The sequence below is a fragment of the Rana temporaria genome, unplaced genomic scaffold (assembly GCF_905171775.1).
Source record: "Rana temporaria unplaced genomic scaffold, aRanTem1.1, whole genome shotgun sequence".
NCBI lineage: Eukaryota > Metazoa > Chordata > Amphibia > Anura > Ranidae > Rana > Rana temporaria.
In genome coordinates, this window is record NW_024404510.1 from 20,213 (window position 1) to 91,334 (window position 71,122).

The following is a 71,122-nucleotide window of genomic DNA, read 5'->3' on the forward strand; positions in this document are numbered from 1 at the left end:
GATGGTAAATAAAAATGCATTTATATCTAGCAGAAAAGCTAATTACCTCAACACAATGTAGGTTGTTTCTTCCACTTAATTTTACCTGACATTGTCATAACTTAAAAAGCTTGATGCAAACTGTTGCGTTATTTTTTTTTGTTGAGCCAAGACATTATTTTTTAGAGTGTAGGGTTAGGGTTGTCATGGTAGGATTGTCATCATAGGGTTAAGGTTGTCATCATAGGGTTAGGGTTGTCATGGTAGAGGTGTTATGGAGGAACGTTGTGCCGGTGAATGGTAAGGTTAGGGTTAGGGTTAGGGTTGTCATGGTAGAGGTGTTATGGAGGAACGTTGTGCCGGTGAATGGTAGGGTTAGGGTTAGGGTTGTTATGGTAGGGTTAGGGTTGTCATGGTAGAGGTTAGGGTTAGGGTTGTCATGGTAGAGGTGTTATGGAGGAACGTTGTGCCGGTGAATGGTAGGGTTAGGATTGTCATCGTAGGGTTAGGGTTGTCATGGGTTAGGGTTAGGGTTAGGGTTAGGGTTGTCATGGTAGGGTTGTCATTGTAGGGTTAGGGTTGTCATGGTAGAGGTGTTATGGAGGAACGTTGTGCCGGTGAATGGTAGGGTTAGGGTTAGGGTTAGGGTTGTCATGGTAGAGGTGTTATGGAGGGTTAGGGTTAGGGGTAGGGTTAGGGTTGTCATCGTAGGATTGGCATCATAGGGTTAGGGTTGTCATGGGAGGGTTAGGGTTGTCATGGTAGAGGTGTTATGGAGGAACGTTGTGCCGGTGAATGCTAGGGGTTGGTCTTCTGGCTCGGTGGTGGATGGTACGGTTTGGTATGTCTCTCTGTATAACCGTGGAATGGGGAACAATGTGCCGTCTCTGCTAGTTGTGACCGTTCCTGATGGCTCCCTGTTGCTCGTGCACATAATGGTTTGTTTGGGGTTAGATTATTAAAGGCTCCAGTTGTTTGTTCCGTTGTTGCAGAGTGACTTCTCTTTCCGGTGTGCCGGTATTTCCCATTGAGTCTATTATTAGAGTTGGTCTGTCTGTGGGATATGATGACGGTCTTGCCGTCCCTCCCCTCCCCCTCCCCCAGTTGCTCGCTCTCTTGTAGTAAACTTATCTCCGCACATCGCTCATTTACTACGGTGACATCACGAGGACGAGTCTCGGTTTCTCGGGTTTCCTGCCAGTCATGCTCATTGGTTATGTGATCTATTTTCCAGGTCTGTGGAATGTGAGTGACGTCTCTTAGTCATGGACAGAGCAGAGCCACCGAACACCAGACCACGCCGGTATGGGGAATGGAGGGATGATGGGAGTGTAATGACCGGATCTGACCACAAAAATAACTCTCATCATCCATCTTCATTGAGAAATTCAGAGCCTCCAGGGCACCTAAACCCAGAGCCTCCACGGCACCTAAACCCAGAGCCTCCACGGCACCTAAACCAGAGCCTCCACGGCACCTAAACCCAGAGCCACCACGGCACCTAAACCCAGAGCCTCCAGGGCACCTAAACCCAGAGCCTCCACGGCACCTAAACCCAGAGCCTCCACGGCACCTAAACCCATAGCCTCCACCGCACCTAAACCAGAGCCTCCACGGCACCTAAACCCAGAGCCACCACGGCACCTAAACCCAGAGCCTCCAGGGCACCTAAACCCAGAGCCTCCACGGCACCGAAACCCAGAGCCTCCAGGGCACCTAAACCCAGAGCCTCCACGGCACCTAAACCCAGAGCCACCACGGCATCTAAACCCAGATCCACCACGGAACCTAAACTTAGAGCCTCCACGGCACCTAAACCCAGAGCCACCACGGCACCTAAACCCAGAGCCACCACGGCACCTAAACCCAGAGCCACCACGGCACCTAAACCCAGAGCCTCCACGGCACCTAAACCCAGAGCCTCCACGGCACCTAAACCCATAGCCTCCACCGCACCTAAACCAGAGCCTCCACGGCACCTAAACCCAGAGCCACCACGGCACCTAAACCCAGAGCCTCCAGGGCACCTAAACCCAGAGCCTCCACGGCACCGAAACCCAGAGCCTCCAGGGCACCTAAACCCAGAGCCTCCACGGCACCTAAACCCAGAGCCACCACGGCATCTAAACCCAGATCCACCACGGAACCTAAACTTAGAGCCTCCACGGCACCTAAACCCAGAGCCACCACGGCACCTAACCCCAGAGCCACCACGGCACCTAAACCCAGAGCCTCCACGGCACCTAAACCCAGAGCCTCCACGGCACCTAAACCCAAAGCCACCACAGCACCTAAACTGACCGGATCTGACCACAAAAATAACTCTCATCATCCATCTTCATTGAGAAATTCAGAGCCACCACGGCACCTAAACCCAGAGCCTCCACGGGGCATCTAAACCCAGAGCCTCCACGGCACCTAAACCCAGAGCCACCACGGCACCTAAACCAGAGCCTCCACGGCACCTAAACCCAGAGCCACCACGGCACCTAAACCCAGAGCCTCCACGGCACCTAAACTGACCGGATCTGACCACAAAAATAACTCATCATCCATCTTCATTGAGAAATTCAGAGCCTCCACGGCACCTAAACCCAGAGCCACCACGGCACCTAAACTGACCGGATCTGACCACAAAAATAACTCATCATCCATCTTCATTGAGAAATTCAGAGCCTCCACGGCACCTAAACCCAGAGCCTCCACGGGGCATCTGAAACCCAGAGCCTCCACGGCACCTAAACCCAGAGCCACCACGGCACCTAAACCAGAGCCTCCACGGCACCTAAACCCAGAGCCACCACGGCACCTAAACCCAGAGCCTCCACGGCACCTAAACCAGAGCCTCCACGGCACCTAAACCAGAGCCTCCACGGCACCTAAACCCAGAGCCACCACGGCACCTAAACCAGAGCCACCACGGCACCTAAACTTAGAGCCACCACAGCACCTAAACCCAGAGCCTCCACGGCACCTAAACCCAGAGCCTCCACGGCACCTAAATCCAGAGCCACCACGGCACCTCAACCCAGAGCCACCACGGCACCTAAACCCAGAGCCTCCATGGCACCTAAACCCAGAGCCACCACAGCACCTAAACCCAGAGCCACCACGGCACCTAAACCCAGAGCCACCACGGCACCTAAACCCAGAGCCACCACAGCACCTAAACCCAGAGCTACCACGGCACCTAAACCCAGAGCCTCCACGGCACCTAAACTTAGAGCCACCATGGCACCTAAACCCAGAGCCTCCACGGCACCTAAACCCAGAGCCACCAGGGTACCTAAACCCAGAGCCACCACGGCACCTAAACCCAGAGCCTCCACGGCACCTAAACCCAGAGCCTCCACGGCACCTAAACCCAGAGCCTCCACGGCACCTAAACCCAGAGCCACCACGACACCTAAACCCAAAGCCACCACGGCACCTAAACCCAGAGCCACCACGGCACCTAAACCCAGAGCCTCCACGGCACCTAAACCCAAAGCCACCACGGCACCTAAACCCAGAGCCTCCACGGCACCTAAACCCAGAGCCACCACGGCACCTAAACCCAGAGCCACCACGGCACCTAAACCCAGAGCCTCCACGGCACCTAAACCCAGAGCCACCACGGCACCTAAACCCAGAGCCTCCACGGCACCTAAACCCAGAGCCACCACGGCACCTAAACCCAGAGCCACCACGGCACCTAAACCCAGAGCCACCACGGCACCTAAACCCAGAGCCTCCATGTGTGTCATGTTCCCCGGGGCCTGCAAACATCTCCAACATACGTCGGAAACTAGAGGATCAATCTTGTGTAGAATAGTGAGGCAGCGGTACCACCTAAAGAAACACGTAATTCTGTGCCATTGTTCTGCCCCATTCTATATCCTCCAGAGACATATTCCTCTCCCCTTCCCATTTAGAAAGGAATGTCGGTGGAGTTTGGATAGGAGATCTGAGTCTGTCCGGCTGGGTTATAACGACTCAAAGGTTGTCAGTGGTCTATGAAGTCGTTTTGTGATTGTGGGTCTCCCAGCTACTCTCTACAGCACCAAATCCCCAGAATTTATCACATCTGACTGTCCTAACTGGTATTTTGTACTAGCACCTCCATCAATGTTTATTTATTTTTTATTTTGATATTCAAAATAAAAATATTTTAAATAATCTATTTGATATATTGCATTTGTGCGCCTCCCATTATTTCTCCTCTCTTGTATAGTCAAATGGTCAATGTTTGCTATTTTGTTCATAAAATGTGTGAATTGAGTGTTCAGGCCAACCCATAGAAGGGTTATGGCGGGAAGAGAGCGTCCGGTAGGGAATGGAGCGTTTGACTCAACAGAGGAGCCTCTGATTTTTGCCAATCAAAAGCACAAGTCGAAGGAAAGAGTTGATATCAAATAATGGAGTCAAGGGGACGGGTCTCGAGGACAATAAACCTTTGGTAAGGTAGTTGTGATACATTTGCCTATAGGTCTCAGTTTACTGCTCCCTGCTAGTCAGGTTATTGATGTGCTAATGTCCCCTCACAATTTCTAAAGGTTAATTGATCTATTGTGTTGTGTGAAGGAGAGCTGGGTTTAAGTGGCTTGGGTTAATTATTCTGATTGCTTCATTGTGGTAATTATCTCTCTATATGCGGGGTCGAGCGGTCTGGTTGATGTATTCAGTACAGCTAGTGCTCAGCGTCATTGATGTCATTGTCTAAAGAAAATGTGTTTCAGCATCGGCCCCGTCGTGTCTACCTAGTCATCTGTATGGAAGCCCCAGTGTGAGGGGGGCGGAGATTTGTCATTGTAACAGTTTTGGAAATGACATATAAGCTGTGTGTGTTATAACATTAAAGTCTGTGTTGTTCAAGCAGTAAGCTGGTCTCATGTGTGGCTTTCTGGGCGATTCCAGGGATATCCCTCCTCGTGGAATATTGGGGTGATTTTCGTTATGGGAAGAAGGGAACGTTGACGGGGATATCATACCGATACCGTCACAATTGGTTGGTAGCAGTGGGATTTTTCCCTTCTATTCCCCTTCACACCCGGATTCCAAGCAGACACTGGAAGAACTACTGGAAGTTCGTGGAAGGATTGCTAGCAACAAAACCAAGCGGGTCATCATAGCAGAATCAATGGAGCTAGACCAGGAGGACGGGATTGCAGCAACGCCAGCAGTACAAGAGATGGAGACACCAGTGATTCAGGAGGAGGAATCGCCAGCCAACAAGCTAATGAGAGAGAAGCTAGCGTGGTTCGGCCCGAACCCAACGCCAGATGTGGTACTGAAAGTGATGGACCTGTTAGCGAAGGAGGCTAAAGAAATAAGAGACGCGGAGCTACAGAAGGATAAACAAATAAGGGACGCAGAACTACAGGAGGATAAACAAATAAGGGACGCAGAGCTACAGAAGGCTAAAGAAATAAGGGACGCAGAACTACAGGAGGATAAAGAAATAAGAGACGCAGAGCTACAGAAGGATAAACAAATAAGGGACTCAGAGCTACAGTTAAAACTGGCAGCAGTCCAACAAGCAGCCGCACGTTCTCCGAACAGTGAGTACAGCACAGCAGACGCAAGGAAGATTCCGTTTAGCGCTTTTAAAGCTTTTGATGAAAAGGACTGTGAGATTGATAACTTCCTGGCGGATTTTGAGCGACAATGTAACCTGCACCGAATAGCTAGAGGAGACTGGGTTGCAATATTGTCAGGCAAACTGTCAGGCAAAGCTTCTGATGCTTTTCGGACCGTGCCAGATCAGGATATTCATAGCTACGCCCGGGTTAAAGAAGTGCTCCTGGCTCGTTATGCAGTAACCCCAGAGTCCCACCGACAGAAGTTCAGGGACTCACGCAAAACCACGAAAGACTCTTATGCGGAATGGGCATGCCAATTGTCCCGGTCGGCCTCTAACTGGGCTAACAGCAGCCAGGCCACCACCACAGAGGACATTTTGCAACTAATGCTCCTGGAGCAATTTTACAATCACATCCAGACGGACGTCAAAGATTGGGTGAGAGATCGCAGGCCCATGACTCTACCAGAGGCCGCGAAGTTGGCGGATGAATATGCAGATACTCGCAAGACGAACCAGGTCACACCACAGGAACAACCTCCACCACAAACGGTGCCCTCACACCCACCAACCGCTAGATACCAACCTCCTAACAGATCGGTGACATCTAGCCCTCGCTATCATCGCCAGGAGGGCAACGAACAACGCTGCTTCCGGTGCAAACAGCTGGGTCACTTCAAGCAGAATTGCCCCATGAATGACAACACCAGGTCAAATTGGTCTCAACCTGGGTACCGCCCACCAGCAGCAGTCCATTGTGTAGACTCGGCTTGGGATCCAAAGGAGCTGGGTCAGGAAGAACCATTGGGCACCCCTTACGAAGCCCTCATGGTACAATCTGTTATTACGGACAACAGGGAACACCATTGTCAGCTGGTCATGGGCGACAGCCCTGAGCCGGAGGGGCCCTGGAGGGAGCTGGGCAGAAAGAGGCACCGCCGGCCACCCTTCAAGAAGAAGAGGTCCTGGAAGCCGTATAACAAGCTGACCTGGGAGGAGAAGAAGCGACTGGAGGAGAGGGAGTCGCAGCGGGTGTCCCAGATGCGTGCCGAGATGTTCGCCAAGGGCCCACCGGTGGCCCCTTACACCACCACCCAGTTCCTGATGATGAAGGACCACGTGGAGAGCCTGCAGGACATGAGCAAGCAGGAGCTGATCCGTGAGTACATAGAGCTGGAGGAGTGCATAAGCCGCATGGAGGAGGAGAACAACCACCTGAGGTCACAGCAGCATGAACTGGAGATGGAGCTGGAGAAGCTCCAAGAGGAGAACCGGGGGCTGCGGAGGGAGCAGGGGGTGGCTGACCTTATGGGGCTCTGATTCCCCTCCCCCCCCCCCCCCCGGACTCTGAGCACCAGTGCTACAGCATTTCAACAAATATAACTTTTTCTTTTTATGAATCTCCTGGGATTGTCACTTCAGAGCCATAACCTGCCCCCTCCCATAGCGGGACACCTAGACGGCGGCGCACAGACCCATTCGCTGTCTTCACACTGACTTCTGGTGACTTTGCAGATCGCACAAAGACTTGGGGACTGACCGGCGTGTGATCTGACGACCCGGTGACATACCTGAGTCTGAAGCAGTTGCCAAGGGAGGTCAGTCATGCCAAACGGAGTTAACCTCTGACTAATAGCTCTGAACCCGTCAACCCTACTGGACCAGGGAAGGTCCAACCGGGTTTGCCGGAGCAGGGAGCAAAAGGGGGGCCATTGTGATACATTTGCCTATAGGTCTCAGTTTACTGCTCCCTGCTAGCCAGGTTATTGATGTGCTAATGTCCCCTCACTATTTCTAAAGGTTAATTGATCTATTGTGTTGTGTGAAGGAGAGCTGGGTTTAAGTGGCTTGGGTTAATTATTCTGATTGCTTCATTGTGGTAATTATCTCTCTATATGCGGGGTCGAGCGGTCTGGTTGATGTATTCAGTACAGCTAGTGCTCAGCGTCATTGATGTCATTGTCTAAAGAAAATGTGTTTCAGCATCGGCCCCGTCGTGTCTACCTAGTCATCTGTATGGAAGCCCCAGTGTGAGGGGGGCGGAGATTTGTCATTGTAACAGTTTTGGAAATGACATATAAGCTGTGTGTGTTATAACATTAAAGTCTGTGTTGTTCAAGCAGTAAGCTGGGCTCATGTGTGGCTTTCTGGGCGATTCCAGGGATATCCCTCCTCGTGGAATATTGGGGTGATTTTCGTTATGGGAAGAAGGGAACGTTGACGGGGATATCATACCGATACCGTCACAGTAGTTGTCCCAAATTTGCAGCGTAGTGGAAGTCACCAGGGGCATTAGGTCTGCAGCGGGTCTTCAGTGGGTCTGCAATGGGTCTTCAGAGGGTCTTCAGCGGGTCTTCAGAGGGTCTGCAGTGGGTCTTCAGTGGGTCTTCAGCAGGTCTGCAGTGGGTCTTCAGCGGGTCTTCAGAGGGTCTGCAGTGGGTCTTCAGCGGGTCTTCGGCAGGTCTGCAGCGGGTCTGCAGCGGGTCTTCAGCGGTGTAACGGTCACCACTGTTTACGACCTTCCATCACATGCAAGACAGCTTATCGACACTCCAACCAACAGGATCCGATCCATCCCATTTTCCCAGAATCAAGACGAGACACGCAGCTCTGTACTTGTTCCAAAAATGAAGACAACTTTAATGGTTAGCTTTCAGTCTTATATACAGTTTAAGCATGAAAGGAACAATGAAACTCTCCACCCACACCCTGGGGGGCTTCAATACACCTTCAGATGGCTAATTGCTAAACATTCTAGACATCTCGGCGCCGGGCTATAATTATCATGACCTAATCACTGCACATTCCTTCATTAACAGAACTCAAACAAAACACCCTCACACAATGATGTCTTCTCAATCCACATCTTATACAGACTTTCTGTCTCCGACAAAGGGTATTCACACCTGGAAAGGTCTTAGGAGCAGACCTGAATTAACACCTCTACAGCCTTACACAATGGACAATGGAATGTCTAGGAGTCGATGCAATTAACACCTTTCAAAAGAATGTGTCCCCACAATGAATAGCCAACAACTTGTGATATCTCCAGACATCCTGCAAACATGAATTATTATTAATGTCCCATCTCATGTAATACATGAATTATGATTCATTAGCCACCCTATGCCCAAAAGGGGCACAGGGTGAACTTAGACCCAAGAGTTCTTAGGGCCGCTGGCACAGGAGTATCCCCCATCCCTCAAAAGTCTCTGGGTGTCACGGGTCATCCTGTTACAAGCGGGTCTGCAGCGGGTCTTCAGCGGGTCTGCAGCGGGTCTGCAGCGGGTCTTCAGCGGGTCTGCAGCGGGTCTGCGTGTCCACTGAAGGGATGTGAGGTCGGGACTCGAGATATTCAGTAATTTTCTAATGATGTCCACAGTTTAGTAATGGAGTTGGGACAGATGGACAGATAAAGTAATGGAGTTGGGACAGATGGACGGGTAAAGTAATGGAGTTGGGACAGATGGACGGGTAAAGTAATGGAGTTGGGACAGATGGACGGGTAAAGTAATGGAGTTGGGACAGATGGACGGGTAAAGTAATGGAGTTGGGACAGATGGACGGGTAAAGTAATGGAGTTGGGACAGATGGACGGGTAAAGTAATGGAGATGGGACAGATGGACGGGTAAAGTAATGGAGTTGGGACAGATGGACGGGTAAAGTAATGGAGTTGGGACAGATGGACAGGTAAAGTAATGGAGTTGGGACAGATGGACAGATAAAGTAATGGAGTTGGGACAGATGGACAGGTAAAGTAATGGAGTTGGGACAGATGGACGGGTAAAGTAATGGAGTTGGGACAGATGGACGGGTAAAGTAATGGAGTTGGGACAGATGGACAGATAAAGTAATAGAGATGGGACAGATGGACGGGTAAAGTAATGGAGTTGGGACAGATGGACAGGTAAAGTAATGGAGATGGGACAGATGGACGGGTAAAGTAATGGAGATGGGACAGATGGACAGGTAAAGTAATGGAGATGAGAAAGATGGACGGGTAAAGTAATGGAGTTGGGACAGATGGACAGCTAAAGTAATGGAGATGGGACAGATGGACGGGTAAAGTAATGGAGATGGGACAGATGGACGGGTAAAGTAATGGAGTTGGGACAGATGGACAGCTAAAGTAATGGAGATGGGACAGATGGACGGGTAAAGTAATGGAGATGGGACAGATGGACGGGTAAAGTAATGGAGATGGGACAGATGGACGGGTAAAGAAATGGAGTTGGGACAGATGGACGGGTAAAGTAATGGAGATGGGACAGATGGACGGGTAAAGTAATGGAGATGGGACAGATGGACGGGTAAAGTAACGGAGTTGGGACAGATGGACGGGTAAAGTAATGGAATTGGGACAGATGGACGGGTAAAGTAATGGAGTTGGGACAGATGGACGGGTAAAGTAATGGAGATGGGACAGATGGACGGGTAAAGTAATGGAGATGGGACAGATGGACGGGTAAAGTAATGGAGTTGGGACAGATGGACGGGTAAAGTAATGGAGTTGGGACAGATGGACAGATAAAGTAATAGAGATGGGACAGATGGACGGGTAAAGTAATGGAGTTGGGACAGATGGACAGGTAAAGTAATGGAGATGGGACAGATGGACGGGTAAAGTAATGGAGTTGGGACAGATGGACAGCTAAAGTAATGGAGATGGGACAGATGGACGGGTAAAGTAATGGAGATGGGACAGCTGGACGGGTAAAGTAATGGAGATGGGAGAGATGGACGGGTAAAGTAATGGAGTTGGGACAGATGGACGGGTAAAGTAATGGAGATGGGACAGATGGACAGCTAAAGTAATGGAGTTGGGACAGATGGACGGGTAAAGTAATGGAGATGGGACAGATGGACGGGTAAAGTAATGGAGTTGGGACAGATGGACGGGTAAAGTAATGGAGTTGGGACAGATGGACAGGTAAAGTAATGGAGTTGGGACAGATGGACAGGTAAAATAATGGAATTGGGACAGATGGACGGGGAAAGTAATGGAGTTGGGACAGATGGACGGGTAAAGTAATGGAGTTGGGACAGATGGTTGGGTTAGATGGGGGAATCCTATGGTGTGGGATGCTTGAGTTAGATGGGGGAATCCTATGGTGTGGGATGGTTGTGTTAGATGGGGGAATCCTATGGTGTGGGATGCTTGGGTTAGATGGGGGAATCCTATGGTGTGGGATGGTTGGGTTAGATGGGGGAACCCTATGGTGTGGGATGCTTGGGTAAGATAGGGGAACCCTATGGTGTGGGATGCTTGGGTTAGATAGGGGAACCCTATGGTGTGGGATGCTTGGGTTAGATGGGGGAACCCTATGGTGTGGGATGCTTGAGTTAGATGGGGGAACCCTATGGTATGGGATGCTTGAGTAAGATAGGGGAACCCTATGGTGTGGTATGGTTGGGTTAGATGGGGGAACCCTATGATGTGGGATGCTTGGGTTAGATAGGGGAACCCTATGGTGTGGGATGCTTGGGTTAGATGGGGGAACCCTATGGTGTGGGATGCTTGAGTTAGATGGGGGAACCCTATAGTGTGGGATGCTTGAGTAAGATAGGGGAACCCTATGGTGTGGTATGGTTGGGTTAGATAGGGGAACCCTATGGTGTGGGATGCTTGGGTAAGATAGGGGAACCCTATGGTGTGGGATGCTTGGGTTAGATAGGGGAACCCTATGGTGTGGGATGCTTGGGTTAGATGGGGGAATCCTATGGTGTGGGATGCTTGGGTAAGATAGGGGACCCTATGGTGTGGGATGCTTGGGTTAGATGGGGGAATCCTATGGTGTGGGATGCTTGGGTTAGATGTTGGAACCCTATGGTGTGGGATGCGTGGGTTAGATGGGGGAATCCTATGGTGTGGGATGCTTGGGTTAGATGGGGGAACCATATGGTGTGGGATGCTTGGGTTAGATGGGGGAACCCTATGGTGTGGGATGGTTGGGTTAGGTGGGGGATCCTTATGGTGTGGGATGCTTGGGTTAGGTGGGGGAACCCTATGGTGTGGGATGCTTGGGTTAGGTGGGGGATCCTTATGATGTGGAATGCTTGGGTTAGATGGGGGAACCCTATGGTGTGGGATGGTTGGGTTAGGTGGGGGATCCTTATGGTATGGAATGCTTGGGTTAGGTGGGGGATCCTTATGGTGTGGGATGATTGGGTTAGGTGGGGGATCCTTATGGTGTGGGATGATTGGTTTAGGTGGGGGATCCTTATGGTGTGGGATGCTTGGAATAGATGGGGGAATCCTATGGTGTGGGATGGTTGGGTTAGATGGGGGAACCCTATGGTGTGGGATGCTTGGGTAAGATAGGGGAACCCTATGGTGTGGGATGCTTGGGTTAGATAGAGGAACCCTATGGTGTGGGATGCTTGGGTTAGATGGGGGAACCCTATGGTGTGGGATGCTTGAGTTAGATGGGGGAACCCTATGGTGTGGGATGCTTGAGTAAGATAGGGGAACCCTATGGTGTGGTATGGTTGGGTTAGATGGGGGAACCCTATGGTGTGGGATGCTTGAGTTAGATGGGGGAACCCTATGGTGTGGGATGCTTGGGTTAGATAGGGGGACCCTATGGTGTGGGATGCTTGGGTTAGATGGGGGAATCCTATGGTGTGGGATGCTTGGGTAAGATAGGGGACCCTATGGTGTGGGATGCTTGGGTTAGATAGGGGAACCCTATGGTGAGGGATGCTTGGAATAGATGGGGGAATCCTATGGTGTGGGATGGTTGGGTTAGGTGGGGGATCCTTATGGTGTGGGATGCTTGGGTTAGGTGGGGGAACCCTATGGTGTGGGATGCTTGGGTTAGGTGGGGGATCCTTATGGTGTGGAATGCTTGGGTTAGATGGGGGAACCCTATCGTGTGGGATGGTTGGGTTAGGTGGGGGATCCTTATGGTATGGAATGCTTGGGTTAGGTGGGGGATCCTTATGGTGTGGAATGCTTGGGTTAGATGGGGGAACCCTATGGCGTGGAATGCTTGGGTTAGGTGGGGGATCCTTATGGTATGGAATGCTTGGGTTAGGTGGGGGATCCTTATGGTGTGGGATGATTGGGTTAGGTGGGGGATCCTTATGGTGTGGGATGATTGGGTTAGGTGGGGGATCCTTATGGTGTGGGATGCTTGGGTTAGGTGGGGGATCCTTATGGTGTGGGATGATTGGTGTGATGCAATTGCCTATATGCTTCAGTCTAATGCTCTCCCTGCTAACTTAATGCTGTGGGTTACAGGTAACAGGTGTTTCATGTGTGATTCATCTCTCTCTGTAAAGACTTGTTCATATGTTAAATAAGGCTAGCTTTTGAAAGGCCTTTTAATTGTGTGATAACCCTGTCTAAAAACCTAGTGATTCTCAGAGGTGTTAATAGGTGTCAAACTGGAAGCAGACGAAACGTCTGCTTAGGAAACTCAAGTGTGTGAAGGTGGTTTGTTGTGATTAGACATGATAATTGTCGGTCGGTGCCGACCTGTCTAGAATGTTTTAGTAAATTAGCCTTAGTGTGTGATTGGGGGGGGGGTGGAGATTTCATTGTTGCTTCAATGTCTTGGACTGTATAAAAAGCTGAGAAGAAAAACCATTAAAGTCTGTCTTGTTCTAGCAGTAAGCCTGGACTAATGTGTGGCTTAATGGGCGATCTCAGGAATATTCCTCCTAGTGGAATATTGGGTGACGTTCTTACGGAAGAAGGGAATCTTTGACGGGGATATCATACCAATACCGTCACAATTGGGTTAGGTGGGGGATCCTTATGATGTGGGATGCTTGGGTTAGGTGGGGGATCCTTATGGTGTGGGATGATTGGGTTAGGTGGGGGATCCTTATGGTGTGGAATGCTTGGGTTAGGAGGGGGATCCTTATGGTGTGGGATGATTGGGTTAGGTAGGGGAATCCTATGGTGTGGGATGCTTGGAATAGATGGGGGAATCCTATGGTGTGGTATGGTTGTGTTATATGGGGGAATCCTATGGTGTGGGATGGTTGGGTTAGATGGGGGAACCCTATGGTGTGGGATGCTTGGGTTAGATAGAGGAACCCTATGGTGTGGGATGCTTGGGTTAGATGGGGGAACCCTATGGTGTGGGATGCTTGGGTTAGATGGGGGAACCCTATGGTGTGGGATGCTTGAGTTAGATGGGGGAACCCTATGGTGTGGGATGCTTGAGTAAGATAGGGGAACCCTATGGTGTGGTATGGTTGGGTTAGATGGGGGAACCCTATGGTGTGGGATGCTTGAGTTAGATGGGGGAACCCTATGGTGTGGTATGGTTGGGTTAGATAGGGGAACCCTATGGTGTGGGATGCTTGGGTAAGATAGGGGAACCCTATGGTGTGGGATGCTTGGGTTAGATAGGGGAACCCTATTGTGTGGGATGCTTGGGTTAGATGGGGGAATCCTATGGTGTGGGATGCTTGGGTTAGATAGGGGAACCCTATGGTGAGGGATGCTTGGAATAGATGGGGGAATCCTATGGTGTGGGATGCTTGGGTTAGATGTTGGAACCCTATGGTGTGGGATGCTTGGGTTAGATGGGGGAACCCTATGGTGTGGGATGCTTGGGTTAGATGGGGGAACCCTATGGTGTGGGATGGTTGGGTTAGGTGGGGGATCCTTATGGGGTGGGATGCTTGGGTTAGGTGGGGGAACCCTATGGTGTGGGATGGTTGGGTTAGGTGGGGGATCCTTATGGTATGGAATGCTTGGGTTAGGTGGGGGATCCTTATGGTGTGGAATGCTTGGGTTAGGTGGGGTATCCTTATGGTGTGGGATGATTGGGTTAGGTGGGGGATCCTTATGGTGTGGGATGCTTGGGTTAGGTGGCGGATCCTTATGGTGTGGGATGATTGGGTTAGGTGGGGGATCCTTATGGTGTGGAATGCTTGGGTTAGGTGGGGGATCCTTTTGGTGTGGGATGATTGGGTTAGGTGGGGGATCCTTATGGTATGGGATGCTTGGGTTAGGTGGGGGATCCTTATGGTGTGGGATGCTTGGGTTAGATGGGGAATCCTTATGGTGTGGGATGCTTGGGTTAGATGGGGGAACCCTATGGTGTGGGATGCTTGGGTTAGGTGGGGGATCCTTATGGTGTGGTATGGTTGGGTTAGATGGGGGATCCTTATGGTGTGGGATGCTTGAGTAAGATAGGGGAACCCTATGGTGTGGTATGGTTGGGTTAGATAGGGGAACCCTATGGTGTGGGATGCTTGGGTAAGATAGGGGAACCCTATGGTGTGGGATGCTTGGGTTAGATAGGGTAACCCTATGGTGTGGGATGCTTGGGTAAGATGGGGGAATCCTATGGTGTGGGATGCTTGGGTTAGATAGGGGAACCCTATGGTGTGGGATGCTTGGGTTAGATAGAGAAACCCTATGGTGTGGGATGCTTGGGTTAGATGGGGGAACCCTATGGTGTGGGATGCTTGGGTTAGATGGGGGAATCCTATGGTGTGGGATGCTTGGGTAAGATAGGGGACCCTATGGTGTGGGATGCTTGGGTTAGATAGGGGAACCCTATGGTGTGGGATGCTTGGAATAGATGGGGGAATCCTATGTTGTGGGATGCTTGGGTTAGATGGGGGAACCCTATGGTGTGGGATGCTTGGATTAGATGGGGGAACCCTATGGTGTGGGATGCTTGGGTTAGATGGGGGAACCCTATGGTGTGGGATGCTTGAGTTAGATGGGGGAACCCTATAGTGTGGGATGGTTGGGTTAGGTGGGGAAACCTTATGGTGTGGGATGCTTGGGTTAGGTGGGGGAACCCTATGGTGTGGGATGCTTGGGTTAGGTGGGGAACCCAGTTGTGCAGAATGACTGGGTTAGGTGAGGGAACCCTATGGTGTGGGATGCTTGGGTTAGGTGGGGGATCCTTATGGTGTGGGATGCTTGGGTTAGGTGGGGGGATCCCTATGGGTGGGATGCTTGGGTTAGGTGGGGAACCCTATGGTGTGGGATGCTTGGGTTAGATGGGGGATCCTTATGGTGTGGGATGCTTGGGTTAGATGGGGGATCCTTATGGTGTGGGATGCTTGGGTTAGGTGGGGGATCCTTATGGTGTGGGATGCTTGGGTTAGGTGGGGGATCCTTATGGTGTGGGATGCTTGGGTTAGGTCGGGGATCCTTGGTATGGGATGCTTGGGTTAGGTGGGGGATCCTTATGGTATGGAATCGTTGGGTTAGGTGGGGGATCCTTGGTATGGGATGATTGGGTTAGGTGGGGGATCCTTATGGTGTGGGATGCTTGGGTTAGGTGGGGGGATCCCTATGGGTGGGATGCTTGGGTTAGGTGGGGGATCCCTATGGTGTGGGATGCTTGGGTTAGGTGGGGAACCCTATGGTGTGGGATGCTTGGGTTAGGTGGGGAACCCTATGGTGTGGGATGCTTGGGTTAGATCGGGGATCCTTATGGTGTGGGATGCTTGGGTTAGATGGGGGATCCTTATGGTGTGGGATGCTTGGGTTAGGTGGGGGATCCTTATGGTGTGGGATGCTTGGGTTAGGTGGGGGATCCTTATGGTGTGGGATGCTTGGGTTAGGTGGGGGATCCTTGGTATGGGATGCTTGGGTTAGGTGGGGGATCCTTATGGTGTGGGATGCTTGGGTTAGATGGGGGAACCCTATGGTGTGGGATGCTTGGGTTAGGTGGGGGATCCTTATGGTGTGGGATGCTTGGGTTAGGGGGGGATCCTTGGTATGGGATGCTTGGGTTAGGTGGGGGATCCTTATGGTGTGGGATGCTTGGGTTAGGTGGGGGATCCCTATGGTGTGGGATGCTTGGGTTAGGTGGGGGATCCCTATGGTGTGGGATGCTTGGGTTAGGTGGGGGGTCCTTATGGTGTGGGATGCTTGGGTTAGGTGGGGGATCCTTATGGTGTGGGATGCTTGGGTTAGGTGGGGGATCCTTATGGTGTGGGATGCTTGGGTTAGGTGGGGGATCCCTATGGTGTGGGATGCTTGGGTTAGGTGGGGGATCCCTATGGTGTGGGATGCTTGGGTTAGGTGGGGGATCCCTATGGTGTGGGATGCTTGGGTTAGGTGGGGGATCCCTATGGTGTGGGATACTTGGGTTAGGTGGGGGGTCCTTATGGTGTGGGATGCTTGGGTTAGGTGGGGGATCCTTATGGTGTGGGATGCTTGGGTTAGGTGGGGGATCCTTATGGTGTGGGATGCTTGGGTTAGGTGGGGGATCCTTTTTATGGTATGCTTGGGTTAGGTGGGGGATCCTTATGGTGTGGGATGCTTGGGTTAGGTGGGGGATCCTTATGGTGTGGGATGCTTGGGTTAGGTGGGGGATCCTTATGGTGTGGGATGATTGGGTTAGGTGGGGGATCCTTATGGTGTGGAATGCTTGGGTTAGGAGGGGGATCCTTATGGTGTGGGATGATTGGGTTAGATGGGGGAATCCTATGGTGTGGTATGGTTGTGTTAGATGGGGGAATCCTATGGTGTGGGATGGTTGGGTTAGATGGGGGAACCCTATGGTGTGGGATGCTTGGGTTAGATAGAGGAACCCTATGGTGTGGGATGCTTGGGTTAGATGGGGGAACCCTATGGTGTGGGATGCTTGAGTAAGATAGGGGAACCCTATGGTGTGGTATGGTTGGGTTAGATAGGGGAACCCTATGGTGTGGGATGCTTGGGTAAGATAGGGGAACCCTATGGTGTGGGATGCTTGGGTTAGATAGGGGAACCCTATGGTGTGGGATGCTTGGGTTAGATGGGGGAATCCTATGGTGTGGGATGCTTGGGTTAGATAGGGGAACCCTATGGTGAGGGATGCTTGGAATAGATGGGGGAATCCTATGGTGTGGGATGCTTGGGTTAGATGTTGGAACCCTATGGTGTGGGATGCTTGGGTTAGATGGGGGAACCCTATGGTGTGGGATGCTTGGGTTAGATGGGGGAACCCTATGGTGTGGGATGGTTGGGTTAGGTGGGGGATCCTTATGGTGTGGGATGCTTGGGTTAGGTGGGGGAACCCTATGGTGTGGGATGGTTGGGTTAGGTGGGGGATCCTTATGGTATGGAATGCTTGGGTTAGGTGGGGGATCCTTATGGTGTGGAATGCTTGGGTTAGGTGGGGTATCCTTATGGTGTGGGATGATTGGGTTAGGTGGGGGATCCTTATGGTGTGGGATGCTTGGGTTAGGTGGCGGATCCTTATGGTGTGGGATGATTGGGTTAGGTGGGGGATCCTTATGGTGTGGAATGCTTGGGTTAGGTGGGGGATCCTTTTGGTGTGGGATGATTGGGTTAGGTGGGGGATCCTTATGGTGTGGAATGCTTGGGTTAGGTGGGGGATCCTTATGGTGTGGGATGATTGGGTTAGGTGGGGGATCCTTATGGTGTGGGATGATTGGGTTAGGTTGGGGAATCCTATGGTGTGGGATGCTTGGAATAGATGGGGGAATCCTATGGTGTGGGATGCTTGGGTAAGATAGGGGACCCTATGGTGTGGGATACTTGGGTTAGATGGGGGAACCCTATGGTGTGAGATGCTTGGGTTAGATGGGGGAACCCTATGGTGTGGGATGATTGGGTTAGGTGGGGGAATCCTATGGTGTGGGATGCTTGGGTTAGATGGGGGAACCCTATGGTGTGGGATGCTTGGAATAGATGGGGGAATCCTATGGTGTGGGATGCTTGGGTTAGATGGGGGAACCCTATGGTGTGGGATGCTTGGGTTAGATGGGGGAATCCTATGGTGTGGGATGCTTGGGTAAGATAGGGGACCCTATGGTGTGGGATGCTTGGGTTAGATGGGGGAACCCTATGGTGTGGGATGCTTGGGTTAGATGGGGGAACCCTATGGTGTGGGATGATTGGGTTTGGTGGGGGAATCCTATGGTGTGGGATGCTTGGGTTAGATGGGGGAACCCTATGGTGTGGGATGCTTGGGTTAGGTGGGGGATCCTTATGGTGTGGGATGATTGGGTTAGGTGGGGGATCCTTATGGTGTGGGATGCTTGGGTTAGGGCGGGGATCCTATGGTGTGGGATGCTTGGGTTAGATGGGGGAATCCTATGGTGTGGGATGCTTGGGTTAGATGGGGGAACCCTATGGTGTGGGATGCTTGGGTTAGGTGGGGGATCCTTATGGTGTGGGATGCTTGGGTTAGGTGGGGGATCCTTATGGTGTGGGATGCTTGGGTTAGGTGGGGGATCCTTATGGTGTGGGATGCTTGGGTTAGGTGGGGGATCCTTATGGTATGGGATGCTTGGGTTAGGTGGGGGATCCTTATGGTGTGGGATGCTTGGGTTAGATGGGGGATCCTTATGGTGTGGGATGCTTGGGTTAGATGGGGGATCCTTATGGTGTGGGATGCTTGGGTTAGGTGGGGGATCCTTATGGTGTGGTATGGTTGGGTTAGATGGGGGATCCTTATGGTGTGGGATGCTTGAGTAAGATAGGGGAACCCTATGGTGTGGTATGGTTGGGTTAGATAGGGGAACCCTATGGTGTGGGATGCTTGGGTAAGATAGGGGAACCCTATGGTGTGGGATGCTTGGGTTAGATAGGGTAACCCTATGGTGTGGGATGCTTGGGTAAGATGGGGGAATCCTATGGTGTGGGATGCTTGGGTTAGATAGGGGAACCCTATGGTGTGGGATGCTTGGGTTAGATAGAGGAACCCTATGGTGTGGGATGCTTGGGTTAGATGGGGGAACCCTATGGTGTGGGATGCTTGGGTTAGATGGGGGAATCCTATGGTGTGGGATGCTTGGGTAAGATAGGGGACCCTATGGTGTGGGATGCTTGGGTTAGATAGGGGAACCCTATGGTGTGGGATGCTTGGAATAGATGGGGGAATCCTATGTTGTGGGATGCTTGGGTTAGATGGGGGAACCCTATGGTGTGGGATGCTTGGGTTAGATGGGGGAACCCTATGGTGTGGGATGCTTGGGTTAGATGGGGGAACCCTATGGTGTGGGATGCTTGAGTTAGATGGGGGAACCCTATGGTGTGGGATGGTTGGGTTAGGTGGGGGAACCCTATGGTGTGGGATGCTTGAGTTAGATGGGGGAACCCTATAGTGTGGGATGGTTGGGTTAGGTGGGGGATCCTTATGGTGTGGGATGCTTGGGTTAGGTGGGGGAACCCTATGGTGTGGGATGCTTGGGTTAGGTGGGGAACCCAGTTGTGCAGAATGACTGGGTTAGGTGAGGGAACCCTATGGTGTGGGATGCTTGGGTTAGGTGGGGGATCCTTATGGTGTGGGATGCTTGGGTTAGGTGGGGGGATCCCTATGGGTGGGATGCTTGGGTTAGGTGGGGAACCCTATGGTGTGGGATGCTTGGGTTAGATGGGGGATCCTTATGGTGTGGGATGCTTGGGTTAGATGGGGGATCCTTATGGTGTGGGATGCTTGGGTTAGGTGGGGGATCCTTATGGTGTGGGATGCTTGGGTTAGGTGGGGGATCCTTGGTATGGGATGCTTGGGTTAGGTGGGGGATCCTTATGGTATGGAATGCTTGGGTTAGGTGGGGGATCCTTGGTATGGGATGATTGGGTTAGGTGGGGGATCCTTATGGTGTGGGATGCTTGGGTTAGGTGGGGGGATCCCTATGGGTGGGATGCTTGGGTTAGGTGGGGGATCCCTATGGTGTGGGATGCTTGGGTTAGGTGGGGAACCCTATGGTGTGGGATGCTTGGGTTAGGTGGGGAACCCTATGGTGTGGGATGCTTGGGTTAGGTGGGGGATCCTTATGGTGTGGGATGCTTGGGTTAGGTGGGGGATCCCTATGGTGTGGGATGCTTGGGTTAGGTGGGGGATCCCTATGGTGTGGGATGCTTGGGTTAGGTGGGGGATCCCTATGGTGTGGGATGCTTGGGTTAGGTGGGGGATCCCTATGGTGTGGGATGCTTGGGTTAGGTGGGGGGTCCTTATGGTGTGGGATGCTTGGGTTAGGTGGGGGATCCTTATGGTGTGGGATGCTTGGGTTAGGTGGGGGATCCTTATGGTGTGGGATGCTTGGGTTAGGTGGGGGATCCTTTTTATGGTATGCTTGGGTTAGGTGGGGGATCCTTATGGTGTGGGATGCTTGGGTTAGGTGGGGGATCCTTATGGTGTGGGATGCTTGGGTTAGGTGGGGGATCCTTATGGTGTGGGATGATTGGGTTAGGTGGGGGATCCTTATGGTGTGGAATGCTTGGGTTAGGAGGGGGATCCTTATGGTGTGGGATGATTGGGTTAGGTAGGGGAATCCTATGGTGTGGGATGCTTGGAATAGATGGGGGAATCCTATGGTGTGGGATGGTTGGGTTAGATGGGGGAACCCTATGGTGTGGGATGCTTGGGTTAGATAGAGGAACCCTATGGTGTGGGATGCTTGGGTTAGATGGGGGAACCCTATGGTGTGGGATGCTTGAGTAAGATAGGGGAACCCTATGGTGTGGTATGGTTGGGTTAGATAGGGGAACCCTATGGTGTGGGATGCTTGGGTAAGATAGGGGAACCCTATGGTGTGGGATGCTTGGGTTAGATAGGGGAACCCTATGGTGTGGGATGCTTGGGTTAGATGGGGGAATCCTATGGTGTGGGATGCTTGGGTTAGATAGGGGAACCCTATGGTGAGGGATGCTTGGAATAGATGGGGGAATCCTATGGTGTGGGATGCTTGGGTTAGATGTTGGAACCCTATGGTGTGGGATGCTTGGGTTAGATGGGGGAACCCTATGGTGTGGGATGCTTGGGTTAGATGGGGGAACCCTTTGGTGTGGGATGGTTGGGTTAGGTGGGGGATCCTTATGGTGTGGGATGCTTGGGTTAGGTGGGGGAACCCTATGGTGTGGGATGGTTGGGTTAGGTGGGGGATCCTTATGGTATGGAATGCTTGGGTTAGGTGGGGGATCCTTATGGTGTGGAATGCTTGGGTTAGGTGGGGTATCCTTATGGTGTGGGATGATTGGGTTAGGTGGGGGATCCTTATGGTGTGGGATGCTTGGGTTAGGTGGCGGATCCTTATGGTGTGGGATGATTGGGTTAGGTGGGGGATCCTTATGGTGTGGAATGCTTGGGTTAGGTGGGGGATCCTTTTGGTGTGGGATGATTGGGTTAGGTGGGGGATCCTTATGGTGTGGAATGCTTGGGTTAGGTGGGGGATCCTTATGGTGTGGGATGATTGGGTTAGGTGGGGGATCCTTATGGTGTGGGATGATTGGGTTAGGTGGGGGAATCCTATGGTGTGGGATGCTTGGAATAGATGGGGGAATCCTATGGTGTGGGATGCTTGGGTAAGATAGGGGACCCTATGGTGTGGGATACTTGGGTTAGATGGGGGAACCCTATGGTGTGAGATGCTTGGGTTAGATGGGGGAACCCTATGGTGTGGGATGATTGGGTTAGGTGGGGGAATCCTATGGTGTGGGATGCTTGGGTTAGATGGGGGAACCCTATGGTGTGGGATGCTTGGAATAGATGGGGGAATCCTATGGTGTGGGATGCTTGGGTTAGATGGGGGAACCCTATGGTGTGGGATGCTTGGGTTAGATGGGGGAATCCTATGGTGTGGGATGCTTGGGTAAGATAGGGGACCCTATGGTGTGGGATGCTTGGGTTAGATGGGGGAACCCTATGGTGTGAGATGCTTGGGTTAGATGGGGGAACCCTATGGTGTGGGATGATTGGGTTTGGTGGGGGAATCCTATGGTGTGGGATGCTTGGGTTAGATGGGGGAACCCTATGGTGTGGGATGCTTGGGTTAGGTGGGGGATCCTTATGGTGTGGGATGATTGGGTTAGGTGGGGGATCCTTATGGTGTGGGATGCTTGGGTTAGGGCGGGGATCCTATGGTGTGGGATGCTTGGGTTAGATGGGGGAATCCTATGGTGTGGGATGCTTGGGTTAGATGGGGGAACCCTATGGTGTGGGATGCTTGGGTTAGGTGGGGGATCCTTATGGTGTGGGATGCTTGGGTTAGGTGGGGGATCCTTATGGTGTGGGATGCTTGGGTTAGGTGGGGGATCCTTATGGTGTGGGATGCTTGGGTTAGGTGGGGGATCCTTATGGTATGGGATGCTTGGGTTAGGTGGGGGATCCTTATGGTGTGGGATGCTTGGGTTAGATGGGGGAACCCTATGGTGTGGGATGCTTGGGTTAGGTGGGGGATCCTTATGGTGTGGTATGGTTGGGTTAGATGGGGGATCCTTATGGTGTGGGATGCTTGAGTAAGATAGGGGAACCCTATGGTGTGGTATGGTTGGGTTAGATAGGGGAACCCTATGGTGTGGGATGCTTGGGTAAGATAGGGGAACCCTATGGTGTGGGATGCTTGGGTTAGATAGGGTAACCCTATGGTGTGGGATGCTTGGGTAAGATGGGGGAATCCTATGGTGTGGGATGCTTGGGTTAGATAGGGGAACCCTATGGTGTGGGATGCTTGGGTTAGATAGAGGAACCCTATGGTGTGGGATGCTTGGGTTAGATGGGGGAACCCTATGGTGTGGGATGCTTGGGTTAGATGGGGGAATCCTATGGTGTGGGATGCTTGGGTAAGATAGGGGACCCTATGGTGTGGGATGCTTGGGTTAGATAGGGGAACCCTATGGTGTGGGATGCTTGGAATAGATGGGGGAATCCTATGTTGTGGGATGCTTGGGTTAGATGGGGGAACCCTATGGTGTGGGATGCTTGGGTTAGATGGGGGAACCCTATGGTGTGGGATGCTTGAGTTAGATGGGGGAACCCTATGGTGTGGGATGTTTGGGTTAGGTGGGGGAACCCTATGGTGTGGGATGCTTGAGTTAGATGGGGGAACCCTATAGTGTGGGATGGTTGGGTTAGGTGGGGGATCCTTATGGTGTGGGATGCTTGGGTTAGGTGGGGGAACCCTATGGTGTGGGATGCTTGGGTTAGGTGGGGAACCCAGTTGTGCAGAATGACTGGGTTAGGTGGGGGATCCTTATGGTGTGGGATGCTTGGGTTAGGTGGGGGGATCCCTATGGGTGGGATGCTTGGGTTAGGTGGGGAACCCTATGGTGTGGGATGCTTGGGTTAGATGGGGGATCCTTATGGTGTGGGATGCTTGGGTTAGATGGGGGATCCTTATGGTGTGGGATGCTTGGGTTAGGTGGGGGATCCTTATGGTGTGGGATGCTTGGGTTAGGTGGGGGATCCTTATGGTGTGGGATGCTTGGGTTAGGTGGGGGATCCTTGGTATGGGATGCTTGGGTTAGGTGGGGGATCCTTATGGTATGGAATGCTTGGGTTAGGTGGGGGATCCTTGGTATGGGATGATTGGGTTAGGTGGGGGATCCTTATGGTGTGGGATGCTTGGGTTAGGTGGGGGGATCCCTATGGGTGGGATGCTTGGGTTAGGTGGGGGATCCCTATGGTGTGGGATGCTTGGGTTAGGTGGGGAACCCTATGGTGTGGGATGCTTGGGTTAGGTGGGGAACCCTATGGTGTGGGATGCTTGGGTTAGATGGGGGATCCTTATGGTGTGGGATGCTTGGGTTAGATGGGGGATCCTTATGGTGTGGGATGCTTGGGTTAGGTGGGGGATCCTTATGGTGTGGGATGCTTGGGTTAGGTGGGGGATCCTTATGGTGTGGGATGCTTGGGTTAGGTGGGGGATCCTTGGTATGGGATGCTTGGGTTAGGTGGGGGATCCTTATGGTGTGGGATGCTTGGGTTAGATGGGGGAACCCTATGGTGTGGGATGCTTGGGTTAGGTGGGGGATCCTTATGGTGTGGGATGCTTGGGTTAGGGGGGGGATCCTTATGGTGTGCGATGCTTGGGTTAGGTGGGGGATCCTTGGTATGGGATGCTTGGGTTAGGTGGGGGATCCTTATGGTGTGGGATGCTTGGGTTAGGTGGGGGATCCTTATGGTGTGGGATGCTTGGGTTAGGTGGGGGATCCCTATGGTGTGGGATGCTTGGGTTAGGTGGGGGATCCCTATGGTGTGGGATGCTTGGGTTAGGTGGGGGATCCCTATGGTGTGGGATGCTTGGGTTAGGTGGGGGATCCCTATGGTGTGGGATGCTTGGGTTAGGTGGGGGGTCCTTATGGTGTGGGATGCTTGGGTTAGGTGGGGGATCCTTATGGTGTGGGATGCTTGGGTTAGGTGGGGGATCCTTATGGTGTGGGATGCTTGGGTTAGGTGGGGGATCCTTGGTATGGTATGCTTGGGTTAGGTGGGGGATCCTTATGGTGTGGGATGCTTGGGTTAGGTGGGGGATCCTTATGGTGTGGGATGCTTGGGTTAGGTGGGGGATCCTTATGGTGTGGGATGCTTTGGTTAGGTGGGGGATCCTTATGGTGTGGGATGCTTGGGTTAGGTGGGGGATCCCTATGGTGTGGGATGGTTGGGTTAGGTGGGGGATCCCTATGGTGTGGGATGCTTGGGTTAGGTGGGGGATCCTTGGTATGGGATGCTTGGGTTAGGTGGGGGATCCTTATGGTGTGGGATGCTTGGGTTAGGTGGGGGATCCTTATGGTGTGGGATGCTTGGGTTAGGTGGGGGATCCTTGGTATGGGATGCTTGGGTTAGGTGGGGGATCCTTATGGTGTGGGATGCTTGGGTTAGATGGGGGAACCCTATGGTGTGGGATGCTTGGGTTAGGTGGGGGATCCTTATGGTGTGGGATGCTTGGGTTAGGTGGGGGATCCTTATGGTGTGGGATGCTTGGGTTAGGTGGGGGATCCTTATGGTGTGGAATGCTTGGGTTAGGTGGGGGATCCTTATGGTGTGGGATGCTTGGGTTAGGTGGGGAATCCTATGGTGTGGGATGCTTGGGTTAGATGGGGGAACCCTATGGTGTGGGATGCTTGGGTTAGGTGGGGGATCCTTATGGTGTGGGATGCTTGGGTTAGGTGGGGGAACCTTATGGTGTGGGATGCTTGGGTTAGGTGGGGGATCCTTATGGTGTGGGATGCTTGGGTTAGGTGGGGGAACCTTATGGTGTGGGATGCTTGGGTTAGATGGGGGAACCCTATGGTGTGGGATGATTGGGTTAGGTGGGGAACCCTATGGTGTGGGATGCTTGGGTTAGGTGGGGGATCCTTATGGTGTGGGATGCTTGGGTTAGGTGGGGGATCCTTGGTATGGTATGCTTGGGTTAGGTGGGGGATCCTTATGGTGTGGGATGCTTGGGTTAGGTGGGGGATCCTTATGGTGTGGGATGCTTGGTTTAGGTGGGGGATCCTTATGGTGTGGGATGCTTTGGTTAGGTGGGGGATCCTTATGGTGTGGGATGCTTGGGTTAGGTGGGGGATCCCTATGGTGTGGGATGGTTGGGTTAGGTGGGGGATCCCTATGGTGTGGGATGCTTGGGTTAGGTGGGGGATCCTTGGTATGGGATGCTTGGGTTATGTAGGGGATCCTTATGGTGTAGGATGCTTGGGTTAGGTGGGGGATCCTTATGGTGTGGGATGCTTGGGTTAGGTGGGGGATCCTTGGTATGGGATGCTTGGGTTAGGTGGGGGATCCTTATGGTGTGGGATGCTTGGGTTAGATGGGGGAACCCTATGGTGTGGGATGCTTGGGTTAGGTGGGGGATCCTTATGGTGTGGGATGCTTGGGTTAGGTGGGGGATCCTTATGGTGTGGGATGCTTGGGTTAGGTGGGGGATCCTTATGGTGTGGAATGCTTGGGTTAGGTCGGGGATCCTTATGGTGTGGGATGCTTGGGTTAGGTGGGGAATCCTATGGTGTGGGATGCTTGGGTTAGGTGGGGGATCCTTATGGTGTGGGATGCTTGGGTTAGATGGGGGAACCCTATGGTGTGGGATGCTTGGGTTAGGTGGGGAATCCTATGGTGTGGGATGCTTGGGTTAGGTGGGGGATCCTTATGGTGTGGAATGCTTGGGTTAGGTGGGGTATCCTTATGGTGTGGGATGCTTGGGTTAGGTGGGGAATCCTATGGTGTGGGATGCTTGGGTTAGGTGGGGGATCCCTATGGTGTGGGATGCTTGGGTTAGGTGGGGAATCCTATGGTGTGGGATGCTTGGGTTAGGTGGGGGATCCTTATGGTGTGGAATGCTTGGGTTAGGTGGGGTATCCTTATGGTGTGGGATGATTGGGTTAGGTGGGGGATCCTTATGGTGTGGGATGCTTGGGTTAGATGGGGGATCCTTATGGTGTGGGATGCTTGGGTTAGGTGGGGTATCCTTATGGTGTGGGATGGTTGGGTTAGGTGGGGGATCCTTATGGTGTGGAATGCTTGGGTTAGGTGGGGAATCCTATGGTGTGGGATGCTTGGGTTAGGTGGGGGATCCTTATGGTGTGGGACGCTTCACTGAATGTGGGGAGCATTTGTCTTTTGTAACTCCAATAAAGAAATGATTGGGTGACGCCCTGTATTGCGATTCCCCTCATCTCCGGGGCTCGCTTCCCCTTTCACATTCAGAAAGCAGTAAAATGTCTTATAAATAGAAGGAATGGACTGGAAGGGGCTTTGGCAGGCCGGGCGCTGTGGCTCGGCGCTGTGGCTCGGGTTTCTGCTGGTGTATTATGATTCAGAGCTGTAAATAGGACGTGAAATTCTTTGCGCTCCGCCTGGAATGGATATAAAATATCTTACACTCCGAGTGATCCCAGGGAAAGGTCACCGGCATTATCATTTTATGACGGGAACAGGCTGCGGGCCATTATCATTTCTTCCCGGAGAATTCGCCAAAGATGGCCGAGGGAAGGAGACTTTTCTTCTGTTCAGACATTAAATAGAGGAGGGTGGAGCTTTGTGTAGTTTGGGCGGACCTCACTTCTCTGGGGTTCTGTGTATAGTTTGGGGTGCCCTCATCTCTGAGGTTCCATACATAGTTTGGGTGCCCTCATCTCTCTGGGACTCTGTGTATAGTTTGGGGTGCCCTCATCTCTGGGGTTTCATACATAGTTTGGGGTGCCCTCATCTCTCTGGGATTCTGTGTATAGTTTGGGGTGCCCTCATCTCTGAGGTTCCATACATAGTTTGGGGCGCCCTGATCTCTGAGGTTTCATACATAGTTTGGGTGCCCTCATCTCTCTGGGACTCTGTGTATAGTTTGGGGCGCCCTGATCTCTGGGGTTTCCTACATAGTTTGAGGTGTCCTCATCTCTGGGGTTTCATACATAGTTTGGGGCGCCCTCATCTCTGGGGTTTCATACCTAGTTTGAGGTGCCCTTATCTGTGGGATTCCATACATACTTTGGGGTGCCCTTATCTCTGGGGTTTCATACATAGTTTGGGGTGCCCTCATCTCTCTGGGGTTCTGTGTATAGTTTGGGGTGCCCTCATCTCTGGGGTTTCATACATAGTTTGGGGTGCCCTCATCTCTCTGGGGTTCTGTGTATAGTTTGGGGTGCCCTCATCTCTGGGGTTTAAATACATAGTTTGTGATGCCCTCATCTGAGGGATTCCATACATACTTTGGGGTGCCCTCATCTCTGGGGTTTCATACATAGTTTGGGGTGCCCTCATCTCTCTGGGGTTCTGTGTATAGTTTGGGGTGCCCTCATCTCTGGGGTTTCATACATAGTTTGGGGTGCCCTCATCTCTCTGGGGTTCTGTGTATAGTTTGGGGTGCCCTCATCTCTGGGGTTTCCTACATAGTTTGGGGTGCCCTCATCTCTGGGGTTTCATACATAGTTTGGGGCGCCCTGATCTCTGGGGTTTCATATAGTTTGGGGTGCCCTCATCTCTCTGGGATACTGTGTATAGTTTGGGTCGCCCTGATCTCTGAGGTTTCATACATAGTTTGGGGCGCCCTCATCTCTCTGGGGTTCTGTGTATAGTTTGGGGTTGCCCTCATCTCTGGGGTTCCATACATAGTTTGGGGTGCCCTCATCTCTGCGGTTCCATACATAGTTTGGGGTGCCCTCATCTCTGGGGTTCCATGTATTGTTTGGAGTGCCCTTGTCTCTGGGGTTTTATGTATAGCTTGGGGTGCCCTTATCTCTGGGGTTCTGCATATAGTTTTGGGTGCCCCTCATCTCCAGGGTTTCATTAATAGTTTGGGGTGCCCCTCATTCCTATAGTTTGGGGTGTATCTCCAGGGTTCCATGTATAGTTTGGAGTGCCCTCATCTCTGGGGCTCCATAAATAGTTTGGGGTGCCCTCATCTCTGGGGTTCCATGTATAGTTTAGGATGCCCTCATCTTCAGGGTTCCATACATAGTTTGGAGTGCCCTCATTTCTGGGGTTTCATACATAGTTTGGGGTGCTCTCATCTCTCTGGGGTTCTGTGTATAGTTTAGATGCCCTCATCTTTGGGGTGCCCTCATCTCTGGGGTTCCATACATAGTTTGGGGTGCCCTCATCTTCAGGGTTCCATACATAGTTTGGGGTGCCCTAATTTCTGGGGTTTCATACATAGTTTGGGGTACTCTCATCTCTGGGGGGGTTCTGTGTATAGTTTGGGTGCCCTCATCTTTGGGCTTCCATGTATTTGAGTGCCCTCGTCTCTGGGGTTTCTTGTATAGTTTGTGGTGCCCTCATCTCTGGGGCTCCATAAATAGTTTGGGTGCCCTCATCTTTGGGGTTCCATCCTTAGTTTGGGGTGCCCTCATCTCTAGGGTTCCATACATAGTTTGGAGTGCCCTCCTCTCTGGGGTGCCATGTATTGTTTGGAGTGCCCTCGTCTTTGGGGTTTCATGTATAGTTTGGGGTGCCCTCATCTCTGGGGTTCAATGTATAGTTTGGGGTGCCCTCGTCTCTGGGGTTTCATACATAGTTTGGGGTGCCCTCATCTCTCTGGGGTTCTGTGTATATTTTGGGTGCCCTCATCTTTGGGGTTCCATACATTGGGGTGCCCTCATCTCTAGGGTTCCATACATAGTTTGGGGTGCCCTCATCTCTGGGGTTCAATGTATAGTTTGGGGTTCCCTCATCTCTGGGGTTCCATGTATAGTTTGGGGTGCGCTCCTCTCTGGGGTTCAATGTATAGTTTGGGGTTCCCTCATCTCTGGGGTTCCATGTACAGTTTGGGGTGCCCTCATCTCTGGGGTTCCATGTATAGTTTGGGGTGCCCTCATCTCTGGGGTTCCATACATAGTTTGGGGTGCCCTCATCTCTGGGGTTCCATACATAATTTGGGGTGCCCTCATCTCTGGGGTTCCATACATAATTTGGGGTGCCCTCATCTCTGGGGTTCTATACATAATTTGGGGTCCCCCCGGTCAGGTTTCCAGCATTTGATTCAGAAGGTGCAGACGGTGGACTTTTGGGAAGTGGGAGATATCGGGCTTCACCGGTGCCGCCTGTCTGTCCCGCCTGCTGGAAGGATGGTCCCATCGTGGATGACATGACAGGTTCTCCCCTCCCCCACCACAACACTGCGCCATGTGCCTGGTGACACCTGTTGTAGTCACTGATCTTCTAATCATCGTCCTCACCGGCCAAACCAACACACAGCTGCCGGTCCCATTAGTGATGGTGAGGTCAGAGGTCACCGCAATAATACGGCTACAGTGAGGCTGGACACACCACGGCTGCTTATTGGATATTACCCTCCCCCAACCTTATACTGACAACACCCTGGGGTCACCTGACACTCCTAGAGGACAGAATGACGAGCGACCACCACAGACAGAGGAGTTCTGGATGATTGAGGTGTTCTGGGTGGGGGTTGGAGGCCATTGTTGGGGGTGGTTCTGGGTGATTGAGGTGTTCTGGGTGGGGGTTGGAGGCCATTGTTGGGGATGGTTCTGGATGATGGATGTGTTCTGAGTTGGGGTTGGAGGCGATCGTTGGGGATGATTCTGGGTGATTGAGGTGTTCTGGGTGGGGGTTGGAGGCCATTGTTGGGGGTGGTTCTGGATGATGGATGTGTTCTGAGTTGAGGTTGGAGGCGATCGTTGGGGATGATTCTGGGTGATTGAGGTGTTCTGGTTGGAGGTTGGAGGCCATTGTTGGGGATGGTTCTGGGTGATTGAGGTGTTCTGGGTGGGGGTTGGAGGCCATTGTTGGGGATGGTTCTGGGTGATTGAGGTGTTCTGGGTGGGGGTTGGAGGCCATTGTTGGGGACGGTTCTGGATGATGGATGTGTTCTGAGTTGGGGTTGGAGGCGATCGTTGGGGATGATTCTGTGTGATTGAGGTGTTCTGGTTGGAGGTTGGAGGCCATTGTTGGGGATGGTTCTGGGTGATTGAGGTGTTCTGGGTGGGGGTTGGAGGCCATTGTTGGGGATGGTTCTGGGTGATTGAGGTGTTCTGGGTGGGGGTTGGAGGCCATTGTTGGGGGTGGTTCTGGATGATGGATGTGTTCTGAGTTGGGGTTGACGGCGATCGTTGGGGATGATTCTGTGTGATTGAGATGTTCTGGTTGGAGGTTGGAGGCCATTGTTGGGGATGGTTCTGGGTGATTGAGGTGTTCTGGGTGGGGGTTGGAGGCCATTGTTGGGGATGGTTTGGAATGATTGAGATGTTCTGGGTGGGGGTTGGAGGCCATCGTTGGGGATGGTTTGTGAAGATTGAGGTGTTCTGGGTGGGGGTTGGAGGCCATAGAGAGGCTTCCATCGGGAGGCTTCCATAGAGAGGCTTCCATAGGGAGGTTTCCATAGGGAGGTTTCCATAGAGAGGCTTCCATAGTGAGGATTCCATAGAGAGGCTTCCATAGAGAGGATTCCATAGAGAGGCTTCCATCGGGAGGATTCCATAGGGAGGTTTCCATAGAGAGGCTTCCATCGGGAGGCTTCCATAGAGAGGCTTCCATCGGGAGGTTTCCATAGAGAGGTTTCCATCGGAAGGTTTCCATAGAGAGGCTTCCATCGGGAGGTTTCCATAGAGAGGCTTCCATCAGGAGGTTTCCATAGAGAGGTTTCCATCGGAAGGTTTCCATAGAGAGGCTTCCATCGGGAGGTTTCCATCGGGAGGCTTCCATAGAGAGGCTTCCATAGAGAGGATTCCATAGAGAGGCTTCCATAGGGAGGTTTCCATAGAGAGGCTTCCATCGGGAGGTTTCCATAGAGAGGTTTCCATCGGAAGGTTTCCATAGAGAGGCTTCCATCGGGAGGTTTCCATAGAGAGGCTTCCATCGGGAGGTTTCCATCGGGAGGCTTCCATAGAGAGGCTTCCATAGAGAGGCTTCCATCGGGAGGCTTCCATAGAGAGGCTTCCATAGAGAGGATTCCATCGGGAGGTTTCCATCGGGAGGCTTCCATAGAGAGGCTTCCATCGGGAGGCTTCCATAGAGAGGCTTCCATAGAGAGGCTTCCATCGGGAGGCTTCCATAGAGAGGCTTCCATCGGGAGGTTTCCATAGAGAGGCTTCCATCGGGGCTCAGCCAGAGCCCTTCCATGCTTTCCTCTTGTATGGCCCGCTGGCCGCTGCGCTGGAACGAATGTCTCTTCCTGCCGGAGAATTGGGAACGCTGATCCTCTGTTACTTCATGGATTTGTAAAGTAATCCCCGGCCCACATGATGTAAAACATTCAATATTGTTCTAAGTATGGTGGCGCCATTCGGCCTGCGCTGTCCGTGGGCGTGATGCCAGGATGTTTGCTGGCACAGGGCTGGGAAATTGAGCGTGTCCGTCTTGTGTGAACAAAGACAAGCCGAGGACAATAAAGCCACGGCGCTGACAGACGGGAAAGTGCTGGAACACGAGCGCCTGACCACGGGCTCCCTTCCCCCGCCCGCCATGGAAGGTCCGCTCCTTCCCCCGCCCGCCATGGAAGGTCCGCTCCTTCCCCCACCCGCCATGGAAGGCTCCGCTCCTTCCCCCCGCCCGCCATGGAAGGTCCGCTCCTTCCCCCACCCGCCATGGAAGGCTCCCCTCCTTCCCCCGCCCGCCATGGAAGGCTTCGCTCCTTCCCCCCGCCCGCCATGGAAGGTCCGCTCCTTCCCCCACCCGCCATGGAAGGCTCCGCTCCTTCCCCCGCCCGCCATGGAAGGCTCCCCTCCTTCCCCCGCCCGCCATGGAAGGTCCGCTCCTTCCCCCGCCCGCCATGGAAGGTCCGCTCCTTCCCCCGCCCGCCATGGAAGGCTCCCCTCCTTCCCCCGCCCGCCATGGAAGGTCCGCTCCTTCCCCCGCCCGCCATGGAAGGCTCCGCTCCTTCCCCCGCCCGCCATGGAAGGTCCGCTCCTTCCCCCGCCCGCCATGGAAGGTTCCCCTCCTTCCCCCGCCCGCCATGGAAGGTTCCCCTCCTTCCCCCGCCCGCCATGGAAGGTTCCCCTCCTTCCCCCGCCCGCCATGGAAGGTCCGCTCCTTCCCCCGCCCGCCATGGAAGGCTTCGCTCCTTCCCCCCGCCCGCCATGGAAGGTCCGCTCCTTCCCCCACCCGCCATGGAAGGCTCCGCTCCTTCCCCCGCCCGCCATGGAAGGCTCCCCTCCTTCCCCCGCCCGCCATGGAAGGTCCGCTCCTTCCCCCGCCCGCCATGGAAGGTCCGCTCCTTCCCCCGCCCGCCATGGAAGGTCCGCTCCTTCCCCCGCCCGCCATGGAAGGGTCCGCTCCTTCCCCCGCCCGCCATGGAAGGTCCGCTCCTTCCCCCGCCCGCCATGGAAGGTCCGCTCCTTCCCCCACCCGCCCTGGAAGGCTCCGCTCCTTCCCCCCGCCCGCCATGGAAGGTCCGCTCCTTCCCCCACCCGCCATGGAAGGCTCCCCTCCTTCCCCCGCCCGCCACGGAAGGCTTCGCTCCTTCCCCCCGCCCGCCATGGAAGGTCCGCTCCTTCCCCCACCCGCCATGGAAGGCTCCGCTCCTTCCCCCGCCCGCCATGGAAGGCTCCCCTCCTTCCCCCGCCCGCCATGGAAGGTCCGCTCCTTCCCCCGCCCGCCATGGAAGGTCCGCTCCTTCCCCCGCCCGCCATGGAAGGTCCGCTCCTTCCCCCGCCCGCCATGGAAGGCTCCGCTCCTTCCCCCGCCCGCCATGGAAGGTCCGCTCCTTCCCCCGCCCGCCATGGAAGGTTCCCCTCCTTCCCCCGCCCGCCATGGAAGGTTCCCCCCCTTCCCCCGCCCGCCATGGAAGGTCCGCTCCTTCCCCCGCCCGCCATGGAAGGCTTCGCTCCTTCCCCCCGCCCGCCATGGAAGGTCCGCTCCTTCCCCCACCCGCCATGGAAGGCTCCGCTCCTTCCCCCGCCCGCCATGGAAGGCTCCCCTCCTTCCCCCGCCCGCCATGGAAGGTCCGCTCTTTCCCCAGCCCGCCATGGAAGGTCCGCTCCTTCCCCCGCCCGCCATGGAAGGTCCGCTCCTTCCCCCGCCCGCCATGGAAGGGTCCGCTCCTTCCCCCGCCCGCCATGGAAGGTCCGCTCCTTCCCCCGCCCGCCATGGAAGGGTCCGCTCCTTCCCCCGCCCGCCATGGAAGGCTCCGCTCCTTCCCCCCGCCCGCCATGGAAGGCTCCGCTCCTTCCCCCCGCCCGCCATGGAAGGTCCGCTCCTTCCCCCGCCCGCCATGGAAGGTCCGCCCCCCCCCCGCCCGCCATGGAAGGCTTCGCTCCTTCCCCCCGCCCGCCATGGAAGGTCCGCTCCTTCCCCCACCCGCCATGGAAGGCTCCGCTCCTTCCCCCGCCCGCCATGGAAGGCTCCCCTCCTTCCCCCGCCCGCCATGGAAGGTCCGCTCCTTCCCCCGCCCGCCATGGAAGGTCCGCTCCTGCCCCCGCCCGCCATGGAAGGTCCGCTCCTTCCCCCGCCCGCCATGGAAGGCTCCGCTCCTTCCCCCGCCCGCCATGGAAGGTCCGCTCCTTCCCCCGCCCGCCATGGAAGGTTCCCCTCCTTCCCCCGCCCGCCATGGAAGGTTCCCCTCCTTCCCCCGCCCGCCATGGAAGGTCCGCTCCTCCCCCCGCCCGCCATGGAAGGTCCGCTCCTTCCCCCGCCCGCCATGGAAGGTCCGCTCCTTCCCCCGCCCGCCATGGAAGGCTTCGCTCCTTCCCCCGCCCGCCATGGAAGGTCCGCTCCTTCCCCCGCCCGCCATGGAAGGTCCGCTCCTTCCCCCGCCCGCCATGGAAGGTCCGCTCCTTCCCCCGCCCGCCATGGAAGGTCCGCTCCTTCCCCCGCCCGCCATGGAAGGCTCCGCTCCTTCCCCCGCCCGCCATGGAAGGTCCGCTCCTTCCCCCGCCCGCCATGGAAGGTTCCCCTCCTTCCCCCGCCCGCCATGGAAGGTTCCCCTCCTTCCCCCGCCCGCCATGGAAGGTCCGCTCCTTCCCCCGCCCGCCATGGAAGGTCCGCTCCTTCCCCCGCCCGCCATGGAAGGCTTCGCTCCTTCCCCCGCCCGCCATGGAAGGTCCGCTCCTTCCCCCACCCGCCATGGAAGGCTCCGCTCCTTCCCCCGCCCGCCATGGAAGGCTCCCCTCCTTCCCCCGCCCGCCATGGAAGGTCCGCTCCTTCCCCCGCCCGCCATGGAAGGCTCCGCTCCTTCCCCCGCCCGCCATGGAAGGTCCGCTCCTTCCCCCGCCCGCCATGGAAGATTCCCCTCCTTCCCCCGCCCGCCATGGAAGGTCCGCTCCTTCCCCCGCCCGCCATGGAAGGTCCGCTCCTTCCCCCGCCCGCCATGGAAGGTCCGCTCCTTCCCCCGCCCGCCATGGAAGGGTCCGCCCCTTCCCCCGCCCGCCATGGAAGGTCCGCTCCTGCCCCCGCCCGCCATGGAAGGCTCCGCTCCTTCCCCCGCCCGCCATGGAAGGCTCCGCTCCTTCCCCCGCCCGCCATGGAAGGTCCGCTCCTTCCCCCGCCCGCCATGGAAGGTCCGCTCCTTCCCCCGCCCGCCATGGAAGGTCCGCTCCTTCCCCCGCCCGCCATGGAAGGGTCCGCTCCTTCCCCCGCCCGCCATGGAAGGTCCGCTCCTTCCCCCGCCCGCCATGGAAGGCTCCGCTCCTTCCCCCGCCCGCCATGGAAGGTCCGCTCCTTCCCCCGCCCGCCATGGAAGGCTCCGCTCCTTCCCCCGCCCGCCATGGAAGGTCCGCTCCTTCCCCCGCCCGCCATGGAAGGCTCCGCTCCTTCCCCCGCCCGCCATGGAAGGTCCGCTCCTTCCCCCGCCCGCCATGGAAGGTCCGCTCCTTCCCCCGCCCGCCATGGAAGGTCCGCTCCTTCCCCCGCCCGCCATGGAAGGCTCCGCTCCTTCCCCCGCCCGCCATGGAAGGTCTGCTCCTTCCCCCGCCCGCCATGGAAGGTCCGCTCCTTCCCCCGCCCGCCATGGAAGGTCCGCTCCTTCCCCCCCCCGCCATGGAAGGTCCGCTCCCTCCCCCGCCCGCCATGGAAGGCTCCGCTCCTTCCCCCGCCCGCCATGGAAGGTCTGCTCCTTCCCCCGCCCGCCATGGAAGGTCCGCTCCCTCCCCCGCCCGCCATGGAAGGTCCGCTCCTTCCCCCGCCCGCCATGGAAGGCTCCGCTCCTTCCCCCGCCCGCCATGGAAGGTCCGCTCCTTCCCCCGCCCGCCATGGAAGGCTCCGCTCCTTCCCCCGCCCGCCATGGAAGGTCTGCTCCTTCCCCCGCCCGCCATGGAAGGCTCCGCTCCTTCCCCCGCCCGCCATGGAAGGTCTGCTCCTTCCCCCGCCCGCCATGGAAGGTCCGCTCCTTCCCCCGCCCGCCATGGAAGGTCCGCTCCCTCCCCCGCCCGCCATGGAAGGTCCGCTTCTTCCCCCGCCCGCCATGGAAGGCTCTGCTCCTTCCCCCGCCCGCCATGGAAGGTCCGCTCCTTCCCCCGCCCGCCATGGAAGGCTCCGCTCCTTCCCCCGCCCGTCATGGAAGGCTCCGCTCCTTCCCCCGCCCGCCATGGAAGGTCCGCTCCTTCCCCCGCCCGCCATGGAAGGCTCCGCTCCTTCCCCCGCCCGCCATGGAAGGTCTGCTCCTTCCCCCGCCCGCCATGGAAGGTCCACTCCTTCCCCCGCCCGCCATGGAAGGTCCGCTCCTTCCCCCGCCCGCCATGGAAGGTCCGCTCCTTCCCCCGCCCGCCATGGAAGGGTCCGCTCCTTCCCCCGCCCGCCATGGAAGGCTCCGCTCCTTCCCCCGCCCGCCATGGAAGGTCCGCTCCTTCCCCCCCCCTTCAAGGCTGGAGGTAGAGATGAGTGATGGTGGTCTCCATCCACAATGGTGCTCTCCACCCACAATGGGGGTCTCCACCCACAATGGGGCTCTCCACCCACAATGGTGATCTCCACCCACAATGGGGGGTCTCCACCCACAATGGGGGTCTCCATCCACAATGGGGGTCTCCACCCACAATGGTGCTCTCCACCCACAATGGTGGTCTCCACCCACAATGGGGGTCTCCACTCACAATGGGGGGTCTCCACCCACAATGGGGGTCTCCATCCACAATGGGGGTCTCCACCCACAATGGTGCTCTCCACCCACAATGGGGGGTCTCCACCCACAATGGTGATCTCCACCCACAATGGGGGTCTCCACCCACAATGGGGATCTCCACCCACAATGGGGGTCTCCACCCACAATGGTGATCTCCACCCACAATGGGGGTCTCCACCCACAATGGGGCTCTCCACCCACAATGGGGGGGTCTCCACCCACAATGGGGGTCTCCATCCACAATGGGGGTCTCCTCCCACAATGGTGCTCTCCACCCACAATGGTGATCTCCACCCACAATGGGGCTCTCCTCCCACAATGGGGATCTCCACCCACAATGGGGCTCTCCACCCACAATGGTGCTCTCCACCCACAATGGGGGGTCTCCACCCACAATGGGGGTCTCCACCCACAATGGTGATCTCCACCCACAATGGTGCTCTCCACCCACAATGGTGATCTCCACCCACAATGGGGATCTCCTCCCACAATGGTGCTCTCCACCCACAATGGTGCTCTCCACCCACAATGGTGATCTCCACCCACAATGGTGCTCTCCACCCACAATGGTGATCTCCACCCACAATGGTGATCTCCACCCACAATGGGGGGTCTCCACCCACAATGGTGCTCTCCACCCATAATGGGGGTCTCCACCCATAATGGTGATCTCCTCCCACAATGTCAGGTGCCGAAAACGTTCCTCTACCTGGCCTGCAAAAGAAAGTTTATTTCTCTTTTTGGGGGAGAGGGGGTTAGGGCCGGGACTAGGGTGACCACATGTCCCGGAATGAAACTGACACCCCCCCCCCCCCCGGGCCAATCTGATGCCCCCAAAAAAGGAGCCTCATCACCGCTTTACTCACTGACAGTACTTGTCCTGATCGGGAGGAGCAAAAGCCCCGCCCCCTGCTTGTGATTGGAGAAATCATAAATCCCGCCTCTTGTGTCCAATCACTGCGCTGTGATTCGTTACACCACAAGCTGATATTTGGGAAGGGGGGGCCCTGATTGGTAGGACAGCCGTGCAGGGAAAGGAGGACAGCAATGCAGGGAAAGGAGGACAGCCGTGCAGGGAAAGGAGGACAGCCGTGCAGGGAAAGGAGGACAGCCGTGCAGGGAAAGGAGGACAGCAATGCAGGGAAAGGAGGACAGCCGTGCAGGGAAAGGAGGACAGCCGTGCAGGGAAAGGAGGACAGCCGTGCAGGGAAAGGAGGACAGCCGTGCAGGGAAAGGAGGACAGCCGTGCAGGGAAAGGAGGACAGCCGTGCAGGGAAAGGAGGACAGCCGTGCAGGGAAAGGAGGACAGCAATGCAGGGAAAGGAGGACAGCCGTGCAGGGAAAGGAGGACAGCCGTGCAGGGAAAGGAGGAGAGCCGTGCATGGAAAGGAGGACAGCCATGCAGGGAAAGGAGGACAGCCGTGCAGGGAAGGGAGGAGAGCCGTGCATGGAAAGGAGGACAGCCGTGCAGGGAAAGGAGGACAGCCGTGCAGGGAAAGGAGGACAGCCGTGCAGGGAAAGGAGGACAGCCATGCAGGGAAAGGAGGACAGCCGTGCAGGGAAAGGAGGACAGCCGTTCCGGGAAAGGAGGACAGCCATGCAGGGAAAGGAGGACAGCCGTGCAGGGAAAGGAGGACAGCCGTGCAGGGAAAGGAGGACAGCCGTGCAGGGAAAGGAGGACAGCCGCGCAGGGAAAGGAGGACAGCCGTGCAGGGAAAGGAGGACAGCCGTGCAGGGAAAGGAGGACAGCAATGCAGGGAAAGGAGGACAGCCGTGCAGGGAAAGGAGGACAGCCATGCAGGGAAAGGAGGACAGCCGTGCAGGGAAAGGAGGACAGCAATGCAGGGAAAGGAGGACAGCCGTGCAGGGAAAGGAGGACAGCCGTGCAGGGAAAGGAGGACAGCCATGCAGGGAAAGGAGGACAGCCGTGCAGGGAAAGGAGGACAGCCGTGCAGGGAAAGGAGGACAGCCGTGCAGGGAAAGGAGGACAGCCGTGCAGGGAAAGGAGGAGAGCCGTGCAGGGAAAGGAGGAGAGCCGTGCAGGGAAAGGAGGACAGCCGTGCAGGGAAAGGAGGACAGCCGTGCATGGAAAGGAGGACAGCCGTGCAGGGAAAGGAGGACAGCCGTGCAGGGAAAGGAGGACAGCCGTGCAGGGAAAGGAGGACAGCCGTGCAGGGAAAGGAGGACAGCCGTGCAGGGAAAGGAGGACAGCAATGCAGGGAAAGGAGGACAGCCGTGCAGGGAAAGGAGGACAGCAATGCAGGGAAAGGAGGACAGCCATGCAGGGAAAGGAGGACAGCCGTGCAGGGAAAGGAGGACAGCCGTTCCGGGAAAGGAGGACAGCCGTTCCGGGAAAGGAGGACAGCCGTTCCGGGAAAGGAGGACAGCCATGCAGGGAAAGGAGGACAGCCGTGCAGGGAAAGGAGGACAGCCGTGCAGGGAAAGGAGGACAGCCGTGCAGGGAAAGGAGGACAGCCGTGCAGGGAAAGGAGGACAGCCGTGCAGGGAAAGGAGGACAGCCGTGCAGGGAAAGGAGGACAGCAATGCAGGGAAAGGAGGACAGCCGTGCAGGGAAAGGAGGACAGCAATGCAGGGAAAGGAGGACAGCCGTGCAGGGAAAGGAGGACAGCCGTGCAGGGAAAGGAGGACAGCCGTGCAGGGAAAGGAGGACAGCAATGCAGGGAAAGGAGGACAGCCGTGCAGGGAAAGGAGGACAGCCGTGCAGGGAAAGGAGGACAGCCGTGCAGGGAAAGGAGGACAGCCGTGCAGGGAAAGGAGGACAGCCGTGCAGGGAAAGGAGGACAGCCGTGCAGGGAAAGGAGGACAGCCGTGCAGGGAAAGGAGGACAGCCATGCAGGGAAAGGAGGACAGCCGTGCAGGGAAAGGAGGACAGCCGTGCAGGGAAAGGAGGACAGCCGTGCAGGGAAAGGAGGACAGCCGTGCAGGGAAAGGAGGACAGCCGTGCAGGGAAAGGAGGACAGCCGTGCAGGGAAAGGAGGACAGCCGTGCAGGGAAAGGAGGACAGCAATGCAGGGAAAGGAGGACAGCCGTGCAGGGAAAGGAGGACAGCCGTGCAGGGAAAGGAGGACAGCCGTGCAGGGAAAGGAGGACAGCCGTGCAGGGAAAGGAGGACAGCCGTGCAGGGAAAGGAGGACAGCCGTGCAGGGAAAGGACAGCCGTGCAGGGAAAGGAGGACAGCCGTGCAGGGAAAGGAGGACAGCCGTGCAGGGAAAGGAGGACAGCATTGCAGGGAAAGGAGGACAGCCGTGCAGGGAAAGGAGGACAGCCGTGCAGGGAAAGGAGGACAGCCTTGCAGGGAAAGGAGGACAGCCGTGCAGGGAAAGGAGGACAGCCGTTCTGGGAAAGGAGGACAGCCGCGCAGGGAAAGGAGGACAGCCGCGCAGGGAAAGGAGGACAGCCGTTCCGGGAAAGGAGGACAGCCATGCAGGGAAAGGAGGACAGCCGTGCCGGGAAAGGAGGACAGCAATGCAGGGAAAGGAGGACAGCCGTGCAGGGAAAGGAGGACAGCCGCGCAGGGAAAGGAGGACAGCCGCGCAGGGAAAGGAGGACAGCCGCGCAGGGAAAGGAGAACAGCCGCGCAGGGAAAGGAGGACAGCCGCGCAGGGAAAGGAGGACAGCCGCGCAGGGAAAGGAGGACAGCCGCGCAGGGAAAGGAGGACAGCCGCGCAGGGAAAGGAGGACAGCCGCGCAGGGAAAGGAGGACAGCCGTGCAGGGAAAGGAGGACAGCCGTGCAGGGAAAGGAGGACAGCCGTGCAGGGAAAGGAGGACAGCAATGCAGGGAAAGGAGGACAGCCGTGCAGGGAAAGGAGGACAGCAATGCAGGGAAAGGAGGACAGCCGTGCAGGGAAAGGAGGACAGCCGTGCAGGGAAAGGAGGACAGCCCTGCAGGGAAAGGAGGACAGCCCTGCAGGGAAAGGAGGACAGCAGTGCAGGGAAAGGAGGACAGCCGTGCAGGGAAAGGAGGACAGCCGTGCAGGGAAAGGAGGACAGCCGTGCAGGGAAAGGAGGACAGCCGTGCAGGGAAAGGAGGAGAGCCGTGCAGGGAAAGGAGGACAGCCGTGCAGGGAAAGGAGGACAGCAATGCAGGGAAAGGAGGACAGCCGTGCAGGGAAAGGAGGACAGCCGTGCAGGGAAAGGAGGACAGCCCTGCAGGGAAAGGAGGACAGCAGTGCAGGGAAAGGAGGACAGCCGTGCAGGGAAAGGAGGACAGCCGTGCAGGGAAAGGAGGACAGCCGTGCAGGGAAAGGAGGACAGCCGTGCAGGGAAAGGAGGACAGCCGTGCATGGAAAGGAGGAGAGCCGTGCAGGGAAAGGAGGACAGCAATGCAGGGAAAGGAGGACAGCCGTGCAGGGAAAGGAGGACAGCCATGCAGGGAAAGGAGGACAGCCGTGCAGGGAAAGGAGGACAGCCGTGCAGGGAAAGGAGGACAGCCATGCAGGGAAAGGAGGACAGCCGTGCAGGGAAAGGAGGACAGCCGTTCCGGGAAAGGAGGACAGCCATGCAGGGAAAGGAGGACAGCCGTGCAGGGAAAGGAGGACAGCAATGCAGGGAAAGGAGGACAGCCGTGCAGGGAAAGGAGGACAGCCGTGCAGGGAAAGGAGGACAGCAATGCAGGGAAAGGAGGACAGCCTTGCAGGGAAAGGAGGACAGCCGTGCAGGGAAAGGAGGACAGCCGTTCTGGGAAAGGAGGACAGCCGCGCAGGGAAAGGAGGACAGCCGCGCAGGGAAAGGAGGACAGCCGCGCAGGGAAAGGAGGACAGCCGTGCAGGGAAAGGAGGACAGCCATGCAGGGAAAGGAGGACAGCCGTGCAGGGAAAGGAGGACAGCCGTGCAGGGAAAGGAGGACAGCCGCGCAGGGAAAGGAGGACAGCCGCGCAGGGAAAGGAGGACAGCCGCGCAGGGAAAGGAGGACAGCCGCGCAGGGAAAGGAGGACAGCCGTGCAGGGAAAGGAGGACAGCCGTGCAGGGAAAGGAGGAGAGCCGTGCAGGGAAAGGAGGACAGCCGTGCAGGGAAAGGAGGACAGCCGTGCAGGGAAAGGAGGACAGCCGTGCAGGGAAAGGAGGACAGCCGTGCAGGGAAAGGAGGACAGCCGTGCAGGGAAAGGAGGACAGCCGTGCAGGGAAAGGAGGACAGCCGTGCAGGGAAAGGAGGACAGCCCTGCAGGGAAAGGAGGACAGCCGTGCAGGGAAAGGAGGACAGCCCTGCAGGGAAAGGAGGACAGCAGTGCAGGGAAAGGAGGACAGCCGTGCAGGGAAAGGAGGACAGCCGTGCAGGGAAAGGAGGACAGCCGTGCAGGGAAAGGAGGACAGCCGTGCAGGGAAAGGAGGACAGCCGTGCAGGGAAAGGAGGACAGCCGTGCATGGAAAGGAGGAGAGCCGTGCAGGGAAAGGAGGACAGCAATGCAGGGAAAGGAGGACAGCCGTGCAGGGAAAGGAGGACAGCCATGCAGGGAAAGGAGGACAGCCGTGCAGGGAAAGGAGGACAGCCGTGCAGGGAAAGGAGGACAGCCATGCAGGGAAAGGAGGACAGCCATGCAGGGAAAGGAGGACAGCCGTTCCGGGAAAGGAGGACAGCCATGCAGGGAAAGGAGGACAGCCGTGCAGGGAAAGGAGGACAGCAATGCAGGGAAAGGAGGACAGCCGTGCAGGGAAAGGAGGACAGCCGTGCAGGGAAAGGAGGACAGCCGTGCAGGGAAAGGAGGAGAGCCGTGCAGGAAAAGGAGGACAGCCTTGCAGGGAAAGGAGGACAGCCGTGCAGGGAAAGGAGGACAGCCGTGCAGGGAAAGGAGGACAGCCGTGCAGGGAAAGGAGGACAGCCATGCAGGGAAAGGAGGACAGCCGTGCAGGGAAAGGAGGACAGCCGTGCAGGGAAAGGAGGACAGCCATGCAGGGAAAGGAGGACAGCCGTGCAGGGAAAGGAGGACAGCCGTGCAGGGAAAGGAGGACAGCAATGCAGGGAAAGGAGGACAGCAATGCAGGGAAAGGAGGACAGCCGTGCAGGGAAAGGAGGACAGCCGTGCAGGGAAAGGAGGACAGCCGTGCAGGGAAAGGAGGAGAGCCGTGCAGGAAAAGGAGGACAGCCGTGCAGGGAAAGGAGGACAGCCGTGCAGGGAAAGGAGGACAGCCGTGCAGGGAAAGGAGGACAGCCGTGCAGGGAAAGGAGGACAGCCGTGCAGGGAAAGGAGGACAGCAATGCAGGGAAAGGAGGACAGCCGTGCAGGGAAAGGAGGACAGCCGTGCAGGGAAAGGAGGACAGCGGGACACCACGTCTCCATGTGCAGGAATGCCGTCTCCTATGGCAACCGTCTTCAACAGTTCCGTCACTTCTTGTAGTTCTTCCTCCCGGATCTCACCAGACCCTCCGATTCACTGAACCCCTGGAGATCCTCCAATCATGGTGGTGTCCTCTTCAGGTGTCCCCTCCGCTTCCCTGCTGGGCCCACAAGACTGCTCTGCAAGTGTCCCCCCTCCGCTTCCCTGCTGGGCCCACAAGACTGCTCTGCAAGTGTCTCCCCTCCGCTTCCCTGCTGGGCCCACAAGACTGCTCTGCAAGTGTCCCTCCGCTTCCCTGCTGGGCCCACAAGACTGCTCTGCAAGTGTCCCCCCGCTTCCCTGCTGGGCCCACAAGACTGCTCTGCAAGTGTCCCTCCGCTTCCCTGCTGGGCCCACAAGACTGCTCTGCAAGTGTCCCTCCGCTTCCCTGCTGGGCCCACAAGACTGCTCTGCAAGTGTCCCTCCGCTTCCCTGCTGGGCCCACAAGACTGCTCTGCAAGTGTCCCCCCCGCTTCCCTGCTGGGCCCACAAGACTGCTCTGCAAGTGTCCCCCCTCCGCTTCCCTGCTGGGCCCACAAGACTGCTCTGCAAGTGTCCCTCCGCTTCCCTGCTGGGCCCACAAGACTGCTCTACAAGTGTCCCCCCTCCGCTTCCCTGCTGGGCCCACAAGACTGCTCTGCAAGTGTCCCTCCGCTTCCCTGCTGGGCCCACAAGACTGCTCTGCAAGTGTCCCTCCGCTTCCCTGCTGGGCCCACAAGACTGCTCTGCAAGTGTCCCTCCGCTTCCCTGCTGGGCCCACAAGACTGCTCTGCAAGTGTCCCCCCGCTTCCCTGCTGGGCCCACAAGACTGCTCTGCAAGTGTCCCCCCCTCCGCTTCCCTGCTGGGCCCACAAGACTGCTCTGCAAGTGTCCCTCCGCTTCCCTGCTGGGCCCACAAGACTGCTCTACAAGTGTCCCCCCTCCGCTTCCCTGCTGGGCCCACAAGACTGCTCTGCAAGTGTCTCCCCGCTTCCCTGCTGGGCCCACAAGACTGCTCTGCAAGTGTCTCCCCGCTTCCCTGCTGGGCCCACAAGACTGCTCTGCAAGTGTCCAGGTGGCACAGAACATCGATCACCGGACTCCACCTGAATATATAGGCTCTCCCAGCAGGCCAAGGGATCAAAGAAAACCCCTCCCCATTGGCTAAGAAACCCCATATAACCATAACCTGACCTTGCTTTGCCCTTCTCTTATCTTGTACCACCAAGTACCCGGCCAAACCTAGGGAGAAATCAATAGATGTATACACCTTCTATAGAGTCCGGCACGTCCCCTGTAGAGGTCCCTACATTAAGGGGCCCCTATAACGCTCCATGTATACACCTTCTATGGAGTCCAGCGAGGTCCCTACATTAAGGGGCCCCTATAACGCTCCATGTATACACCTTCTATAGAGTCCGGCACGTCCCCTGTATACATTGAGGGGCCCCTATAACGCTCCATGTATACACCTTCTATAGAGTCCGGCGAGGTCCCCTGTATACATTGAGGGGCCCCTATAACGCTCCATGTATACACCTTCTATAGAGTCCGGCACGTCCCCTGTATACATTGAGGGGCCCCTATAAGGCTCCATGTATACACCTTCTATAGAGTCCGGCACGTCCCCTGTATACATTGAGGGGCCCCTATAACGCTCCGTGTCGGCCTCCGGTGGTGTCGGTCTCTGGTGGTCCCGGCCTTCGGTGGTGTCGGCCTCTGGTGGTCCCGCCCTCTGGTGGTGTCGGCCTCCGGTGGTGTCGGTCTCTGGTGGTGTCGGCCTCCAGTAGTGTCGGCCTCTGGTGGTCCCGGCCTCCGGTGGTGTCGGTCTCCGGTGGTGTCGGCCTCTGGTGGTCCCGCCCTCTGGTGGTGTCGGCCTCCGGTGGTGTCGGTCTCCGGTGGTGTCGGCCTCCGGTGGTGTCGGTCTCTGGTGGTGTCGGCCTCCGGTGGTGAGGTTGGATGGTGTCGGCCTCTGGTGGTCCCGGCCTCCGGTGGTGTCGGTCTCCGGTGGTGTCGGTCTCCGGTGGTGTCGGCCTTCGGTGGTGTCGGCCTCCGGTGGTGTCGGCCTCCAGTGGTGTCGGCCTTCGGTGGTGTCGGCCTCCGGTGGTGTCGGCCTCCAGTGGTGTCGGCCTTCGGTGGTGTCGGCCTCCGGTGGTGTCGGCCTCCGGTGGTGTCGGCCTCCAGTGGTGTCGCCCTCCGGTGGTGTCGGCCTTCGGTGGTGTCGGTCTCTGGTGGTGTCGGTCTCTGGTGGTGTCGGCCTCCGGTGGTGTCGGCCTTCGGTGGTGTTGGCCTCCGGTGGTGTCGGCCTCTGGTGGTCCCGCCCTCCGGTGGTGTCGGCCTCCGGTGGTGAGGTTGGATGGTGTAGGATTCTACACGATGTCCTCTGGGTGGATTTTATATAATATCATTAGGGAATATAATGACATCCCTCCAATGGTCTGATTACTAGAAAGTGGAGGGTGCTGGAAGGAGGTATCTGACATAACAAGGCATAGTGTATACATGAATAATCTTCGACATGCCAGAGCAGGCAGATGTCAGACCTTCCAGGTCCTTCCTTCCATCACCCGATGGTTGGGTTACAGTCATGTGCTGACTCTCTTTATTCTTCAGTTCCAGTCGGGGATATATGAGACGTCTCCACATGTTATCCCGTGTCCCCAGAAGACCTAATATCTGCCTGGATTGGGTAAGAACCAAACATGTGTTTTCTGGGTCTTGTATGGAGAATGGAAGATTTATTGGGGGATTAAGTTCTTCATTGGACGGTATCTTCTGGATGTGGGAGGAGATTGGGTTACGGCCGTACATTTAATCTTCAGCCTCTCATGAGCTCTACAACTTGCTGTACATTGAAGTGACCCCCAAACCACCAACGTCTCCCATTTACTCCCTCTTCTTCTGGGAAATGTACCTTGGATAGTGTAACGGCTACCCACTGGTAGTGAGGGGTCTCAGCCGTTGGCGACGTCCTTTTCCCTGGCAAGCTGCGATATGCAGGTACCGCCGGTATATCCCATCGAACGCCCTTCCAAGAAACGAGACGTGCTACGTTTGAAGGGTCAAGCAGACTGACTTTATTTGGCATATTTCACCTGCTTATATCTGGTTACAACTGTTACAAGAACAATGACAGTTTCCGCCCTCCCCTTTTCCCAGTAGGGGGCTTCAACACAGACCCCCTGAAACAATGACATCTCCTTGAATTAATCACTTGACCAGTCTCTAGACGCTTCGGCACCGCAAACCACTTAACATTTCCTGGCCAGGCACATAGAATTCAATTAACCTTTAAAACAATTATCACTCACACATAATCCCCATCAGCATACACCTCACAGGGGGGCTGTTACCTACACAAAAGAGAGTTCATTATCTATGCGAAGGGAACATTAGCATTCAGCAATGAAAGAGACTTGTCCAATTAACCCTTTGAGCTCAGAATACAATGTGGTACATCCATTTGTGACAAGCCATGCAGTTCCTTGTAGTCCCCCTGCACGAAGATTTTAACTGTCTCGGCAGCATGCATGTGTCCGTTACACTACTCCCCCTTTGTGGAACACTCCGGCAGACCCGGATTGATCCTTTTCGGATCAACTTGGGGATGTCCGGTCTGCTGTTAGGGTAAAAGTTCCGTTTGCCTGGACAGTCCGTCGGCCTTCCCATTGGCTTACCAGGTCGGTAGCTGATGGTGACGGTGAAGAATAGAATTCAATTCTGGAACAGTCACTTGCTTTGCTCTCTCAATGGCTCCCAAAACCTGTTGCTGATGCTCTTGGGACAAATACGGCACCACCTGGATGCAAATCCCATTTAATCTTTTGACAATTTCCGCCTGTTTGTGCATTTCAATGTTCAAGCCACGGGACATCTCATAATACATGACATAGTGTCGTTGCATCTCTGATTTCTCACTGGCCAACTTGTCACATTCCCATTTTAGACTGTGATATTGTGCCGGATCTACAGTACATGTCGGGGAAGGTAGTCTTACCCGGTTCTCAGCAGCAAGCGGGTTGATTCCAGCAACGCGGGTGGTCCCGGGACAAGCAGCAGCAGGTGTAGGTAAATAAGCCGAAGTCAGAGGGCCAATGTCGTTGCCCAGCACCACCTCGGCAGGTAGGTTGTCCATGATACCAACTGTGGTCTTTCCTGACCCGGCTCCCCAGTCTAAGTGCACCCGGGTGGTGGGTACGCGAAATACAGCACCCCCTGCGAACCGGACGGCAACTGTGCGAGTGGACACGTTCTCTGGCTTCACCAGATGTTTTTGAATCAGAGTGATAGTAGTCCCGGAATCTCTTAGGCCTTGTGCTACTTGTCCATTCACTCGTACCTCCTGACGGTGATGCTGACGGTTATCCGGAGAGGCCGCTTGTATTGGGTCTGCCTCATACCAAATTCCCAGACATTCCTCCGGGCCCCCCTCGGTCTCCAGGCAGTGGGCCGCAGAGGGACGTGATGGAGTGACCTCTGTGTTGGGTGTTGTGCGTCTCCAATTGTTATTTGTAGCTCTCAAAGGGCAATAACGAGCAATATGTCCCGTGTCACTGCAGTGATGGCACGTCACCCTAGGCGAATCCCGGGGGTAGTTGCTAGGCCCCTGAGGACGTGGTGGGACTGGAGCCCGAAACTCTGGGCGTGGGGTGACGGTTGGAGTACGCGGTTCTACCTTCTGAGCCAGCCGCGTCGTACCCTGGCTTACTTTCCTTGTCTCCGCGTACTCATCTGCTAGCCGAGCCGCCTCGTTTAAGTTAGCGGGCCGGCGATCTCGTACCCAGTCTTGTATGTCTGCGGCCAGGTCTTGGAAGAAATGTTCCATTAGGAACAGCTGCAATACTTCCTCCCCGGTGTTGGCCTTGCACCCTTGGACCCAAAGGGATGCCACCCTTTGTAACTGGTTGGCCCATTCCATGTGGGAGTCCACAGCCATCTTCTTGGACTCCCGGAAGCGCCGGCGGTAGGCTTCTGGCGTTACGGCGTACCGGGTTAGCAGCGCCTTTTTAACTTGCTGATATTGTAAAATATCCTCTGGAGCGAGAGCCCGAAAGGCTTCGTTGGCTTTGCCCGACAGTTTCCCCGACAAAATAGTGACCCATTGGTCTGGTGGTACCTGGTGTAGTGAGCACTGCCTCTCAAAGTCCGCCAAATATCCATCGATTTCCTCCTCACTTTCTACAAAAGCTTTAAATGCAGTGAACAGTATTTTCTTTCCTGTAGCAGCAGGTGGGGGGGTAGGAACTGCAGGTGTAATGGGCTGTCTCGCTCTTACCAGTTCCAGTTCTTGTCCCCTCTTCGTTTGTATCTCTTCCCTTGCCTCCCGGAACAGCTGGTTTATTAGTTCCACGGACGTTTCTGGATACAAGGATAATCTCCGCTGTACAATCCCAGTAATTACATCTTCCTCGCTGACCGGTGCAAGGGGCTCCGTTCCTTCCATGGATCCATCCATTTCGTCCAGCTCCAGCAGGTCAGCTATCAGCTCCCTCCGTGGTCTGTTGCTGGCGCTCCTACCACGACTCTCCAATAGATCTTTTAGTGTGGATCTTTTCAGCCTGGCGTACTGCGACTCCATTCAGCACTTGCTCTTTGGATAAAAGGACCATCCCACTACTGCCAACCAATGTAACGGCTACCCACTGGTAGTGAGGGGTATCGGCCGTTTGAGACGTCCTTTTCCCTGCCAAGCTGCGATATGCAGGTACCGCCGGTATATCCCATCGAACGCCCTTCCAAGAAACGAGACGTGCTACGTTTGAAGGGTCAAGCAGACTGACTTTATTTGGCATATTTCACCTGCTTATATCTGGTTACAACTGTTACAAGAACAATGACAGTTTCCGCCCTCCCCTTTTCCCAGTAGGGGGCTTCAACACAGACCCCCTGAAACAATGACATCTCCTTGAATTAATCACTTGGCCAGTTTCTAGACGCTTCGGCACCTCACCCCACTTAACATTTCCTGGCCAGGCACATAGAATTCAATTAACCTTTAAAACAATTATCACTCACACATAATCCCCATCAGCATACACCTCACAGGGGGGCTGTTTACCTGCACACAAAAGAAGAGTTCATTATCTATGCGAAGAGTACATTAGCATTCCAGCAATGAAAGAGACTTGTCCAATTAACCCTTTGAGCTCAGAATACAATGTGGTACATCCATTTGTGACAAGCCATGCAGTTCCTTGTAGTCCCCCTGCACGAAGATTTTAACTGTCTCGGCAGCATGCATGTGTCCGTTACAGATAGCATTTGGACCGGCTCCAGTCTGATTGAAGAAGACCATCATCTTCCTGGAGATCGCCCCACGTGCTTTCCAACACCGACTTCCAAAGAACCCCAACCCCGGCCAACCACAGTCCAACACCGACTTCCAAAGAACCCCAACCCCGGCCAACCACAGTCCAACCCCAACTTCCAAAGAACCCCAACCCCGGCCAACCACAGTCCAACCCCGACTTCCAAAGAACCCCAACCCCGGCCAACCCCAACTTCCAAAGAACCCCAACCCCGGCCAACCACAGTCCAACCCCGACTTCCAAAGAACCCCAACCCCGGCCAACCACAGTCCAACCCCAACTTCCAAAGAACCCCAACCCCGGCCAACCACAGTCCAACCCCGACTTCCAAAGAACCCCAACCCCAGCCAACCACAGTCCAACCCCAACTTCCAAAGAACCCCAACCCTGGCCAACCACAGTCCAACCCCAACTTCCAAAGAGAAATACTTCACACAACACGTAATTCAACTGAAAGCTTTATTTCTCAACCTGCAGTCCACCCAACTCCGACCAACCACAGTAGGGCCGTAGACGTGGTGTATCTAGATAAAGGGAGGCCCGTAGACGTGGTGTATCTAGATAAAGGAAGGCCCGTAGACGTGGTGTATCTAGATAAAGGAAGGCCCGTAGACGTGGTGTATCTGGATAAAGGAAGGTCCGTAGACGTGGTGTATCTAGATAAAGGAAGGCCCGTAGATGTGGTGTATCTAGATAAAGGAAGGTCCATAGACGTGGTGTATCTAGATAAAGGAAGGCCCGTAGACATGGTGTATCTGGATAAAGGAAGGTCTGTAGATGTGGTGTATCTAGATAAAGGAAGGTCCGTAGACGTGGTGTATCTGGATAAAGGAAGGCCCGTAGACGTGGTGTATCTAGATAAAGGAAGGCCCGTAGACGTGGTGTATCTAGATAAAGGAAGGCCCGTAGATGTGGTGTATCTAGATAAAGGAAGGCCCGTAGACGTGGTGTATCAAGATAAAGGAAGGTCTGTAGACGTGGTGTATCTGGATAAAGGAAGGTCTGTAGACGTGGTGTATCTAGATAAAGGAAGGTCTGTAGACGTGGTGTATCTGGATAAGGGAAGGCCCATAGATGTGGTGTATCTGGATAAAGGAAGGGTCGTAGATGTGGTGTATCTAGATAAAGGAAGGCCCGTAGACGTGGTGTATCTGGATAAAGGAAGGTCTGTAGACGTGGTGTATCTGGATAAAGGAAGGTCTGTAGACGTGGTGTATCTAGATAAAGGAAGGCCCGTAGACGTGGTGTATCTGGATAAAAGAAGGGCCGTAGACGTGGTGTATCTGGATAAAGGAAGGCCCGTAGATGTGGTGTATCTGGATAAAGGAAGGTCCGTAGACGTGGTGTATCTAGATAAAGGAAGGCCCGTACATGTGGTGTATCTAGATAAAGGAAGGTCCGTAGATGTGGTGTATCTAGATAAAGGAAGGTCTGTAGACGTGGTGTATCTGGATAAAGGAAGGTCTGTAGACGTGGTGTATCTAGATAAAGGAAGGCCCGTAGACGTGGTGTATCTAGATAAAAGAAGGTCCGTAGACGTGGTGTATCTAGATAAAGGAAGGTCCGTAGATGTGGTGTATCTAGATAAAGGAAGGCCCGTAGACGTGGTGTATCTAGATAAAGGAAGGCCCGTAGACGTGGTGTATCTGGATAAGGGAAGGCCCATAGATGTGGTGTATCTAGATAAAGAAAGGCCCGTAGATGTGGTGTATCTAGATAAAGGAAGGCCCGTAGACGTGGTGTATCTAGATAAAGGAAGGCCCGTAGACGTGGTGTATCTAGATAAAGGAAGGTCTGTAGACGTGGTGTATCTGGATAAAGGAAGGCCCGTAGATGTGGTGTATCTAGATAAAGGAAGGCCCGTAGACGTGGTGTATCTAGATAAAGGAAGGTCCGTAGACGTGGTGTATCTAGATAAAGGAAGGTCTGTAGACGTGGTGTATCTAGATAAAGGAAGGCCCGTAGACGTGGTGTATCTAGATAAAGGAAGGTCCATAGACGTGGTGTATCTAGATAAAGGAAGGTCTGTAGACGTGGTGTATCTGGATAAAGGAAGGTCTGTAGACGTGGTGTATCTAGATAAAGGAAGGTCTGTAGACGTGGTGTATCTAGATAAAGGAAGGCCCGTAGACGTGGTGTATCTGGATAAAGGAAGGTCTGTAGACGTGGTGTATCTAGATAAAGGAAGGCCCGTAGACGTGGTGCATCTAGATAAAGGAAGGCCCGTAGATGTGGTGTATCTGGATAAAGGAAGGTCCGTAGATGTGGTGTATCTAGATAAAGGAATGCCCGTAGACGTGGTGTATCTGGATAAAGGAAGGTCTGTAGACGTGGTGTATCTAGATAAAGGAAGGTCTGTAGACGTGGTGTATCTAGATAAAGGAAGGCACGTAGACGTGGTGTATCTAGATAAAGGAAGGCCTGTAGATGTGGTGTATCTAGATAAAGGAAGGCCTGTAGATGTGGTGTATCTAGATAAAGGAAGGCACGTAGACGTGGTGTATCTAGATAAAGGAAGGCACGTAGACGTGGTGTATCTAGATAAAGGAAGGCCCGTAGACGTGGTGTATCTAGATAAAGGAAGGCTCGTAGACGTGGTGTATCTGGATAAAGGAAGGCCCGTAGATGTGGTGTATCTGGATAAAGGAAGGCCCGTAGACGTGGTGTATCTAGATAAAGGAAGGTCTGTAGACGTGGTGTATCTGGATAAAGGAAGGTCCGTAGACGTGGTGTATCTGGATAAAGGAAGGCCTGTAGACGTGGTGTATCTAGATAAAGGAAGGCCCGTAGACGTGGTGTATCTGGATAAAGGAAGGCCCGTAGACGTGGTGTATCTGGATAAAGGAAGGCCGTAGACGTGGTGTATCTGAATAAAGGAAGGCCGTAGACGTGGTGTATCTAGATAAAGGAAGGTCCGTAGATGTTGTGTATCTGGATAAAGGAAGGTCTGTAGACGTGGTGTATCTAGATAAAGGAATGCCCGTAGACGTGGTGTATCTAGATAAAGGAAGGCCCGTAGACGTGGTGTATCTAGATAAAGGAAGGTCTGTAGACGTGGTGTATCTGGATAAAGGAAGGTCTGTAGACGTGGTGTATCTAGATAAAGGAAGGCCCGTAGACGTGGTGTATCTAGATAAAGGAAGGCCCGTAGATGTGGTGTATCTGGATAAAGGAAGGTCTGTAGACGTGGTGTATCTAGATAAAGGAAGGCCCGTAGACGTGGTGTATCTAGATAAAGGAAGGCCCGTAGATGTGGTGTATCTGGATAAAGGAAGGCCCGTAGATGTGGTGTATCTGGATAAAGGAAGGCCCGTAGACGTGGTGTATCTAGATAAAGGAATGCCCGTAGACGTGGTGTATCTAGATAAAGGAAGGCCCGTAGACGTGGTGTATCTAGATAAAGGAAGGTCTGTAGACGTGGTGTATCTAGATAAAGGAAGGCCCGTAGATGTGGTGTATCTGGATAAAGGAAGGTCTGTAGACGTGGTGTATCTAGATAAAGGAATGCCCGTAGACGTGGTGTATCTAGATAAAGGAAGGCCCGTAGACGTGGTGTATCTAGATAAAGGAAGGTCTGTAGACGTGGTGTATCTAGATAAAGGAAGGCCGTAGATGTGGGTAAAAATATGAATGCAATCTATACACTGGGGGGATCTAGGATGGAAAAGGACCGGGGTCCTAGTAGATGATAGGCTCAGGTATGGGTAGGGGAGGAGCTCAGGTATGGGGGAGGGAGGAGCTCAGGTATGGGGGAGGGAGGAGCTCAGGTATGGGTAGGGGAGGAGCTCAGGTATGGGGGAGGGAGGAGCTCAGGTATGGGGGAGGGAGGAGCTCAGGTATGGGGAGGGAGGAGCTCAGGTATGGGGGGGGGAACCTCTGGGGGTCCTGGTAAATGAGAGGCTCAGCTGCTGCTAACAAATCAAACAGAATATTGGAATTAAAAAGGGGATGAACTCCAGAGATAAAAGGATAATTCTCTCTCTACAAGACTCTGGTCCGGCCGCACCTGGAGTATGCCGTCCAGTTCTGGGCTCCAGTCCTCAGGAAGGATGTACTGGAAATGGAGAGCCATTGAACCTCACTGGAATGTACATTCATTACTATGTCCCTACACGTGACTTTACTGTAGAGCCCCCCCCCCAGGCAATGAGCAGCCCCCCCCCCAGGCAATGAGCAGCTCCCCCCCCCAGGCAATGAGCAGCCCCCCCCCCAGGCAATGGGCAGCCCCCCCAGGCAATGAGCAGCCCCCCCCAGGCAATGAGCAGCCCCCCCCCCCAGGCAATGAGCAGCCCCCCCCCAGGCAATGAGCAGCCCCCCCCCCCCAGGCAATGAGCAGCCCCCCCCAGGCAATGAGCAGCTCCCCCCCCAGGCAATGGGCAGCCCCCCCAGGCAATGAGCAGCCCCCCCCAGGCAATGAGCAGCCCCCCCCCCCAGGCAATGAGCAGCCCCCCCCCAGGCAATGAGCAGCCCCCCCCCAGGCAATGAGCAGCCCCCCCAGGCAATGAGCAGCCCCCCCAGGCAATGAGCAGCTCCCCCCCCAGGCAATGGGCAGCTCCCCCCCCAGGCAATGAGCAGTCCCCCCCCCCAGGCAATGGGCAGCTCCCCCCCCAGGCAATGAGCAGCCCCCCCCCCAGGCAATGAGCAGCCCCCCCCAGGCAATGAGCAGCCCCCCCCCAGGCAATGAGCAGCCCCCCCAGGCAATGAGCAGCCCCCCCCAGGCAATGAGCAGCTCCCCCCCCAGGCAATGGGCAGCTCCCCCCCCAGGCAATGAGCAGTCCCCCCCCCCAGGCAATGGGCAGCTCCCCCCCCAGGCAATGAGCAGCTCCCCCCCCAGGCAATGAGCAGCCCCCCCCCCAGGCAATGAGCAGCTCCCCCCCCCAGGCAATGAGCAGTCCCCCGGCTCACAGAGAAGATGATGAACTTCTGACAACTGATCTGCCCCACCCCCCCTCCATGATCCGGGGGTCTCTTCCAGCCACTCGGGGGGATTATCCAGATTTCCAGGCAGCTGCTGCCGCTCGATATTTGGCATAAAATGAAATGAGATCCAATTACAGAAAAGGAAGGCGGCGCAGCAGTGGCCCCCGGAGGGTCAGAGACTGAAATGTGTCTTCATAAGATGATCCCTCAGATCCCCGGAATCCCGCCCTTTGTCATTGGCCATCGGCCCGGGGGACACACTGACCCCCTCCTGGGGTGTTGGGGTACGGGTGGAGGATGGGCTCAGATATGGATGACTATAGGTGGAAGGATGGAAGATCTGATGGAGGGGATTGTGCCAATGATTTTCCCATGAGATGGCGAGGGATAAAAATAGAGTCTCTGACCACCTGTCAGAAGAATCCTCGGCGTGGCCCCTCGGCGGTGACACACGTAGGACCCGCGGCGGTGACGCGCGTAGGACCCTCGGCGGTGACGCACGTAGGACCCGCGGCGGTGACGCGCGTAGGACCCTCGGCGGTGACACGCATAGGACCCTCGCCGGTGACACACGTAGGACCCGCGGCGGTGACACACGTAGGACCCTCGGCGGTGACACGCATAGGACCCTCGCCGGTGACACACGTAGGACCCGCGGCGGTGACACACGTAGGACCCTCGGCGGTGACGCACGTAGGACCCTCGGCGGTGACGCACGTAGGACCCTCGGCGGTGACGCACGTAGGACCCGCGGAGGTGACGCACGTAGGACCCTCGGCGGTGACACGCATAGGACCCTCGGCGGTGACACGCATAGGACCCTCGGCGGTGACGCTCGTAGGACCCGCGGCGGTGACGCACGTAGGACCCTCGGCGGTGACGCACGTAGGACCCTCGGCGGTGACACACGTAGGACCCTCGGCGGTGACACACGTAGGACCCTCGCCGGTGACACACGTAGGACCCGCGGAGGTGACACACGTAGGACCCTCGGCGGTGACACGCATAGGACCCTCGGCGGTGACACGCATAGGACCCTCGGCGGTGACGCACGTAGGACCCGCGGCGGTGACGCACGTAGGACCCTCGGCGGTGACGCACGTAGGACCCTCGGCGGTGACACACGTAGGACCCTCGGCGGTGACACACGTAGGACCCGCGGCGGTGACACGCATAGGACCCTCGCCGGTGACACACGTAGGACCCGCGGCGGTGACACACGTAGGACCCGCGGAGGTGACGCACGTAGGACCCGCGGAGGTGACACACGTAGGACCCTCGGCGGTGACACACGTAGGACCCTCGGCGGTGACGCACGTAGGACCCTCGGCGGTGACACGCATAGGACCCTCGCCGGTGACACACGTAGGACCCGCGGCGGTGACACACGTAGGACCCGCGGAGGTGACGCACGTAGGACCCGCGGAGGTGACACACGTAGGACCCGCGGCGGTGACGCACGTAGGACCCTCGGCGGTGACGCACGTAGGACCCTCGGCGGTGACGCACGTAGGACCCTCGGCGGTGACGCACGTAGGACCCGCGGAGGTGACGCACGTAGGACCCGCGGAGGTGACACACGTAGGACCCTCGGCGGTGACACACGTAGGACCCTCGGCGGTGACACACGTAGGACCCTCGGCGGTGACACACGTAGGACCCGCGGAGGTGACACACGTAGGACCCTCGGCGGTGACACACGTAGGACCCTCGGCGGTGACACACGTAGGACCCTCGGCGGTGACACACGTAGGACCCTCGGCCCTCACAACACAAACACTGGGGTCAGATTCCCGAGATGAAGGAGGAAACATTTCATGTCACACTTCCAGGACACAAATCCACCCTCCTGACCCAACACGGATGGATGGATGAAGGGTTTTGGGGGGGTCTTGGGGGATGAAGGGTCTTGGGGGCTGAAGGGTCTTGGGGGATGGATGGAAGTGGGGTCCGGCCTCGTATGACGGTCATTAGGGGTCCGGCCTCGTATGACGGTCATTAGGGGTCCGGCCTCGTATGACGGTCATTAGGGGTCCGGCCTCTTATGGCGGTCATTAGGGGTCCGGCCTCGTATGACGCTCATTAGGGGTCCGGCCTCGTATGACGCTCATTAGGGGTCCGGCCTCGTATGACGTCATTAGGGGTCCGGCCTCGTATGACGGTCATTGGGGTCCGGCCTCGTATGACGTCATTAGGGGTCCGGCCTCGTATGAGGGTCATTAGGGGTCCGGCCTCGTATGACGGTCATTAGGGGTCCGGCCTCGTATGGCGGTCATTAGGGGTCCGGCCTCGTATGACGGTCATTAGGGGTCCGGCCTCGTATGACGGTCATTAGGGGTCCGGCCTCGTATGACGGTCATTAGGGGTCCGGCCTCGTATGACGGTCATTGGGGGTCCGGCCTCGTATGACGGTCATTAGGGGTCCGGCCTCGTATGACGTCATTAGGGGTCCGGCCTCGTATGAGGGTCATTAGGGGTCCGGCCTCGTATGACGGTCATTAGGGGTCCGGCCTCGTATGACGCTCATTGGGGGTCCGGCCTCGTATGACGGTCATTAGGGGTCCGGCCTCGTATGACGGTCATTAGGGGTCCGGCCTCGTATGACGGTCATTAGGGGTCCGGCCTCGTATGACGCTCATTAGGGGTCCGGCCTCGTATGACGTCATTAGGGGTCCGGCCTCGTATGACGGTCATTAGGGGTCCGGCCTCGTATGACGGTCATTAGGGGTCCGGCCTCTTATGGCGGTCATTAGGGGTCCGGCCTCGTATGACGCTCATTAGGGGTCCGGCCTCGTATGACGCTCATTAGGGGTCCGGCCTCGTATGACGTCATTAGGGGTCCGGCCTCGTATGACGGTCATTGGGGTCCGGCCTCGTATGAGGGTCATTAGGGGTCCGGCCTCATATGACGGTCATTAGGGGTCCGGCCTCGTATGGCGGTCATTAGGGGTCCGGCCTCGTATGACGGTCATTAGGGGTCCGGCCTCGTATGACGGTCATTAGGGGTCCGGCCTCGTATGACGGTCATTGGGGGTCCGGCCTCGTATGACGGTCATTGGGGGTCCGGCCTCGTATGACGGTCATTAGGGGTCCGGCCTCGTATGACGGTCATTGGGGGTCCGGCCTCGTATGACGGTCATTAGGGGTCCGGCCTCGTATGAGGGTCATTAGGGGTCCGGCCTCATATGACGGTCATTAGGGGTCCGGCCTCGTATGACGTCATTAGGGGTCCGGCCTCGTATGACGGTCATTAGGGGTCCGGCCTCGTATGAGGGTCATTAGGGGTCCGGCCTCGTATGACGGTCATTAGGGGTCCGGCCTCGTATGACGGTCATTAGGGGTCCGGCCTCGTATGACGCTCATTGGGGGTCCGGCCTCGTATGACGGTCATTAGGGGTCCGGCCTCGTATGACGTCATTAGGGGTCCGGCCTCGTATGAGGGTCATTAGGGGTCCGGCCTTGTATGACGGTCATTAGGGGTCCGGCCTCGTATGAGGGTCATTAGGGGTCCGGCCTCGTATGACGGTCATTAGGGGTCCGGCCTCGTATGACGCTCATTGGGGGTCCAGCCTCGTATGTCGGTCATTAGGGGTCCGGCCTCGTATGTCGGTCATTAGGGGTCCGGCCTCGTATGACGGTCATTAGGGGTCCGGCCTCGTATGTCGGTCATTAGGGGTCCGGCCTCGTATGAGGGTCATTAGGGGTCCGGCCTCGTATGACGGTCATTAGGGGTCCGGCCTCGTATGACGGTCATTAGGGGTCCGGCCTCGTATGACGGTCATTAGGGGTCCGGCCTCGTATGACGGTCATTAGGGGTCCGGCCTCGTATGAGGGTCATTAGGGGTCCGGCCTCGTATGACGGTCATTGGGGGTCCGGCCTCTTATGGCGGTCATTAGGGGTCCGGCCTCGTATGACGGTCATTGGGGGGTCCGGCCTCGTATGACGGTCATTAGGGGTCCGGCCTCGTATGGCGGTCATTGGGGGGTCCGGCCTCGTATGACGGTCATTGGGGGTCCGGCCTCGTATGAGGGTCATTGGGGGTCTGGCCTCGTATGACGGTCATTAGGGGTCCGGCCTCGTATGACGGTCATTAGGGGTCCGGCCTCGTATGACGGTCATTAGGGGTCCGGCCTCGTATGACGGTCATTAGGGGTCTGGCCTCGTATGACGGTCATTAGGGGTCCGGCCTCATATGAGGGTCATTGGGGGTCCGGCCTCGTATGACGGTCATTAGGGGTCCGGCCTAGTATGGCGGTCATTGGGGGTCCGGCCTCGTATGAGGGTCATTAGGGGTCCGGCCTCGTATGACGGTCATTAGGGGTCCGGCCTCGTATGACGCTCATTGGGGGTCCAGCCTCGTATGTCGGTCATTAGGGGTCCGGCCTCGTATGTCGGTCATTAGGGGTCCGGCCTCGTATGACGGTCATTAGGGGTCCGGCCTCGTATGTCGGTCATTAGGGGTCCGGCCTCGTATGAGGGTCATTAGGGGTCCGGCCTCGTATGACGGTCATTGGGGGTCCGGCCTCGTATGACGGTCATTAGGGGTCCGGCCTCGTATGACGGTCATTAGGGGTCCGGCCTCGTATGAGGGTCATTAGGGGTCCGGCCTCGTATGACGGTCATTGGGGGTCCGGCCTCTTATGGCGGTCATTGGGGGTCCGGCCTCGTATGACGGTCATTGGGGGGTCCGGCCTCGTATGGCGGTCATTAGGGGTCCGGCCTCGTATGACGGTCATTAGGGGTCCGGCCTCGTATGGCGGTCATTGGGGGGTCCGGCCTCGTATGACGGTCATCGGTTGTCGTATCCTAGCAATGTGAGGGTTGGAGACCCCCATTCTATAGTGGGTGGGGGAAGGTAGAATCCCTGTCTGTGTCCCCATTGGGGATATTTCCCCTCACTTCCTGTGACACCCCGACATTCGGAGCTATTGGGGGGTTCGGGGGGAAGTGAGGTGTTTTGGCCCCTCCAGGGTGGAAATTTCCCCCAAATGTCTCTATAGAACCTCCTCCGCGCCCCTCCATTGTACTTACCGGAAGTCCCGATCACATGACCCGCTCCTCTTCTGTTTACTTCCTGTAGGGGTCCTTCCATAGGTGACCCCCTCACTGCCTGTGAAACATGGACCTTTCCTATTGGACGGCCGCCGGAGGGGTCCTTTATCAGGTGACCTCATCGCTGCCTGAGAGAAGAGGACGCTTCCTATTGGATGAAGTGTTTCTCTCAGGAGAAGGAAAGGGATGACGTTATCAGAGGGGGAGGGCAGAAGAGCGATCACCCCCCTCCCCCAGCGGAACCCGAGATAGTGACTGAGGTGAGTGGATCCACCTTCACCAGGTATGGGGGGAGGGGACTATCACCTTCACCAGGTATGGGGGGAGGGGACTATCACCTTCACCAGGTATGGGGGGAGGGACTATCACCTTCACCAGGTATGGGGGGGAGGGGACTATCACCTTCACCAGGTATGGGGGGGAGGGGACTATCACCTTCACCAGGTATGGGGGGAGGGACTATCACCTTCACCAGGTATGGGGGGAGGGACTATCACCATCACCAGGTATGGGGGGAGGGACTATCACCTTCACCAGGTATGGGGGGAGGGACTATCACCTTCACCAGGTATGGGGGGAGGGACTATCACCTTCACCAGGTATGGGGGGAGGGACTATCACCTTCACCAGGTATGGGGGGGAGGGGACTATCACCTTCACCAGGTATGGGGGGAGGGGACTATCACCTTCACCAGGTATGGGGGGAGGGGACTATCACCTTCACCAGGTATGGGGGGAGGGGACTATCACCTTCACCAGGTATGGGGGGAGGGGACTATCACCTTCACCAGGTATGGGGGGAGGGGACTATCACCTTCACCAGGTATGGGGGGGAGGGGACTATCACCTTCACCAGGTATGGGGGGAGGGGACTATCACCTTCACCAGGTATGGGGGGAGGGGACTATCACCTTCACCAGGTATGGGGGGAGGGGACTATCACCTTCACCAGGTATGGGGGGAGGGGACTATCACCTTCACCAGGTATGGGGGGGAGGGGACTATCACCTTCACCAGGTATGGGGGGAGGGACTATCACCTTCACCAGGTATGGGGGGAGGGGACTATCACCATCACCAGGTATGGGGGGGAGGGGACTATCACCTTCACCAGGTATGGGGGGAGGGACTATCACCTTCACCAGGTATGGGGGGAGGGGACTATCACCTTCACCAGGTATGGGGGGGAGGGGACTATCACCTTCACCAGGTATGGGGGGAGGGACTATCACCTTCACCAGGTATGGGGGGAGGGGACTATCACCATCACCAGGTATGGGGGGGAGGGGACTATCACCTTCACCAGGTATGGGGGGAGGGGACTATCACCTTCACCAGGTATGGGGGGGAGGGGACTATCACCTTCACCAGGTATGGGGGAGGGGACTATCACCAGGTATGGGGGGAGGGGACTATCACCTTCACCAGGTATGGGGGGGAGGGGACTATCACCATCACCAGGTATGGGGGGAGGGGACTATCACCTTCACCAGGTATGGGGGGGAGGGGACTATCACCTTCACCAGGTATGGGGGGAGGGGACTATCACCTTCACCAGGTATGGGGGGAGGGGACTATCACCTTCACCAGGTATGGGGGGAGGGGACTATCACCTTCACAAGGTATGGGGGAGGGGACTATCACCTTCACCAGGTATGGGGGGGAGGGGACTATCACCTTCACCAGGTATGGGGGAGGGGACTATCACCAGGTATGGGGGAGGGGACTATCACCAGGTATGGGGGGAGGGGACTATCACCATCACCAGGTATGGGGGGAGGGGACTATCACCATCACCAGGTATGGGGGAGGGGACTATCACCAGGTATGGGGGGAGGGGACTATCACCATCACCAGGTATGGGGGGAGGGGACTATCACCTTCACCAGGTATGGGGGGAGGGACTATCACCTTCACCAGGTATGGGGGGAGGGGACTATCACCTTCACCAGGTATGGGGGGAGGGGACTATCACCATCACCAGGTATGGGGGGGAGGGGACTATCACCTTCACCAGGTATGGGGGGGAGGGGACTATCACCTTCACCAGGTATGGGGGGGAGGGGACTATCACCTTCACCAGGTATGGGGGAGGGGACTATCACCAGGTATGGGGGGGAGGGGACTATCACCTTCACCAGGTATGGGGGGAGGGGACTATCACCTTCACCAGGTATGGGGGGAGGGGACTATCACCTTCACCAGGTATGGGGGAGGGGACTATCACCAGGTATGGGGGGGAGGGGACTATCACCTTCACCAGGTATGGGGGGAGGGGACTATCACCTTCACCAGGTATGGGGGGAGGGGACTATCACCTTCACCAGGTATGGGGGAGGGGACTATCACCTTCACCAGGTATGGGGGGGAGGGGACTATCACCTTCACCAGGTATGGGGGGAGGGGACTATCACCTTCACCAGGTATGGGGGGGAGGGGACTATCACCTTCACCAGGTATGGGGGGAGGGGACTATCACCTTCACCAGGTATGGGGGAGGGGACTATCACCTTCACCAGGTATGGGGGGAGGGGACTATCACCTTCACCAGGTATGGGGGGGAGGGGACTATCACCTTCACCAGGTATGGGGGGGGGGGGACTATCACCTTCACCAGGTATGGGGGGAGGGGACTATCACCTTCACCAGGTATGGGGGGGAGGGGACTATCACCTTCACCAGGTATGGGGGGAGGGGACTATCACCTTCACCAGGTATGGGGGGAGGGGACTATCACCTTCACCAGGTATGGGGGGGAGGGGACTATCACCTTCACCAGGTATGGGGGAGGGGACTATCACCAGGTATGGGGGAGGGGACTATCACCTTCACCAGGTATGGGGGGAGGGGACTATCACCTTCACCAGGTATGGGGGGAGGGGACTATCACCTTCACCAGGTATGGGGGGGAGGGGACTATCACCTTCACCAGGTATGGGGGAGGGGACTATCACCAGGTATGGGGGGAGGGGACTATCACCATCACCAGGTATGGGGGGAGGGGACTATAACCCTCACCAGGTGCTTCAGGAGCTATGAGGTGCTGCCCTCCCGTGGGTCACTAGGTGCTGCCCTCTCATGGATGGGTCACTAGGTGCTGCCCTCTCATGGGTGGGTCACTAGGTGCTGCCCTCTCATGGGTGGGTCACTAGGTGCTGCCCTCCCATGGGTCACTAGGTGCTGCCCTCTCATGGGTGGGTCACTAGGTGCTGCCCTCTCATGGGTGGGCCACTAGGTGCTGCCCTCTCATGGGTGGGTCACTAGGTGCTGCCCTCTTATGGGTGGGTCACTAGGTGCTGCCCTCTCATGGGTGGGTCACTAGGTGCTGCCCTCTCATGGGTGGGTCACTAGGTGCTGCCCTCTCATGGGTGGGTCATTAGGTGCTGCCCTCCCATGGGTGGGTCACTAGGTGCTGCCCTCCCATGGGTGGGTCACTAGGTGCTGCCCTCCCATGGGTGGGTCACTAGGTGCTGCCCTCTCATGGGTGGGCCACTAGGTGCTGCCCTCTCATGGATGGGTCACTAGGTGCTGCCCTCTCATGGGTGGGTCACTAGGTGCTGCCCTCTCATGGGTGGGTCACTAGGTGCTGCCCTCCCGTGGGTCACTAGGTGCTGCCCTCTTATGGGTGGGTCACTAGGTGCTGCCCTCTCATGGGTGGGTCACTAGGTGCTGCCCTCTCATGGGTGGGTCACTAGGTGCTGCCCTCCCATGGGTGGGTCACTAGGTCCTGCCCTCTCATGGGTGGGTCACTAGGTGCTGCCCTCCCGTGGGTCACTAGGTGCTGCCCTCTCATGGGTGGGTCATTAGGTGCTGCCCTCTCATGGGTGGGTCACTAGGTGCTGCCCTCTTATGGATGGGTCACTAGGTGCTGCCCTCTCATGGGTGGGTCACTAGGTGCTGCCCTCCCATGGGTGGGTCACTAGGTGCTGTCCTCTCATGGGTGGGTCACTAGGTGCTGCCCTCTTATGGATGGGTCACTAGGTGCTGCCCTCCCATGGGTGGGTCACTAGGTGCTGCCCTCCCGTGGGTCACTAGGTGCTGCCCTCTTATGGGTGGGTCACTAGGTGCTGCCCTCTCATGGGTGGGTCACTAGGTGCTGCCCTCCCATGGGTGGGTCACTAGGTGCTGCCCTCCCGTGGGTCACTAGGTGCTGCCCTCTTATGGGTGGGTCACTAGGTGCTGCCCTCCCATGGGTGGGTCACTAGGTGCTGCCCTCTCATGGATGGGTCACTAGGTGCTGCCCTCTCATGGGTGGGTCACTAGGTGCTGCCCTCTCATGGGTGGGTCACTAGGTGCTGCCCTCCCGTGGGTCACTAGGTGCTGCCCTCTCATGGATGGGTCACTAGGTGCTGCCCTCTCATGGGTGGGTCACTAGGTGCTGCCCTCTCATGGGTGGGTCACTAGGTGCTGCCCTCTCATGGGTGGGTCACTAGGTGCTGCCCTCCCATGGGTGGGTCACTAGGTGCTGCCCTCCCATGGGTGGGTCACTAGGTGCTGCCCTCTCATGGATGGGTCACTAGGTGCTGCCCTCTCATGGGTGGGTCACTAGGTGCTGCCCTCTCATGGGTGGGTCACTAGGTGCTGCCCTCTCATGGATGGGTCACTAGGTTCTGCCCTCTCATGGGTGGGTCACTAGGTTCTGCCCTCTCATGGGTGGGTCACTAGGTGCTGCCCTCCCATTGGTGGGTCATTAGGTGCTGCCCTCTCATGGGTGGGTCACTAGGTGCTGCCCTCTCATGGATGGGTCACTAGGTGCTGCCCTCTCATGGGTGGGTCACTAGGTGCTGCCCTCCCATGGGTGGGTCACTAGGTGCTGCCCTCTCATGGGTGGGTCACTAGGTGCTGCCCTCTCATGGATGGGTCACTAGGTGCTGCCCTCTCATGGGTGGGTCACTAGGTGCTGCCCTCTCATGGGTGGGTCATTAGGTGCTGCCCTCCCATGGGTGGGTCACTAGGTGCTGCCCTCCCATGGGTGGGTCACTAGGTGCTGCCCTCTCATGGGTGGGTCACTAGGTGCTGCCCTCTTATGGATGGGTCACTAGGTGCTGCCCTCTCATGGGTGGGTCACTAGGTGCTGCCCTCTCATGGGTGGGTCACTAGGTGCTGCCCTCTCATGGGTGGGTCACTAGGTGCTGCCCTCTTATGGATGGGTCACTAGGTGCTGCCCTCTTATGGGTGGGTCACTAGGTGCTGCCCTCCCGTGGGTCACTAGGTGCTGCCCTCTCATGGATGGGTCACTAGGTGCTGCCCTCTCATGGATGGGTCACTAGGTGCTGCCCTCTCTTGAATGGGTCACTAGGTGCTGCCCTCTCATGGATGGGTCACTAGGTGCTGCCCTCTTATGGGTGGGTCACTAGGTGCTGCCCTCCCATGGGTGGGTCACTAGGTGCTGCCCTCCCATGGGTGGGTCACTAGGTGCTGCCCTCCCATGGGTGGGTCACTAGGTGCTGCCCTCCCATGGGTGGGTCACTAGGTGCTGCCCTCTCATGGATGGGTCACTAGGTGCTGCCCTCTCATGGGTGGGTCACTAGGTTCTGCCCTCCCGTGGGTCACTAGGTGCTGCCCTCTCATGGGTGGGTCACTAGGTGCTGCCCTCCCATGGGTGGGTCACTAGGTGCTGCCCTCCCATGGGTGGGTCACTAGGTGCTGCCCTCTCATGGGTGGGTCACTAGGTGCTGCCCTCTCATGGGTGGGTCACTAGGTGCTGCCCTCTTATGGGTGGGTCACTAGGTGCTGCCCTCTCATGGGTGGGTCACTAGGTCCTGCCCTCTCATGGGTGGGTCACTAGGTGCTGCCCTCTCATGGGTGGGTCACTAGGTGCTGCCCTCTTATGGGTGGGTCACTAGGTTCTGCCCTCCCGTGGGTCACTAGGTGCTGCCCTCTCATGGATGGGTCACTAGGTGCTGCCCTCTCATGGGTGGGTCACTAGGTGCTGCCCTCTCATGGGTGGGTCATTAGGTGCTGCCCTCTCATGGATGGGTCACTAGGTGCTGCCCTCTCTTGAATGGGTCACTAGGTGCTGCCCTCTCATGGATGGGTCACTAGGTGCTGCCCTCTTATGGGTGGGTCACTAGGTGCTGCCCTCCCATGGGTGGGTCACTAGGTGCTGCCCTCCCATGGGTGGGTCACTAGGTGCTGCCCTCCCATGGGTGGGTCACTAGGTGCTGCCCTCCCATGGGTGGGTCACTAGGTGCTGCCCTCTCATGGATGGGTCACTAGGTGCTGCCCTCTCATGGGTGGGTCACTAGGTTCTGCCCTCCCGTGGGTCACTAGGTGCTGCCCTCTCATGGGTGGGTCACTAGGTGCTGCCCTCCTATGGGTGGGTCACTAGGTGCTGCCCTCCCATGGGTGGGTCACTAGGTGCTGCCCTCTCATGGGTGGGTCACTAGGTGCTGCCCTCTCATGGGTGGGTCACTAGGTGCTGCCCTCTTATGGGTGGGTCACTAGGTGCTGCCCTCTCATGGGTGGGTCACTAGGTCCTGCCCTCTCATGGGTGGGTCACTAGGTGCTGCCCTCTTATGGGTGGGTCACTAGGTTCTGCCCTCCCGTGGGTCACTAGGTGCTGCCCTCTCATGGATGGGTCACTAGGTGCTGCCCTCTCATGGGTGGGTCACTAGGTTCTGCCCTCCCGTGGGTCACTAGGTGCTGCCCTCTTATGGGTGGGTCACTAGGTGCTGCCCTCTTATGGGTGGGTCACTAGGTGCTGCCCTCCTATGGGTGGGTCACTAGGTGCTGCCCTCCTATGGGTGGGTCACTAGGTGCTGCCCTCTTATGGATGGGTCACTAGGTGCTGCCCTCTCATGGGTGGGTCACTAGGTCCTGCCCTCTCATGGGTGGGTCACTAGGTGCTGCCCTCTCATGGGTGGGTCACTAGGTGCTGCCCTCTCATGGGTGGGTCACTAGGTGCTGCCCTCTTATGGATGGGTCACTAGGTGCTGCCCTCCTATGGGTGGGTCACTAGGTGCTGCCCTCTCATGGGTGGGTCACTAGGTGCTGCCCTCTCATGGGTGGGTCACTAGGTGCTGCCCTCTCATGGGTGGGTCACTAGGTGCTGCCCTCTCATGGGTGGGTCACTAGGTGCTGCCCTCTCATGGGTGGGTCACTAGGTGCTGCCCTCTTATGGATGGGTCACTAGGTGCTGCCCTCCTGTGGGTCACTAGGTGCTGCCCTCTCATGGGTGGGTCACTAGGTGCTGCCCTCTCATGGGTGGGTCACTAGGTGCTGCCCTCTCATGGGTGGGTCACTAGGTGCTGCCCTCTCATGGGTGGGTCACTAGGTGCTGCCCTCTCATGGGTGGGTCACTAGGTGCTGCCCTCTCATGGGTGGGTCACTAGGTGCTGCCCTCTCATGGGTGGGTCACTAGGTGCTGCCCTCTCATGGGTGGGTCACTAGGTGCTGCCCTCTTATGGATGGGTCACTAGGTGCTGCCCTCCTGTGGGTCACTAGGTGCTGCCCTCTCATGGGTGGGTCACTAGGTGCTGCCCTCTCATGGGTGGGTCACTAGGTGCTGCCCTCTCATGGGTGGGTCACTAGGTGCTGCCCTCTCATGGGTGGGTCACTAGGTGCTGCCCTCTCATGGGTGGGTCACTAGGTGCTGCCCTCTCATGGGTGGGTCACTAGGTGCTGCCCTCTCATGGGTGGGTCACTAGGTGCTGCCCTCCTATGGGTGGGGTCCTTGTTCTGCCTCCTTGGCTCGGGGTTCCTCCTCGCGGCGGCGGTCGCCTATATTGGATGTAAGTTGCCGGTTGGGTGGAAGAGGAAATTGTCTGAACACTTCTCCTTTCTCCTCACAGCTGGAAGAACCCCGGAGGAGCCGTCAGAGGGAAGTCACCGCCGACACACCGTGGACGTCCCGACACTCCGCCACCGGGATTGTCCTCCACTATGAGGGGCCACCGGGATTGTCCTCCACTATGAGGGGCCACCGGGATTGTCCTCCACTATGAGGGGCCACCGGGATTGTCCTCCACTATGAGGGGCCGCCGGGGGTAAGAATCCTTCTATTAGGACATTGTAGACTTCTGTGGTCTCACTACTGCCCCCTGCTGGACTGTAATACCTAGTGCTGGAGCTGTATGTGTGTGTATGGTGGGGGGAGGGGAGGGTTCACATTGCAGTACTAGACACGTATGAGGGTGATATGCGGGGTGTGTAGCGCTCGTGTGCGCTCGGCACCCCCACAAAATGGTCTCTATGAAGTGGACATTGGGGGTCTTCAGCAGGTTCCTGATTTTTCCTTCGACTCGAAATTCCAATCTATGACCCGCCTTGCCTGCGACCGGCTTCTGGATCCTTGTCTGCCTGTTGCTGACCCCAGCCTGTGTCTTGGACTCCGCTGCCGGACTGACCACAAGCTGTATCCTGACACTGCCTCTGCTCTGTGTTCCTGTACCTCTCTGCCCGCTTGTTGCTGGACTCTCTGCCCGCTTCTTGCTGGACTCTCTGCCCGCTTGTTGCTGGACTCTCTGCCCGCTTGTTGCTGGACTCTCTGCCCGCTTGTTGCTGGACTCTCTGCCCGCTTGTTGCTGGACTCTCTGCCTCATGTGCCCTGAATGGTAAGTTTGGAAATGTGGTCACCTTACGTCTACGGGCCTTCCTTTATCTAGATACACAACATCTACGGACCTTCCTTTATCCAGATACACCACGTCTACGGGCCTTCCTTTATCCAGATACACCACATCTACGGACCTTCCTTTATCCAGATACACCACATCTACGGACCTTCCTTTATCCAGATACACCACATCTACGGACCTTCCTTTATCTAGATACACCACATCTACGGACCTTCCTTTATCTAGATACACCACATCTACGGACCTTCCTTTATCCAGATACACCACATCTACGGGCCTTCCTTTATCCAGATACACCACATCTACGGACCTTCCTTTATCCAGATACACCACATCTACGGACCTTCCTTTATCCAGATACACCACATCTACGGACCTTCCTTTATCTAGATACACCACATCTACGGACCTTCCTTTATCTAGATACACCACGTCTACGGGCCTTCCTTTATCCAGATACACCACGTCTACAGGCCTTCCTTTATCTAGATACACCACGTCTACGGGCCTTCCTTTATCCAGATACACCACATCTACGGACCTTCCTTTATCTAGATACACCACATCTACAGACCTTCCTTTATCTAGATACACAACATCTACGGACCTTCCTTTATCCAGATACACCACGTCTACAGACCTTCCTTTATCCAGATACACCACGTCTACGGGCCTTCCTTTATCCAGATACACCACGTCTACAGGCCTTCCTTTATCTAGATACACCACATCTACGGACCTTCCTTTATCTAGATACACCACATCTACGGACCTTCCTTTATCTAGATACACCACGTCTACGGACCTTCCTTTATCTAGATACACCACGTCTACGGTCCTTCCTTTATCCAGATACACCACGTCTACGGACCTTCCTTTATCTAGATACACCACGTCTACGGGCCTTCCTTTATCTAGATACACCACGTCTACGGGCCTTCCTTTATCCAGATACACCACGTATACGGGCCTTCCTTTATCTAGATACACCACATCTATGGGCCTTCCTTTATCTAGATACACCACGTCTACGGGCCTTCCTTTATCCAGATACACCACGTCTACAGACCTTCCTTTATCTAGATACACCACGTCTACAGACCTTCCTTTATCCAGATACACCACGTCTACGGGCCTTCCTTTATCTAGATACACCACGTCTACAGACCTTCCTTTATCCAGATACACCACGTCTACGGACCTTCCTTTATCCAGATACACCACGTCTACGGACCTTCCTTTATCCAGATACACCACGTCTACGGGCCTTCCTTTATCTAGATACACCACGTCTACGGGCCTTCCTTTATCTAGATACACCACATCTACAGACCTTCCTTTATCTAGATACACCACGTCTATGGACCTTCCTTTATCTAGATACACCACGTCTACGGGCCTTCCTTTATCTAGATACACCACATCTACGGGCCTTCCTTTATCTAGATACACCACGTCTACGGACCTTCCTTTATCCAGATACACCACGTCTACGACCCTTCCTTTATCTAGATACACCACGTCTACGGGCCTTCCTTTATCTAGATACACCACATCTACGGGCCTTCCTTTATCCAGATACACCACGTCTATGGGCCTTCCTTTATCTAGATACACCACGTCTACGGGCCTTCCTTTATCTAGATACACCACGTCTACGGGCCTTCCTTTATCCAGATACACCACGTCTACGGGCCTTCCTTTATCTAGATACACCACGTCTACGGACCTTCCTTTATCCAGATACACCACGTCTACGACCCTTCCTTTATCTAGATACACCACGTCTACGGACCTTCCTTTATCTAGATACACCACGTCTACGGGCCTTCCTTTATGTAGATACACCACGTCTACGGGCCTTCCTTTATCCAGATACACCACATCTACGGGCCTTCCTTTATCTAGATACACCACGTCTACGGGCCTTCCTTTATCTAGATACACCACATCTACGGACCTTCCTTTATCTAGATACACCACGTCTACGGACCTTCCTTTATCCAGATACACCACGTCTACGGACCTTCCTTTATCTAGATACACCACGTCTACGGGCCTTCCTTTATCTAGATACACCACGTCTACGGTCCTTCCTTTATCCAGATACACCACGTCTACGGACCTTCCTTTATCCAGATACACCACGTCTACGGGCCTTCCTTTATCTAGATACACCACGTCTACGGGCCTTCCTTTATCCAGATACACCACGTCTACAGACCTTCCTTTATCTAGATACACCACGTCTACGGACCTTCCTTTATCTAGATACACCACGTCTACGGACCTTCCTTTATCTAGATACACCACATCTACGGGCCTTCCTTTATCTAGATACACCACATCTACGGGCCTTCCTTTATCTAGATACACCACGTCTACAGGCCTTCCTTTATCTAGATACACCACATCTATGGGCCTTCCTTTATCTAGATACACCACATCTACAGACCTTCCTTTATCTAGATACACCACGTCTACGGGCCTTAATTTATCTAGATACACCACATCTACAGGCCTTCCTTTATCTAGATACACCACGTCTACGGGCCTTCCTTTATCCAGATACACCACGTCTACGGGCCTTCCTTTATCTAGATACACCACATCTACAGGCCTTCCTTTATCTAGATACACCACATCTACGGGCCTTCCTTTATCCAGATACACCACGTCTACAGGCCTTCCTTTATCTAGATACACCACGTCTACGGGCCTTCCTTTATCTAGATACACCACGTCTACGGACCTTCCTTTATCTAGATACACCACATCTACGGGCCTTCCTTTATCCAGATACACCACGTCTACGGGCCTTTCTTTATCCAGATACACCACATCTACGGGCCTTCCTTTATCCAGATACACCACGTCTACAGACCTTCCTTTATCTAGATACACCACGCCTACGGGCCTTCCTTTATGTAGATACACCACGTCTACAGGCCTTCCTTTATCTAGATACACCACGTCTATGGACCTTCCTTTATCCAGATACACCACGTCTACAGACCTTCCTTTATCTAGATACACCACGTCTACGGACCTTCCTTTATCCAGATACACCACGTCTACGGGCCTTCCTTTATCTAGATACACCACGTCTACGGGCCTTCCTTTATCCAGATACACCACGTCTACGGACCTTCCTTTATCTAGATACACCACGTCTACGGGCCTTCCTTTATCCAGATACACCACATCTACGGACCTTCCTTTATCTAGATACACCACATCTACGGGCCT

The 71,122-nt window shown here is 56.0% G+C and overlaps 2 protein-coding genes across 2 annotated transcripts; one reads left to right on the plus strand and one right to left on the minus strand.

Annotated features, from left to right (window-relative positions):
- Positions 1-29,991: 29,991 nt before the first annotated feature.
- LOC120922034 (proline-rich protein 2-like) lies at positions 29,992-30,987 on the minus strand. Its single transcript, XM_040334572.1, has one exon. It carries the CDS (start codon positions 30,985-30,987, stop codon positions 29,992-29,994), a length of 996 nt encoding a protein of 331 aa, XP_040190506.1.
- Positions 30,988-45,658: 14,671 nt separating this feature from the next.
- On the plus strand, positions 45,659-49,835 carry LOC120922035 (extensin-like). Its single transcript, XM_040334574.1, has 2 exons — positions 45,659-45,703; positions 49,302-49,835. The coding sequence occupies exons 1-2, from the start codon at positions 45,659-45,661 to the stop codon at positions 49,833-49,835; spliced, it is 579 nt and encodes a 192-aa protein (XP_040190508.1).
- The last annotated feature ends 21,287 nt before the right edge of the window (positions 49,836-71,122 follow it).

Excerpts from the sequence above, each read along its gene's own strand:
- LOC120922035 (XM_040334574.1), top strand. The coding sequence starts at position 45,659 with ATGTTATCCCGTGTCCCCAGAAGACCTAATATCTGCCTGGATTGG. Across the intron at positions 45,704-49,301 it reads CTAATATCTGCCTGGATTGG|AAGACCATCATCTTCCTGGA; the intron begins GTAAGAACCAAA and ends GTCTGATTGAAG.
- LOC120922034 (XM_040334572.1), bottom strand. The coding sequence starts at position 30,987 with ATGGAAGCCTCTCTATGGCCTCCAACCCCCACCCAGAACACCTCAATC.